We start from the raw sequence: 72,089 nt of genomic DNA on the forward strand, positions 1-72,089 counted from the left end.
GTCAGATGTAGAGCACTCGGGGTGAGTTTTGAGTTTTGTTTTCTACAACTGACAAATTAGGCGTTCAATTACTAGGACGTTTAGTTAACAAAAGACTAAATGAATTAACGATAAATTAGGGATATCGACAGATGAGTCATAACGAAGTATTCGAATACCTGGTTAGACGGACATAATATATCGATCCCAATGCTCTAGCCCTAAACCTTAACATTAATCTTCACCTAATATCAAACAAGTCACTCAATCAATAAGTTACAGAAGCTGACAGATTAGTCATAAGGAAGTATTCGAATACCTGGTTAAATGGATTAAAATATCGATCCCGCAACTGAATCTAGCCCTAAACTCTAACACTAAGATCAAACCTTAAGCTCTAGCTCTAAGCTATAATCCTATGCTAACCTCTAACCCTAAGCTCTAGCCCTAACCTCTAACCCTAACCTCTAACCCTAAACTCTAGTCCTAACCTCTAACCCTAACCTCTAACCCTAACCTCTAACCCTAACCTCTAGCCCTAACCTCTAACCCTAACCTCTAACCCTAAACCCTAACCCTAACCTCTAACCCTAACCTCTAACCCTAACCTCTAGCCCTAACCTCTAACCCTAACCTCTAACCCTAACCTCTAACCCTAACCTCTAACCCTAACCTTTAACCCTAACCTTTAACCCTAACCTCTAACCCTAACTTCTAACCCTAATCTCTAACCTCTAACCTCTAACCCTAACCTCTAACCTCTAACCCTAACCTCTAACCCTAACCTCTAACCCTAACCTCTAACCTCTAACCCTAACCTCTAACCTCTAACCCTAACCCTAACCCTAACTTCTAACCCTAACCTCTAACCCTAACCTCTAACCCTAACCCCTAACTCTAACCTCTAACCCTAACTTCTAACCCTAACCCCTAACTCTAACCTCTAACCCTAACTTCTAACCCTAACCCCTAACCCTAACTTCTAACCCTAACCTCTAACCCTAACCTCTAGCCCTAACCTCTAACCCTAACCCTAACCCCTAACCCTAACCCCTAACCCTAACCCCTAACCCTAACCTCTAACCGTAGCCTCTTACCCTAGACTCCAGCCCTAAGCTCTAGCCTTAAGCGCCTTAACGATAATCTTCACCTAATATTGAACTTGTCACCCAATCACATTACCGCTACTTGACGAATATTTTCATTGTATCAAACTTGCTACTTTCCTCCACACAATGACAAGAACATCAAGTTAAAAAAAATTTCGCGACTCCGAATAAAACACAACAAAATTAAATTAAATCAACGACACAAAATGTTTTTCTTTTCAAATATGATGTTGTGTGCCGACTTTAATGAACAGAATCTCTTGAAACTGGATCGAAAAACTTGATTCCAGACTCAACGTAAATAGTACAAGATCAACATTCACGTCAATCAGAATTGTGAAATGTTGGAAAGATCGTGAATTATTGTATCATTCTTTTTAACACAACATACTGATGAATTAATAAAAAAAATTAATTTAATATACAGTACAAAAGATGATACTTGATGACAGTTTAGTTATTATATTTAATGGTGGAGTTAACAGCTTCACAAAATCGACTCTAAAAACTGGGTTGAAATAATACGAAAATAATTAATAGGTGTGAAAAGTCTAAATGTATGCAGCGTTGTAAATTGAACACCTTCCGTTTGGAACTGTCTTATAGTGTTATACTAGGGTATATACAGCACGTTATGTGTATATAGATGTATGTGTGGTCTATATATGCATGGGTTCGTATGTTTGCAGTGTGCGTGTGTGAATGTCGCTGTGCTTGAATGGCTGTGTGAGTGTAACGTGTATATGTGAGTGTCAATGTGTGTGTGTCTGCGTGGCCTAGCGGTGGAGCGCTAGACGGCTAAGCGGAATCCGGTTTATAGTTGGCAGAATTTCCCTGAGTTCACCCAGCTCTGGTGGGTACCTAACTAACTAACGTTAGGGAATATAAAGTTTCGAACAATGAATTTTATTGTGTGTTTGTGTTAATGGCATTGCCTGTGTTTTAGTAGTGGTGAAAGTGTGAGGGTGTTGTGTGTGTGTGCTAATATCGTCGTGTGTGTGTTCATGACAATCAAGAGGGCTTAAGTCGGGGGTACATCTTTAAATGGGCTACCTATATATGTATGCAAATATCGATCGAGTCTAGTTACAATACCAAGGTCTTGCACGTATTCCCTAATCACCATAAATCTAATTACCCATCTTGTCAGAGCTGTCAAAGTTCTTAATTATAATTATGACAGACACACGTAATGTATGTCACGTTGTCAAGTGTTTTTTTTTTTTTTTAGTTGGTTGGTCGGTTCATTAGCTGTTAGGGTGTAAGGAGTCATTAGCTAAGTCATGTAAGAGTCAGAGGTATTAGAAAGTGTTTGGTGACTCATTGCCTGATGATGGTATCAGTAACATGAGTGATTACAAATCATCAATACAAAAACATGTGTAGCCCTAACATCAATACAAAAACATGTGTAGCCCTTACATCAATACAAAAACATGTGTAGCCCTAACATCAATACAAAAACATGTGTAGCCCTAACATCAATACAAAAACATGTGTAGCCCTTACATCAATACAAATAAGATGTGCAGCCTTTACATCAATACAAAAACATGTGTAGCCCTAACATCAATACAAAAACATGTGTAGCCCTAACATCAATACAAAAACATGTGTAGCCCTTACATCAATACAAATAAGATGTGCAGCCTTTACATCAATACAAAAACATGTGTAACCCTAACATCAATACAAAAACATGTGTAGCCCTTACATCAATACAAATAAGATGTGCAGCCTTTACATCAATACAAAAACATGTGTAGCCCTAACATCAATACAAAAACATGTGTAGCCCTTACATCAATACAAATAAGATGTGCAGCCTTTATAGAAAGAAGTTCAGGTAATAGTACAAAGTTGTGTGGCTTTCGATTCAAAGAAATGTAGGTCTCATGTCCCAATACATTTGTACAAAAGTACTGAAGATTAACCCCGCCAGAACTGGACATGTTATACTCGGTGGTGCCCCATTGGAGGGAAGCCAGTCCTTTACATACATAGGTAGTAATGTGGTCCATCCTTTCAGAGTTTCTTCCAGGCATCTCTTCCGTGTCTACCGCCCCCCCCCCCGGAAAATGTTTAACGCCCCCCCCCACCGAAAATATCAAGTCGTCCCCCCCCCCGGAGAAAAAAGTCTGGCAGTAACACTGCATCCTTTACCTACATAGGTAGTATTGTGGACGGACCATCAGGGAGGAACAGACGCTGATGTTAAAGTTAGAACATACAAAGCTAAAGCAAAGAAAGAGCAGCCTTCACACAGCTGAAGAACATCTGAACCTCCAGTGAGCTTTCCTCGACCATCATATGCGTCTGTACACCTCCAACGTAACATCCGTGTTGTTGTATGGGGCAGAGACTTGGAGGATGACAAAGACGACCATTGATGAAGTCCAGATATTTATAAACGGCTGTCTCAGAAAAATACTTAAGTTCCGCAGATCCGGCTAAATCAACAGAGTTCACATATGGGAAACAACAGGACAACTTGTCGCTGGAGAAGAAACCAGGAAAAGAAGATTGAAAAGAAGATTTGGATAGGACAGACACTGCACATGCCGCCAGCTAATATCACCTGGAATGGAGGTGGAACTCTCAAGGAAAGCGCAAAAGAGGTCCGCCAAAAAGAAAAAACCCACACGGTGAAGTGACCTAGAGGCTGTTACTATAAAGATGGGTTACACGTGGAGTCAGGTTGAGAAGATGGCACAGGACGGAGGATTCAGGGGATCTTTGGTTGGTGGCCCATACCCCAGCAGGACAGAGAACTCTGGAGATTTTTGGTTGGTGGCCCATACCCCTGCATGGGTGACAAGCAGTGGTGATGATGTATGGTCTACAATTCAAAGTAAATAATTTCAATACAAAGTACTTCCTCCCCAGATATAAAGCCCTCTGACCCCCATATAGTACTAGGCCCAACGCATTGTACAATGTTGGCAACAGTACACAGTATATGTGGTGGTCTCAATATAAAAATAAATGTGGGGGAGGGGTTTATGTTTACACAGATTATTTGCCTGTTTACAATTTTTTTAAAGTTCTACTGACCAATTTATACTCTAACTTTATATAACAGTTGTTTTGAATGAAGAGCGTAATTAGGAGTAATGTCGATCCTAGTTTGTGTGAAAATAAGTGGTAAACTGCCCTACATAGTGAAACTCATGAGACAAAACCATATCAATGAGACCCATGAAGAACTAGAAGTGCGTCTAGCTCTTCGTTATTGTAATGGGAAAAGACAGCAACATTTTTGTTTTCTTGCAAGAAGATTAATCAAAATAAATCTAAAAAACCCCCAACTTTTTCGTCCACAATCAACAATAAACTTGCAGCACTGCTCTAAGTTATTGGGTTTTCGTATGTTTTCTTTGTATACTAATGTAGTGTTTCGCACTACCTAGACATATTAATTGGACATTTTTTTTTAAATTTCAAATTTATAATAAAAAATTGTATGGGAAACGAAAAAAAAAAATCAGATTTAGTGTGATAAAGGCAACAGAGCATCAGCTAAAAAAAAAACATCTAAAAATTTTTTTTCACATTTTATTATTAATCGTTATTATTTTCATTTTAATTAAAATTAACCTATTTTTTTGTCTAGCGACCAGTGTAAAAATCCCCGTGAAGCTAATTCAAAAGTACACGAACAATCGCAAGCACAACAGTATCACATTTTCGGCACACAGACAACATCATCGTGATCATCAGCCGTCGATTGCATCTCTCGGGCCGAATAGTGCAACAACAATGGCGATCCCACGCTATATTTCTTCATTCCTGTCGCCCCAATCCACACTGCTAATTGGTGCTTTCACATGCTCGCCCGTCTTCTCTGGGAATCTGATTTTTTTTTTTACGGAAAAGTCGTTGGTTATTTTGATCTCCTTGTGAGGATGAGTGAAGGAGGAGGGGGGGGGGGGGAGGATGGAGAACAGAAAGTATTATTGCCGCGGTTTTTCTTCTTCATCTAGGAATAAGTGCTTTATCAGGAGATATTTGAATGTTTAAGTGCGATGCTATTCTGCTCGAGTGAATACAGGGTTTGTGCCACGTGAACAAGAGCACCCGGGGAGGGTGGGGGGGGGTGTCTTACAACATAACTATGAGCACAAGGGTCTTTTAACACTTAACAAAAAATAACACAATCAGGATCTTAACTATGAAAACACGGGCTTAGAAAGAGGTAACTAAGCTAGTGATCTGTGGGTTTTTTTCATTATTTTTTTTTTCGTCGGCGGGGGGGGGGGGGGGGGGGGTCGTGGTGGTGGGGGGGGGGGCACTTAAAATTTCGAAAGGGAGGGTTGTGGACGATTCCGGGGGGAGGGGCTGACACTAAAAGTGTATAAAAATATATTTCTATATAAATTCCATTTCGTTCGTGGGGGGGGGGGGGGAGGGGGGGTAGACATGCTTCGGGAGAGTGGATGGGGGTGGGGGGAGAGTTGCCTCAAAGAAACAATGCTTGCGAAATATCACAGCTTATAACGCTTTAACCAACAACAAGGGTTAGCAGATACTCCCTGATCTAGGATTAGTGACTCGGATTACTCGGGTTTTGAGGAGAAGATTGTTTAAACAAAGATAAATCTCTCGGCAAGAATTTCATTTTAACGAAGCTCAATCCATGCAGTAAATTTTTTGTTCTAAAACTCGTGATTTTGTGTTTACTATGGTTTAACTATATGTGAAACAAAAGGACAAACTCACAACTTAAATACACGCTGCAAAGAGTGTGCATTGTTTGCTAACAAAGAGGGATGCGATCGGATGCACAAACATGCAGAGATTATTAGATATTGATTGGGTGTGAGTGGAAGCGTCCTTCAGACTAGCTAAATGTATTTTTGTGAAACAAGAGTCTATCATTTGCGAACAGGATGTGGGTGGGTGTTGATTTAAGGGTGGGGGGGGGGGGGGTATTATCCCTTTACACAGGATGTGAGTGTATGTTGACTTGGGGAGTGGGGGGGGGGGGAGGGTCATATAACCTTTCAACGTTGTGAGTGTGTCTTGACTAGTGGGGGGGAGAAGTTATGCTTTCCACAGGATGTGAGTGTTGAGTTGGGGGGGGGGGCATCTACCCTTTCAACAGGATGTGAGTGTTGAGTGGCGGGGGGGATCTACCCTTTCAACAGGATGTGAGTGTTGAGTTGGGGGCGGGGATCTACCCTTTCAACAGGATGTGAGTGTTGAGTTGGGGGGGATCTACCCTTTCAACAGGATGTGAGTGTTGAGTTGGGGGCGGGGATCTACCCTTTCAACTGTATGTGAGTGTTAAGTGGGGGAGGGTCATCTACCCTTTCTACAGGTTGTGAGTGAGTGTTGAGTTGGGGGGGGGGATCTACCCTTTCAACAGGATGTGAGTGTTGAGTTGGGGGGGGGGGGATCTACCCTTTCAACAGGATGTGAGTGTTGAGTTGGGGGGGATCTACCCTTTCAACAGGATGTGAGTGTTGAGTTGGGGGGGGGGGGGATCTACCTTTTCAACTGTATGTGAGTGTTAAGTGGGGGAGGGTCATCTACCCTTTCTACAGGTTGTGAGTGAGTGTTGAGTTGGGGGGGGGGATCTACCCTTTCAACAGGATGTGAGTGTTGAGTTGGGGGGGATCTACCCTTTCAACAGGATGTGAGTGTTGAGTTGGGGGGGGGGGGGATCTACCTTTTCAACTGTATGTGAGTGTTAAGTGGGGGAGGGTCATCTACCCTTTCTACAGGTTGTGAGTAGGTACTGATTGAAGGAGGTGTATTTTCTCTAAGCTTCAGGTTCCATAAAGCGGAGATGCTGTTTATATAAAACTGAGTGGATGTTTATATAAAGCTGAAACGCTGTGTCTATAAAGCTGATAATTAGGCCCATGAAGCTGAGAAATGGGTCTAAAGCTAAGTTTATGGCTCTATAAAGCTGAGAGGATGGGTCTATAAAATGTAGGCGAGGTGCGTTAGTGCACCCGCCCGCCAGTTCACATCAAGCTTCATGAATGCATGAATCAGAAGTCTGTAGACATAATTGAAGGAAGACTTTCAATGCCTGCAGCGAGAAAAACATTCGTCGTATGTGATACATCGCTGTTTGGGTAAACACAAACATATTTACAGCGACTAGCGGCGCCCACGTCAATCGTAAATCATTAGTCACCCTTGGTACGTTAAACATTCTATCCATTTTGTTTTCAGTCAGGATCATGCGAGACTTAGAGCTTGGGGTTGACGAGAAACAATATTGCAAATATATTTTGGGAGAGGTATTGTCCAGTGCTAACCCCCCCCCCCCCCGCCACCCTCTCGTTGAGTTGTAGACTGTGGCGTAGCGACCCCTCCTGGCGCCCGGGGACAAACTTTCAATTTGGCTCCCCCCCCCCATATATTTTTTTATATTTGTAATTCAAAACTGCAGCTAAAATGAGATTTTAATTTTTTTTCAACCCATTTTAGCGTCCCTAGGGTCGGCGCCCGGGGACATATTTACCCCCGCCACCCCCCGTCGCTACGCCTCTGGTTGTACATCCGCCTATTTTTATGAAAACCTTACTTGTACATCATCCATTAAGTAGCAATTTTAAAATCTAAACATTATATCTGGTCTCAAAAAGTAATGTTTTTTTTTTTTTAGAATTGTTCAAATTACTTTTACTGACTCCGCTGTGACAATTTGGCTGGACAAATAGCGGGTCATCGTCCTTATTAATTAGGCCGATCGATAAAGGTTTACCTTTGGTATTCACTAATTGGGCAAAATGGGTTCCTCTTGGACGAGGGCGTTGGTGCCCAGAACCACTAATTGATGTAAATGTTAATTAAATTAAGTTCTTGACGTAATTACATGTGTATTATTTCAACAGTAAATTATACAATGTGTAATTTTACAAAATAAAAGAAAAACCTACCATTTTGATTTATCAAAATATAGCGGATAGCTTGTGCTAATTTAGCCATAAAACTATTATATTGATTTTTTTAAAAATCTGTATTAATTTTAACATAGTTTAGGATAGCTGATAGATGCACTTTTTCGTATAAAACTCTGCATAAGTGGGTACAACCCTCCCTCTCACAACGCCATTGAATTACTTTATCTTAATCCCACGCTCCTGAACACCAGTAGACTACCTAATCTTAATTCCAAGGTTCTTAACGACAGTGAACTGTATAATCTTAATCCCAAGGTTATAAACACCAGTAGACTACCTAATCTTAATCCCAAGGTTATAAACACCAGTAGACTACCTAATCTTAATCCCAAGGTTATAAACACCAGTAGACTACCTAATCTTAATCCCAAGGTTCTGAACGCCAGTGAACTGTATAATCTTAATCCCAAGGTTATAAACACCAGTAGACTACCTAATCTTAATCCCAAGGTTCTGAACGCCAGTGAACTGTATAATCTTAATCCCAAGGTTATAAACACCAGTAGACTACCTAATCTTAATCCCAAGGTTCTGAACGCTAGTAGACTGTATAATCAAGCTATCTAGTTCTCAACGCCAGCTAACTATATAATTTTAATCCCAATGTTCTTAACACCAGTATTATAATCTTATCCCAAGGTGAGACAATGGATTTGTAGATCCAAAAGTCAGAAATCCAACCTGACGATAAACAAACATGTTATTTTCGATTTTTCAACCAGCGTTCCAGTGTGAAGCAAGCTTTGAAACACTAGTCAAGACCTTGCCTTAGGCAAGTCGATACAAAATAAGTTTTTTAAAATTCTTTTAAAAACTATATCGGTCGAGGACATTGACGATAGGATAGACGTAGGTGAATGATGACTAGTTGTAAGTGATAGTTTTCTGGCAGCTGGAGCAAGGTTAACAACAGGGATGGTGTGGGAGGTGGCCGTCAATATCGGGATGGATGACACGTTTAGTTTGTGGTTTGTTGGTGGTGTTGGGGTGAGTGAGTGGGTTGTAGTTGTAAACAGATGAAGTTTGTTGGTGGTGTTGGGGTGAGTGGGTGGGTGGGCTGTTGTAAACAGTTGTAGTTTGTTGATGGTCTTGCGGTGAGTGGGTTGTAGTTGTAAACAGATGTAGTTTGTTGGTGGTGTTGGGGTGATTGGGTGGGCTGTTGTTGTAGTAAATATTTGTAGTTTTGTTGGTGGTGGAAAAATGCGGTCCAAAATTGTTGTTACCTTGTTCCTAAGGTAGAATTGGAGATCGTATTTTTACTTTCTCGAATACGAAGTATAGAGAAAGTATTGTAATCCTGTTTTCCCTGAGTCGGAAAAACACAGTTTTGCAATTTTTTCCGTATGTATGTGTGTGTGTATGTGGGTATGTGTTAATGTGTGTCTGTAAACACGATCACTTGAGTACCGTTATATCTAGCTTGATGAAATTGCATATATAAGTATTCTATCGAATTTGTAGTACTGCATCAACTTTTCAGCGATTTCCGGTAACAAGAAGTGGAACTTTTTCTACTTTCGATTTTTCAAAAGCGTATAACTTGAGTACTGTTTCATATAGATGAACGAAATTTAACAAATGTGTAAAAGATCTACTTTTCTGCTTTCTACCAAATTTTGAGTAATTTCCGTTGACCGGATTTCTCAAAAAACGAATGTGAATTTTTATAGTACTAATAATACTCCGCATTATTATACACAGATTGTTTTGCGTTCACTTGGTGCGCGATTCTTTTTTCTACGAGATTCTAGACAGTTTAAGTAAATAAAAATAGATTAAAAATATTGTCTATATCCCGAGTTGCCATCCCCCGTATAGTTATGTAAGAATATCCCAAAAAGTTTAGGGGAGATCACTCCCGGTTTATTTTTATGTTTAGTTTTTGCTTTCTTCGGGTGGAGTTTTCCTGTTTTAGGTTTGTGTTTTTGCTTCTAGGATTAGCACAGTGTTTCTTCCAGACCTTTTGTTTGAAAGTAATAGCTTTATATTTATAAATAATATGTATGCTAGAAACTTGCGCTTTTCTATCTATAGATAGTTAGTAGTTTGAAAGTTGTAGTTTTCTAGTTGTCAACAATTTATTTGAAAGTTCGAGTAGTCTAGCCGGGAAAGAGAGCACGCCGTATTGATTTCTGGCATCTCTCACTTCTGGTACCGTCCCTCGTGCCGGAGCTCGCTGCTGATGTCGTTACTCGCGGCTTTGTCAGGCACTCGAGCTTTCAAACAAGATTCTGGGGCACAATTGGCTCAGAGTTTCTGAGGTTCTGCATGATTCAGGGACAGGAGAGGATCAGAATTTATAGTGTACTAGAACATTCAGGGGCACAATTGGCTCAGAGTTTCGGTTCTGCATCATTCAGAATTGCCTGTCTCCTATAAAGTTCGGAGACAGAAGATATAGTTTATTGTGTACTACAACATTCAGAGACAGAAAAGGATCAGAGATTATAGTGTACTACAACATTCAGGTACAAAAGATAGTTTATAGTTTACGACAACATTCAGAGACAGGAAGGGCTGAGTTTATCTTATACATCAACACTCACGGACAGAAGAGAATCAGAATTTCTCGTGTAGTATAACACTCAGGGACAGAAGAGAGTTAGAATTTCTCGTGTGCCAGAACACTCAGGCACAGAAGAGAGTCAGAGTTGTTTCTGTTCAACAAGGTCCTGGAACAAAATTGTGATCATATCTCTTTTTTTTTCTACAAAAGTCCGAGATTTTTTTTAGTCCTGTTTTTTACAGCTTCAGGCATGGAAGAGTTCTGTAATTTAGCGTGTCACGTGGTTTGATAACACTTTTTTGTGTGTTCAAAATGTATTACATGAACTTGCTGCACGATAATGAAATGAAGAATTTTGAACATGATATGGAGATGAGCGATTACTGAAGTAATTTTATTTAAATCTATTACAATATTTCTGGATTCTTTCTTATTTGTGAACTTAACCGAGGAGGAATTCGTAAGAAAAGGTATCTATCATTATTAAATACATTTAATTAATTAAAATATTTCATTATATGTTTCATATACACATCTCTGTTAGAGATATTTTATTTTAAAATACGTTTTCTTTTTGTATATGAACTGTCTCTACTGCATTACTTTATAAAATAACCGAGATTTTTTTTACTGAAGAAAAGTTCAACCAGTTACGTTCCCAGAATTCTTCCTATCTTGTATAAGAACATTTTTAACTAGAATATAACAGAAATCAATGAGGTGTTTTTCGATCTCTCTCACGTAAAGAGCTCAAATAAGCCCTCTAATGTTTTCTATAGAGGCGGGGATTAACTCCATTACCTTTAGATCTGGATTAGAGATAATGCCAGACGTGTATTTGTCCTGGAATTAAATGGGGCACCAGAATAAAAGTAATCCAATCCACAGTGCTTACCACTGTCTTAAAGTTCACTGAGTTAATTATTTCTTGACGAGTTTAGCAACAGGAACGGTATGACCTAGCGGTAGAGCGCTAGAGTGCTAATCCGAAAGTTTCGAAGTTCGAATCCTGGTTTAAGTTAGTAGAACATCCCCTAGTCCACCCATCTCTGATGGGTATCTAAACCACGTTAGGGAAAGTAAAGGCGGCTGGGCATAGTGCTGACCACACTATCTCTTCATATGCCGAGGTCACAGAAACAGGTGAACTCTACTTCACGTTCGAAAAGGCAACTTTACTTAATTTACTTAGTTCAGCATCATCCCATGGGTACCATTGACGTTAAAATTTTATAAAAGTAAAAATAGTACTAGTACATGAGCACCAGAAGTATAGGTCAAGTAGAGTCAGGCTGGGGAAAAAATGTAGAATTAAGAAATAATACAATATCGACATTTAATAACTGATTTGAATATATAGCAGATTGAACAAGTATTATTATTTAAATTGTAAGGCGGCATAACTCATAACAAAACCCAGATTCCTGACTCGGTGACCTCCCTCTCCTATATAAATCCCGAGTTCGACCACGGTCAGCGGATTTAATGATGTAATTACCCCATTGAATTACCCCGTGAGTAGCTTCCCCTTTTAAGAAGTGGCGGGGCGAGAGATGGTGGAAATATAGGGTGCCATTGTTTATATTCCCGACCTAATTGATGGAATAGCTGGGCTAGCTCAATCGAACACAAAATGGTGGGTGTTTTTTTTTGTTTAACGTTCTATGCTGGGGTTTCGTTACAGCTTTTATAGCCCTGAGTAGCTATAGTATAATGATATATTGGTACTTTGACTGTACAAGGGGTGTAGGAATAGGTCAATATAAATAAAAAGCCGACGGACAAAAAACCGACAGGTATAAAAAGCCGACTGACAAAAGGCCGACATGAATAAAAAGCCGACTGACAAAATAATTACAGGATTAAAAAGCCGACTGACAAAAGGCCGACATGGACAATTCGACATTACCTATCATCCACTAACGTGGGAAATTTACGAAACATTCACGACACATTACTTATCATCGACGTAGCATTGGCCATTTACGACACATACATTACTTATCATCGACTTATCGTGGAACATAACGACAGCACGACATTACCTATCAACGACTTAACATAGACCATTCACGACACAGTCACGGCAATACGACATTACTTATCATCGACTTAACATAGACCATTCAAGACACATTATATATTGCCTATCATCGCCTTTACGTGGAACATTCACGACACATAAACTAAACTACAACATAATCCTACCCCCGTATCGACGCTGGGACCGTGAAAGCCACTTGTTTATATCTGTACATCAAACACAGAATCTCACACAAACTATGTTGGCTTCTATCGATCCTACAATCTTTAAAAAATATTAAATCACCTTATATTTAGTTTTATTTTAAATTATTTAAAATTTAAAAAAAAAAGCTTAAATCACTGTATATTTAGTTTGATATTAAATTATTTAAAATTAAAAAAAAATAACTTAAATTACTGTATATTTAGTTTGATTTTAAATAATTTAAAATTTAAAAAAAAAATTAAATCATCGCATATTTAGTTTGATTTAAAATCATTTAAAATTTAAAAAAAAAACTAAAATCACCGTATATTTAGTTTGATTTTAAATTATTTAAAATGAAAAAAAAAACGAAAATAAAAGTTCCAGGTTATCATGACCTCTGATTTTATTGGATATCATCAGTTCCTTTTTCCGGACGCTAAAGTCGCATCGAGGCGAAATAAGTTCAGGTCGTCATGGCAACCACAATCGTATTATTTTGTAAACATATTGATGGTTTTTCAGTGAATGTTTCGGTCGATAATGTTTTCATGTCTGCACGATCTACAGACTTGTATACAGTATAAATACATACAAGCTGGATACCCGTTCTTCGCTACGAGGGGAAACTCTGTCATATACATTTTGGAGCACAGAAAAAAGGCGCAAATCACAAAACACAAAGAAAATTATTTTGTTTCTTTGCAATAATTGAAAAGAATCAAAATGAGATGGTAACAGAAGGTGGAAATAAATACACCGCAACTCAACCAGTACGACACCACGACCCAAATCCAACACTACCTCATCCCACAGTCCAACAGGAAACATAACCAAGTGTGATACCCCGAACCGCAATACCCCCTCCCCTCCCCCCCCCCCCCGAAACCATCCCTTATACTTTTATGTCTACAATCGGTTTCTTTTACATGTTTAACAACCGCTCCACCTATTGTTAAAAATTGCTCCACCTATCATCCACTGAAAATACTTTCCATGTACATTGACAAGCTTCCACTCCAAAATTTGGTCCAAAAAAGGCACTGCTCTTTATCAGTATTTATTTAGTTGCTAAACAATTGACTTAAAAAAACAACTATTACATCAATATATCAATCCAGAGAGCAGTTTATCTCCTACATTTCAACTGTGTGTAAATTCAGTAATGCAGATAAAATCAGGTTTCTATTTGTTTCTTCCCCCGTAGCACCAACATCCCGCATCCCTCTCCACTCCCCTCCCCTCAATCCCCCTCACCCCCCAAATCCATCCCCTGCTCACTAGCCACGCATCACGCGGCTAAACAACTTGAACATAGGTTGAATAATTTATAGAGCAATAGTTTCACATTCGCTCTAGGCTAATACATTCCTGGTCTGAGATTACTAGACATACGGAGAAGGGGAGTAACATTTCCGTATACAGACAAGGGGAGTAATCACTGGATATACAGACAGGGGGAATAATCAGTGGATATACAGACAGGAGGAATAATCAGTGGATATACAGACAGGGGGAATAATCAGTGGATATACAGACAGGGGGAATAATCAGTGGATATACAGACAGGGGGAATAATCAGTGGACATACAGACAGGGAGAGTAATCTCTGGAAATGCAGACAGGGGCTATAATCACTGGATATATAGACAGGGGGAATAATCAGTGGATATACAGACAGGGGGAATAATTACTGGATATACAGACAGGGGCTGTGATCACTGGATATACATATACAGCCAAGGGCTGTAATCATGGGATATACATAAAAGGGAAGTAACCACTGGATATACAAATAAGAGGAGTAATCATTGGATATACGGACAGGGGGAGTAATAATAGGACATAGAGACTATGTGGAGTAATCACTTGATAAACAGACAGGGGAGAATTTACCAGATATACAGGCATGAGTTTTCAATTTTTTCAAAGACTTACAGAGAGCTCCCAACTTAGGAAACCATTTAACTGAGTCATTAGTACCTTTAACAGGACGCAGTAGCACAGATAGACTTTTGATATCGGTTTAATGAGCTTTTTGAACATGGGTACCACAACTGATTACCCGATAAATTAATCAATACAGTTGATGAAAGTACATGTCAGAAAAAAAATGCCAGAAAGAAATATTACTATTGTAAATCTGTATCAGTCATCACAAGCCGATGATGAAAACTGTAATACTAAAGCGAACGCGGCAAGATAAACTGACCCTGTAAATTACATGTCTGAGATTTTAAAAAATGTAAATCTACAATAGTCCTTACATGTCGAATGATGAGCATGGTAATGGACTATCGGGATATAGACAATATTTTAAAAACATTTTTAATTACTAAAACGTTTTAAAATAGAATAGAATCTCGTAGAAAAAAGAATTGCACACCAAGTGAACGCCAAGTAAAATGTGCATAATATTGCGGAATATTATTAGTACCATATAAATTCACATGCGTTTTTTGAGAAATCGGAAAAAGCGTAAATTACTACTTCCGGTCAACGGAAGTTACTGAAAATTTGATAGAAGGCAGACAATTAGATCTTTTACTTACATTTGAAATTTCATTTATCTATCTGAAATAGTACTCAAAGTATAGGCTTTTGAAAAATGGAAAGTAGAAAAAGTTTCACTTCCGGTTACCGGAAATTGCTAAAAAGTTGACGCGGATCTACGATTTTCTTTAATACTTATATAGGAAATGTCATCAACCTAGCTGAAACGGTACTCAGGTTATCGTGTTTACAGACACACACATACACACACACAGACATACGGACAAGATTGCAAAATTATGTTTTTCCGACTCAGGAAGGTTTAAAACGTCGAGATTTGCAAAATCTCGATTTTTTTTTGCACGATTACAAAACTCGCTATACTTCGTATATACGAGAAAATAAAAAAAGCGATATTCTATGTACTAAATAACACAATTTTTGAATACACGATGTCTAACACTTTAAAAACGTGAGTATGAAAATTGACGCCATAACAATTCCGATACAGACGGTGTATTTACAATGAGTTTTTTAAAATAGATAAATGTACCGAGAAAATGGGACGAAACTCTCGATGTCTTATCGAGCTAATTTCCTCCCTTTGTTGTCAGAGTTCATGTTCGTGGATTTCCGAGACAATATTTCTAAAATATTTAGAGCATGAATATGGTGAATGTCATTTTTAGAACAACATAATTTTCTTTTTAGGACATCCTTTCTTGACCCTTACAGTACTTCAGGGAGAGAAAAAAAAGATTTGCTACATGTTTTTATGTATTGGTTTGAAATGTATTTCTAAAAAAAATATTCACAGAATATTAATGAAGGAGCTGTTATTTAATATAGAATGCATTAATTCTTTTGTCTTCATGATCTCCAACTGAAGAAAAAAATATGAGTCAATGTTTTAATATTGATTTGGTCGGTAAAATTTAACGGATTTTATGAGGCTGGCGAGAGAGAGAGAGAGGGAGAAATATATATATATAAATATATATATATATATATATATATATATATATATATATATATATATATATATATATATAGAGAGAGAGAGAGAGAGAGAGAGAGAGAGCTGTATGGTTCATTAATCTTCAACATTTTATAAAATACGTAATTTCGAATGACATTTAAAATAAACCGGGAGTGATCTCCTCTAAACTTTCTCGAATATTCTTATATAAAATAACAGGGGATGGGAACTCGGGCTATAGACATGATTTTTAATCCATTTTAAATACTTAAAGTTTTAAAAATAGAATAAAATCTCGTAGACAAATTAATTGCACACCAAGTGAACGCGAAATAAAAAAGCGCATAATAGTGCGCAATATTATTATTACTTTTAAAATTTACATTAGTTTTTTGAGAAATCGGAAGTAGCGTAAAGTACTACTTCCAGTCAACGGAAATGACTCAAAATTTAATAGAAGGTAGAGAATTAGATCTTTTACTTACGTATGAAATTTCATTTATCTATCTGAAATAGTACTCAAGTTATAGGCTTTTGAAAAATTCAAAGTAGGAAAAGTACCACTTCCCGTTATCGGAAATCGCTCAAAAGTTGATACGGATCTACGATTTTGATTAAATACTTATATATGAAATTTCATCAACCTAGCTGTAACGGTACTCAAGTTATCGTGTTTACACACGGACACACACACACACACACACACACACACACACACACACAGACACACAGACATACGGACAAGATTGCAAAATTATGTTTTTCCGTATCAGTGAGATGCAAAACGTCGAGATTTGCAAAAATCTCGATTTTTTTTTTGCACGATTACAAGACTTTCTCTATACTTCGTATATACGAGAAAGTAAAAAAACATCAAGTGGTTAATTAGGAATTAAAATCAGCAAATGTCTTTTTATTTTCGAGAAAAAAAATTAAATCAAGCAGAAGCTGCCATGATTAATCCATAATTTAGCTGACACGTTGCAGAAAAAAGTGCACCGTTAGCAGAAATATAAGTCGAGCTGCATGTTTAAGCGGCAAAATGTAGATTGTAGGTCCTATACAGCTTGTATTCCCATGTAGATTGTAGGTCCTAGGTAGATTGTAGGTTCCATGTGGATTGTAGGTCCTATGTAGATTGTAGGTCCCATGTAGATTGTAGGCCCTATACATCTTGTAGGTACCATGTAGATTGTAGGTCCTATGTAGATTGTAAGTCTCATGAAGGTTGAAGGTCCCTTGTAGATTGTAGGTACCATGTGGATTATAGGTCCTATGTAGATTGTAGGTACAATGCAGATTGTAGGTCCAATGTAGATTGTAGGTCCTATGTAGATTGTAGGTCCTATGTAGATTGCAGATCCTATGTAGATTGTAGGTCCTATGTAGATTGTAGGTCCTATATAGATTGTAGGCCCAGGGTAGATTGTAGGTCCCATGTAGATTGTAAGTCTCATGAAGGTTGAAGGTCCCTTGTAGATTGTAGGTACCATGTGGATTGTAGGTCCTATGTAGATTGTAGGTCCCATGTAGATTGTAGGTCCCATGTTGATTTTAGGTCCCATGTAGATTGTAGGTCAGGGTAGATTGTAGGTCCCATGTAGCTTGTAGGTCCCTTTTATATTGTAGGCCCCTTGTATATTGTAGGTCCCATGTAGATTGTAGGTACCTTGTATATTGTAGGTCCTATGTAGATTGTAGGTCCGGGGTAGATTGTAGGTCTGTGTAGATTATTGGTCCCATATTTTATTAAAGGTCCCAGGTCACCATGTTCCCCAAAGACACTTGCCTGATTGCCGTTTGCCCTAAAGCGACGAATTCCCAAATGGTCACTTGCCCGAAAAACATAAGTACTTTCAGGGATTCACTGTAATTCGGTTATCAAACCTTGAACAGCTATATGAGGAGAATTTCACTACCCCCGTTCCCCACCCCCCACCTTCCTAATCAAGTATTACGAGTTCAGCAAAAGTACTAAATTAAAAAAAAAACATTATTATTTGGAGATTTGAACTATAAACTAAAGTGTAGTAGCTACTAACTTTTTATACACTGATCTTACGAATCTCTATCGTCCCGTACTTGTCTAGTCCGAGCTAATGTTGTGTTACAAACAAATAAAACAAAATAAAAAAATAACTGGTCCTTTGTATAAGTCTAAACAATATACGAAGCGTTAGAAACATCGAACATCATATAAAATGCCACATTTGGCTTATATCTCTTTGTAATCGGTGAAAAATTAATTTCATAAAAATAGTATCATTGATGTTAAAAACACATAATCACATACGTAGAATCATAAGACTTCACAATTAGGTTAAGTTGCTGATAAATCATGAAATGTAATGTCTCTAACGTAATCCGATATCTGTCTTAGACTCTTAACGATGTTAAGATCATAAAACACTATTTTATTAGTTTCTACTGACACAACTCGTTGGGTTTCGATCGTAAGAAAAAAGAAAAGGTATAAAATAATTTTATAAAATGTTTATGTGTCTGGCGCCCTTTGAGTTCTAGATGTAGAGTAATGTTGTCTGTCAAATTTGTATGTGGGAGTTACCATTGTGTGCCCGTTTTTTACTTTCTCGTATATACGTAGTATAGAGAAAGTATTGTAATCGTGCAAAATCGACGTTTTACACCTCACTGATACGGAAAAACATAATTTTGCAATCTTGTCCGTATGTCTGTGTGTGTGTGTCTGTGTGTCTGTGTGTCTGTGTTTAAACACGATAACTTGAGTACCGTTACAGCTAGGTTGATGAAATTTCATATATAATTATTATATCAAAATCGTAGATCCGTATCAACTTTTGAGCGATTTCCGACAACCGGAAGTGGTACTTTTTCTACTTTGAATTTTTCAAAAGCCTATAACTTGAGTACTATTTCAGATAGATAAATGAAATTTCACATGTAAGTAAAAGATCTAATTTTCTACCTTCTGTTAAATTTTGAGTAATTTCCGTTGACCGGAAGTAGTAATTTACGCTACTTCCGATTTCTCAAAAAACTAATGTAAATTTTTAAAGTACTAATAATATTGCGCACTATTATGCGTTTTTTATTTAGCGTTCACTTGGTGTGCAATTAATTTGTCTACGAGATTTTATTCTATTTTTAAAACTTTAAGTATTTAAAATGGATTAAAAATCATTTCTATAGCCCGAGTTCCCATCCCCTGTTATTTTATATAAGAATATTGGAGAAAGTTTAGGGGAGATCACTCCCGGTTTATTTGTGCCTGTTTTTATGTTTTGGTTTTGATAAAATGCTTCCGTTGTATTGTCAATAATTCGGTTTCTAGAGCAACGATACTTCTTTTTCTTCGTTGATAATTGTAACGTTGTGTAAGATATTCTCCAACACAATTAAGTATTTAGTGTAAACCATTTTCACGCTATATATTAGGTCGTTGACTCAGATTTCAGCCTGCTTTGTTTTTGGATTTGCTTCCATAGCCTTTGTCCAACCAAGAACAAACTACAAGGCAGCAGTTGTTTGATTTTGGAGTTTTCTCTCCTAGAAGAGTTGCTGTCTCTAGCTATTGAGCCTCATCTGCCCAGGAAGCGATACTTAAATTAAAAAGGATCCACCAAAACATTAAGAAAATTGTCAGAACTACTGTTCCCAAAACCCCCAACCATACCTTAATATAAAATAAGATTAATGTTATGACTTAGTATTGACTGTGACGATAGAAGAAGAAATTTTAAGTTTGACAAGACTTAAACATGAGTTACATATCTTTCAGTGCCAGAGGTCCCCTTCGCTCGTGAGTTGACGGGTGCCAGGATGGACACACCCACTGCGCCCGTCCAGGCTCTATCCCCCTCGTCTCTGTTGGCCATGTCCCTGCTACAGCCGAATGGTACCGGGATGGACGTGGAACTGTGGGACCTCAGCCAGTCGCAGACTTACAGATGGGTCTTGTGGGTACAGACAATTTTAGAACCGTTCATTATTTTATTTGGTGAGTTTTATTTTTTAAAATATTTCATTCGTATAATTTCGAAACTTTTATTATTTTTTTATTTTTTTATTTTTTGCTTTTCCTTGTTAATTCATATTTTAGAACCATTTATTATTTTATTTGGTGAGTTTTATTTCATTTCTATTTTTGTTTTTATTCATATATTTTTAGAAACGTTCATTATTTTATTTGGGGATTTTTAGTCTTTATTTTTGTTTTTATTCATATATTTTAGAACCGTTTATTATTGTATTTGATGAGACGTTTTATTTATTTGTATATTTTGTTTTTTGATTCGTATAGTTTAGATCCGTAAATTATTTTATTTAGTCTGATTTAGTCTGGGTTTTTTTTTTATTCAGATTTAAAAAAAAAAACCTTGCAGTGTTATATTTATTGAGGTGAAGATAGAGCTTAGGTTTCTTGATTCAGATACTTACAACCGTTCAACATTATATTTGGTAAGTCATAACTGCAAATACATTTAATGGATTCAATTTAAATGGCTGCTCTTTCCATCCTAAATCGTCCTGTATGTGATCTTAGAATCTGATATTTAGAACCGTTGCTGGGGCTTTCGGGCATACATCCATTTAGTGACTAATTGTGACGGTTGTTTCCTATGTTAACATACGCTGAATTGATGCCAGAAGGTGACCATTGCTTTTTCTGAGGTTTAACAGCCCCTTTTCCTTTTCTATCCACTAACTGCGACAACAATCTTCCCTGTATTAACGCTCCAAGAAGGCGAGACAGCCCACTTTGGGAATATCTGTGTTAGTTGAATGTGAAAGTAAAAGTAAAGTTACCTTTTCGAACCTGATGGTCCATGGGACAAGTGAAGTAGAGTTCACCTGTTTCTGTGACCTCGGCATATTGTGGTCAGCTCTATTATCAGCTGCCTGTACCTTCCTTAACTTGAGTTAGGTACCCATCAGAGCTGGATGGACTCAGGACGGTCTACTGACTTGGTCCAGGATTCGAACTCGAGACCTTCGGGTTAGTAATCTAGCGCTCTACATAGACCACTCCAGGACACCGCATACACAATTCTTTGAAAACCCGACGCGACAGAAAGAGGACCTCACATTCAAGCTATTGATAAAAAAATTATTCTAGTAATAGCAGCTTTGTTTGAAGCGTACAACACAAAAAAAAATGTGACTTAAGGTGACAGAGATGAAAAAAAGTGTCATAAATGTAATAACAATGATGAAAAACTGTCATTATAATCCCACACTTTGTAAGTAGAGCTGTATAGCTAATCTGTAAAGACATCGGAAAAGTTTTCATTTTTAATCTATAATAATTAGATTTTTTTTTTAAACAAAAAAATGAAATGCTAATTAGACCAAACAACTTCGTCAGCGAAAAATATATTACTTGAATTTAATTAATTAACAAAGAATTTTAAAATCTCCAATCTCCAAATATATATATATATATATATATATATATATATATATATATATATATATATATATATATATATATATATATATATATATATATATATATATATATATATATATATAATATAGACCCTTGACCGGATGTGAGAGAATATAAGCACTTTGTTTACTTCCTCTATCGTTGGCCGAAATAATCACTACTTTGTTGTGTTAGGTGAATCCTATTTTAGACCCGGAAGTTTAGTACCGGCCGAGATTTAACAACATCCGCTCCCTGTGGTAGAAAAGCCGTATAGAATCTCTCTCATTATAAGCACGTCAAGAATGATCAGTAGCTTCACTTTGTCACCAGATCTGCCTCGCATTATCTGCCTCACATTATCTGCTTTACATTCACCGTCTCATATTATCTGCGAGGGCTACTTTTATTTTTACATCGAAAAAAAAATTTGAAACTAATAATGTTCTTTAAGTTTCAAAATGTTTAAAGAAAGAGAAAAAAAAAACAAATGAGGGAAAAAATCCATCGACTTCACTTTGTCTTCTGGTGAATTTTTTCTCTCCATTATGTTAATCTCTTTGAGATATTAGAGGCTGCTACCTCCCCCCGAACAACCCCCTCCCCCACATCCTCCCCCCACCCACCCCACATACACCAGCGCACTTTTCCGCAGGTTCCTCCAAATTGAAATCGACATAAAAAAAAGATGCGATTCGTTTATTTTTGTGACAACAAATTGATTCATCTTTTTCTAAATTTTAAAAAAGAAAATTGTATCTTCCGGGAGGAAATTTCAAGATTAATCAAAATAGTTGGCGAGAGTTTTGGGAGTAATTAAAGAGCAGAGCCCAATTATGTGACGCGTTGTCTAAGTAACGCGACGTCATTGTAGTGAATGACTCGTCGTTACACTGACCTTATAGCGGGGTGTGACGTCAATTTACGGGGAGGCCACGCCATTGTAGCAATTAACTCTACAACGGTCAGGTCATTCTTCAAATAGGTCCAACCTTACTGCGCTTGTAAGCAGAGTTTCTTCCAGGCATCTACCGCCCCCCCCCCCCCCCCGAACGAGATGGAATTTATATAGTAAACATACACTTTTACTAGTGTCCGCCCCTCCCGAAAAATGTTCACCCCCCCCCCGGAGAAAAAAGTCTGAAGTAACACTGCGTGTAAGTAGCTCACGCTTGGGTGCACATAAAGAAAGTGGGCGTGGCTTATAGATGACGTCATCTCTTGTTGTTGTTTTTCTTTTCCCCTTTCCTCCAACCACAGGTCTACTGGGTAACACGCTGGCGGTGACGACACTGATGACGAAACACCTGCGCGTGACGTCATGCTGCCTGTACCTGGCGGCCAAGTGTGTAGGTGATGCTGTGTTCCTGGGTGTGTTGTTCGTCGTCTGGCTGTTCCGTGTCCACGCCAGGGTCATCAACCATGCCGGTATTTGCCAGGTCAGTTCAGTTAGGTCAGCGTTGTGTTAGGTCATCTATGTGTGAGGTCATTTGTGTGTTTGGTCACTTGTGAGTTTGGTCAGTTTTTTTAGATCAATTGTATGTTAGGTCATCTATGTGTTTGGTCAGTTGTGTTAGGTCATCTATGATATAGGTCATCTATGTGTTAGGTCAGTTGTGTTAGGTCATCTATGTGTTAGGTCACTTGTGTTAGGTCATCTATGTGTAAGATCAGTTGTGTTTTAGGTCATCTGTTAGGTCAGTAGTATGGTAGGTTAGCTGTGTCATCTGTATATTAGGTCAGTTGTGTGTGAGATAATTTGTGAGTTAGGTCATCTGTATGTTAGGTCAGCGGTGTCTTAGTGCAGTTGAATATCAGGTCAGTTATATGTGATAGGCCAGATGTATATCAAGTCTACTGTTATCAGGTCATTTGTGTGTTAGGTCATTTGAGTATCAGTTCATTCAAGAATAAGGTCACGTGATCAGTATCTTAGATCAGTTGTGTTTGTCAGTTCATGTGTGAGTTAAACTGTATTTAGATCAGTTGTGTGACAGCTCAGTTGAGCTTAACTCTTCTGAAAGCCAAAGCATGTATGTGTTTTGGTGTGTATGTTTGTATGGGCAAACTACAATGTGTGTACACTTCACCCTGCGATGTTTTCACATAGTTATTTATGTTTTACAAAACACTGCGCGACCGCACAGCTTAAAGTGAGCACTTTGTTTTGACTTAGTGAGTATCGTCCATTACGGCTATCAGAATTTTCGCGCCATTTTGGACAAAATTTTACATATACCCAAGTAGTTTACTATGTTAAGACAATAATATACATTAATTTTCTAATTATTTTGATACAAATTTTTAAGAAGATAAAACCTTGAAACTTTTTTTTTAACATTTTGATAATCTCCCCTTTTACAAGAAACCTTTAAATTTGAGACAAATACTCAAATACTGATGCATCAAATGAACACATCCATTTCCTATCCTTAGATTCTTTACACAAACTAAAACCACTCCAATAGGCTTCAAAAGTCTATGAAATCATACTAATTTGTATTGAAATCTTTTTTAAAATATGACAAGCGATAAAGGTATAGTTATGTTTAAACTATCTATTTTCATATTTTTGTATTGAATATAAGCCTTTGGGATTATTTTGTTAATTAAAGTATCAGAAAAAAAACGCACTTCAAACATTTGTTGTTGATGATAAAACTACACGATATCGGTCAATGGGGTAAATAGCCTAGTAGTTTATTAATATGAATAATATAACATCCCCTATCATCACAACGCTATAACTCTACCAGAGTTTCTTCCATGCATCTCTTCGGGCGGGCGAAGCCCCCCCCCCTCCCCCGAAAAAATTCTACCGCCCCCTCGAACGAAATGAAATTTATATAATTTATATAGAAATTATATACTTTTAACAGTGTCTGCCCCCCCCCACCCCCCCCCCCCCGAAGAAAGTCTATCGCCCCCTCCCCGAAAATTTCAAGTGCCCCCCCCCCCCCCCCGGAGAAAAAAATCTGGAAGAAACACTGGACTCTACTAATCCAAACTATTAATAAACGTGTTGGCTAAATAAATATCAATATTGCTAGTTATTATTTGTTTGAATATTTCTAATCTTAATAAAACCGGAAGTCATTTTGTACTTATTTCTCAAATGTTATAAAATATTTAATTTAGGTTGAAAACAATGCTATCTGGCAACAACCATTTGGAACCAGCTTTTCAAGCCAATTGTTTAAAAAGTAAAACAACAAAATGTTTTTGAAGCTATTCTACATAATTCATGTAACCGGGCACTGATGGAATTGTCAACCACAAAGAACACTAATAAAATATATTTAAAAATCAAATCCCTTTGAAATATTATAAAAAAGACATTTCAGATCGCAATTTAAAAAAAAATAAAAAAATAAATTCAAAACCGAATGCCACACAAATCAGACATTTAGCTGTTGTTTTATTAACTCGAGATTAAAAAGTACTGTTGTTACAGGAATGACGCACTTCCTAATGCCAACAAAAATGTTAATGTAAATTGTCTATTTTTTCCAAAATCAAAATCAACTCATTTTCTTTGACAAGGGAGTTAACTATCAGGTCATTTGTTTTGTATTCAATCATAGACAGCAGTGACTCGCGTTAGCATGAATAATAAGCGGGCAGACAACCGCGAAGTAATAACATAAATATGTAAATATGTAATAAGGGGTGGATCGGTAGAAAGTACGCACACACCACACACACACGCACACACACATACATATACCTATACATATTCATGTATATATATATATATATATATATATATATATATATATATATATATATATATATATATATATATATATATATATATATATATATATATATATATACAGATACATATATATACATATACATATATATATATATATACAAATATGTACATATATATATGCATACATATATATGTATATATATATATATATATATATATATATATATATATATATATATATATATATATATATATATATATATATATATATATATATATATATATATATATGTGTGTGTGTGTGTGTGTGTGTGTGTGTATGTATATATATATATCATTCTGTCGAGGGTTTAAATTAAAAGTTAATAACCCAAATGAAAAAAAAATAAGGAAACCTTGTGAAACCCTCACCTATTTATTGGGAAATTACCTTTCCCCAAGGCTATCCGCACAACTCCGATGTATCTTCATCATTTCAAACGAATGAAAAACTAATCAGAGGTGTGCAGTCAAATTAGAGTGTGGGAGGATTTGATTACCACTAACCTCATTTAATTGACAATGCGGTTTTTTGTGTCTTCTTTAAGATGAACCTATCTAGTTGAAAATTACTTTTGTTTTCTAGTTAAAACTTCGTGTAGGAGTAACTTCACTAAGGCTTGATGTGATTTGTGTCTTTAATTTCTTTAAGCTTCAGTTGGCTGTACTTTCCACCTTTTTTATTGATAACTCTCTCTAGGGCGTGTTTGTGAAAAAAATCTTTCTAGGGCGTGTTTGTGTTACTAAATATTGGTCGTTAAATGAGGCGCGTGAGCTCCACGTGAGGTGGTGCGTGAGTACATCTGGTCACTGCGCTTTCAAGACCACCCCGACTCATACAATGAGGTCAACTACCCACAATTCTATCGCCTTGAACGCCAGAATAGGACTGTGCGGTCGGGCGATAGAGATCGTGATTGCTAACTCCGAATGTCCGAGGGGCAAATGTGACACGTTTGCTGGGTACATTAGCCCTAAACCATCAGCTGTCTAGGTGCATCAGCCCTTCTAGGAAATGAAATTCCAAAAAAAAATTACTTAGTACATCAGCCCTTCTAGGATAGGAAACTCCAAAATCAAACAACTACTGACTTAGAACATCAGCCCATCTATTAGAGGAAACTTAAAAAAAAATTATTATCTGGGTACATCAGCCCTTCTAGGATAGGAAATTCCAAAATCAAACAACTACTGCCTTAGTACATCAGCCCATCTATGAGAGGAAACTTTAAAAAATTATTATCTGGGTGCATCAGCCCTTCTAGGAAATGAAATTCCAAAATTAAACAACTACTGTCTGGGTGCATGAGCCCTTCTAGGATAGGAAATTCCAAAATCAAACAACTACTGACTGAGAACATATGTCCTTCTAGGATAGGAAATTCCAAAATCAAACAACTACCGCCTTAGTACATCATACCATCTATGAGACGAAACTTAAAAAAAAAAATATTATCTGAGTACATCAGCCCTTTTAGAAAACGAAACTCAAATAAAATCAAACAACAGCTGTCGGAGTATATCGGCCCTTCTGGGTGAGAAAACTCCAAAATCAAACAACTGCTGCCGTGTAGTCTGTTCATGAGTGTACAGAGACTACAGTCTGAGTCAACGCGTTACATGTTGCATAACAAGTCGACACGTGATAATCAACTGTGTTGGAGGAAATCACCACTAATATAAAAATAAACCGGGAGTGATCTCCCCTAAACTTTCTCGAATATTCTTATATAAAACACCAGGGGATGGGAACTCGGGATATAGTTATGATTTTTAATCCATTTTAAATACTTAAACTTTTTAAAATAAAATAGAATCTCATAGAAAAAAGTATTGCACACCAAGCGAACGCCGAATTAAGATGTTCATAATGGTGCGCAATATTATTAGTACTTTATAAATTAAGATGCGTTTTTGAGAAATCGGAAATAGCGTAAATTAGTACTTCCCGTCAACGGAAATTACTCAAAATTTGACAGAACGAAGAGAATTAGATTTTTTACTTACATGTGAAATTTCATTTATCTATCTGAAATAGTACTCAAGTTATAGGCTTTTGAAAAATTCAAAGTAGAAAAAGTACCACTTCCGGTTATCGGAAATCGCTCAAAAGTTGATATGGATCTACGATTTTGATAAAATACTTATATATGAAATTTCATCAAACTAGCTGTAACGGTACTTAAGTTATCGTGTTTACACACACACAGACACACAGACATACGGACAAGATTGCAAAATTATGTTTTTCCGTATCAGTGAGATGTAAAACGTCGAGATTTGTAAAAATCTCGATTGTTTTTTGCACGATTACAAGACTTTCTCTATAGGGCCCTACTTCGTATAGACGAGAAAGTAATTAAGAACGAATAAGAACACAGGCATGATGGGATAGCGTTGATAAGCTCCGGTGTGTTTGCTTCGTGTCTCTCAGATAACACGAGGTGGTTATCGATTGTCATGTTATATATATATATATACACACACACTGACACACACACACACTCAAAATCCCGTACACATACTAGCTCACAGGTACACCCCCCCCCCCCCACACACACATAGTTTCACACACTCAAACTCTCTCATACAAATACAATTACTTTCACACGCACTTTCAGTCGCGCACAAACACATACTCTCACAAAACAACGAGATCATACTCTTTAACACTTACACATATACACACTATAATCCCTCCGCCACACTCACATTCAGATACACAAACACACGATGCTGAATTATTTAATAAACAACGTCATACAATCGTTGGGGGACAGTCTTCTAAAAAGGCACAGAAATCTCACGACCATCGACAACCCCGTTAGAGGCACCGACACGACACATGGTCATCCTCTAACCACCCATTGACCGTGTTCCATTGTCTCAAACACGTTAGAAGCACCGACACAACACACTGACAACCTCTACAACTCATCGAGGGTGTCCATAGACACAACCATGTTAGAAGCACATACACAACATATTGACAACCTCACCACCGATAGATTACGCTAGAAGCACCGACACAACACACTGACAACCTCTACCACCCATCGACCGTGTGGATTCGACCATGTTAGAAGCACCTACACAAAATCTACAACCCATCGAAGCACCGACACGACATATTGACAACGCACGGATTACATGGCAAATCCGGATCACGGCGACCTTAAATTATTGAAACATTTTTTTGTTGTCTGACGTCTGATAGGACAAATTGGCAGACGATGAACAGAACCACGTGGTTTCGTGACGGGTAAGGACCAAATTGAGCGTGCAGACCGACATTTGTTGAGTCGGTGTCACTGGGGTTAGGGGGATGGGTTCGTGGGGTCGGGGAAGGGGGGATTTAAGCTAACAATAGATAAAAAGACGTAATGGTAGGATAGAGGCTTTTAAAGTGCCAGTTTAAAATGAATAGACGTGTGGGTTCTATACGAAGCTGGTTTATTCTTTTAGGACACATTACGTGACATGTTGGCAGTGGCGTAGCTACCGTAAAGCTAGCGTAAGTAAGGCATAGGAGCCCAAGGCAAATAGGGGCCCTTTTTCGAAAGTTTGAGGGGGGGGGGTGCAAATGGAAAGTCTGAGGGGTGGGGGGGGGGGGGGTGCAAATCGAAAGTTTGTCCCCGGTCGCCGGGAAGGGTCGCTACGCCTCTGAGGGGCCCACTAACACTTTTTGCATAGGGGCCCAACAATCCTAGCTACGCCACTGCATGTTGGGGTGTATCGAGACCCGTTGGTGATGTTGCTGTTTGAAGTATTGTGATTGGTGATGCCGTGTCGGTCGCAGTATTGACCTATGTATTTATTTCAATTTTAATATTGTTTGTAAATTTTATAAAACATATTAATTTTAATCTCCATGTTAATCAAAATGTCAAATATAATCTTCATGCCATCGAAAATGTCATATAATCTCATTGCCTCCCGAAAATGTCACCTTATAATGTCGACGCCTACCAACATGTCACATTTAATCTTCATGCCACCCGAAATGTCATTTAATCTCGTTGCATCCCAACATGTCACTTATAATCTCGATAACACCCAACATGTCACATATAATCTCGATAACACCCAACATGTCACATATAATCTCGATAACACCCAACATGTCACTTATAATCTCGATAACACCCAACATGTCACATATAATCTCGATAACACCCAACATGTCACATATAATCTCGATAACACCCAACATGTCACATATAATCTCGATAACACCCAACATGTCACATATAATCTCATCCTCTCCCTACATGTCACTAGATAATGCCAACACCTCCCAAAATGTAACTTTTGATACCAAACCTGACATCGACAAATTAACAAATCGTGACCTGCATGTTCTCACGATTTCCATAAAATAGTCCACCCACTTTTATCTAATTCCAGATCTAACGGAAATGCGCACGCGAAGTATTTTTCTTTCCATTTCCGGTCACCAAATTTGCCTAAGAAAACAAAGTTTTGCAAGTTTCTCTCAGGGGTAAACCTAAAGTACAGTACATCGTTGTGGTAGGCGCTAAGTCACGTTTTCGTTGTTTAGAAAATAGTTGCTTCAAATTTAAAAAAAATAAAAATACAAGAAAGGTGTTTTCCACAAGTGACGTAATGTTGTACTTTCCCAAGAGTTTAAAAATAGAAAAAACAGTAAAGTTTGTTTTTGATGTAGAAAATTTAAGTCGCCTGCTGATGTACTGGTGCATCATTACGTAACGATGTCCGTTTATAAAATAGGTTTGCTAAAGAGAAAGAGAACTGATTCATTTAAACGATATTCCAAAAAACGTCGATATTTCAACTAAGTTGTTAATTTTATCGATTTTTTTTTCTTCGTCAACACATGTTAAAACTTGTGTACATAAGTTTAAAATAGTATATTATTTGAGCAGCCTTCAGTCACGTGGTCAGCCAACAATCACGTGGTCAGCCAACAATCACGTGGTCAGCTCTCCATCACGTGGTCAGCTCTCCATCACGTGCTCAGCCAACAATCACGTGGTCAGCTCTCCAACACGTAGCCAGCTCTCCATCACGTGGTCAGCTCTCCATCGCGTGCTCAGCCAACAATCACGTGGTCAGCTCTCCATCACGTGCTCAGCCAACAATCACGTGGTCAGCTCTCCATCACGTGGTCAGCTCTCCAACACGTGCCACGTGCGCTTTAACGTAGTCTGACGTCCGCCACGTTGTCGACCAACAGTCTCGTGGACAGTCCTCTGTCACGTGGCTATCCCTGTCACGTGGTCAACCCTCAAGCACGTGGTCGATCCTTTTTCACGTGGTCAGTCATCTATCACGTGGTCACTCGTCTGTCACGTGGTCAGTCCTATATCACGTGGTCAGTCCTCTATCACGTGGTCAGTCCTCTATCACGTGGTCAGTCCTGTCACTTGGTCAGTCGTCTGTCACGTGATCATCCCCACTGTCACGTGGTCAGCCGTCAATCACGTGATTAACTCTCTGTATTGCCGTCAGACGAATGATGCCGGCTGGCTCAGACGCCAGGGATGCAAACCTTCATGCTAATTGGCATGGCGGTATGTTAGCCGGCCCCCGCGGATCCGGCTAGCGGAAACACAATCCGGACAGGCACCACGCACATTACTTGTGCTAATTTTAACAGTGAGACTTCTATAGTCCGGATAAGTGAGTCTAGCTAGTCTAGCATTTTGTGAGTCTAGCTCAGTAGCGTAGGCAGGGGGGGTTAGGGGGGTCATAACCCCCCCCCCATAGACCCCTCGGTATATAGAAAAAGTATGAGAGGGGGGTGCAAATCGAAAGTTTGAGGGGGGGGGGGGGTGCAAATCGAAAGTTTGAGGGGGGGGGGGTGCAAATCGAAAGTTTGAGGGGGGGGGGGGGTGCAAATCGAAAGTTTATCCCCGGGTAAAAATTGGAACCTCCCCTAGAGACGATCCTGGCTACGCCACTGGTCTAGCTAGTCTAGCATGTTTTGAGTCTTGCTAGTCTAGCATTTTGTGAGTCTAGCTAGTCCAGCATGTTTTGAGTCTAGCTAGTCCAGCATGTTTTGAGTCTAGCTAGTCCAGCATATTTTGAGTCTAGCTAGTCCAGCGTGTTTTGAGTCTAGCTAGTCCAGCATGTTTTGAGTCTAGCTAGTCCAGCATGTTTTGAGTCTAGCTAGTCCAGCATGTTTTGAGTCTAGCTAGTCCAGCATGTTTTGAGTCTAGCTAGTCCAGCATGTTTTGAGTCTAGCTAGTCCAGCATGTTTTGAGTCTAGCTAGTCTAGCACGTCATGAGCCTAGCTAGTCCAGCATTTTGTTCTTGATTGGACAAAGGCTATGGAAGTAAATCCGAAAAGAAAAGAAGGCTGAAATCAAAGTCTACGACCTATATGGAGCAAAAACTAGTTGACACGTAATTCTTCATATTGTGTTGGAGGGAATCCCTTCTAAAACTAAAATTAAGAAAAGAGAATATAGTTTAAAGGGGCACTTAGTTTCCAATTTTTCCCAAACCATCAGAATTTGACATCCTAATCTCATAAAACATATTCTAAAAACTTGTCACGTCGATATTTTTTCTCGAAAAACGAACTGGCTTTTTCATAAACTTCTTTATTTTTACTGTCCAATTGCACTGGAATTTCATTCTCCTTAATGTTGGGTACGAATACATAAGAAACATTAGAATGGCTGACTGCTGCTTATTTATGTTTTAAAGTAGAAATGTTTATTTAAGAACGCGGTTATGTAAGATATGTCTAGATCTAGAAAATGTAAGGGTTAAAGAGTTCATTGTGCTGGGCTTTTTCTATTACCGATTTTCTTCATTATTTGATCTAGGATTGAAAGGCGGAATCCTATAGCACTCTCTAGTGAAGGAAATGTTAAACTTTTAATACTTCAATAGCGTCTCGCTTAATTATTTTCTCATTGCTAGGGGCAGTAGGCAATGTCATGACCCGGAAATAATTGAAGTTTTGTGGAGAAGATAGTTGGAAATGTGTAGGTTATTGAGACCGAACATGTATTATCTCTTTGAAAATGTGTAGAGGAAGTGAGAAAATTTTGTTTGTTTAAAATTGTGTACACAATTGGAGCTAAACATGTACTTATTTGGAAATGTGTACGCAAATATAGCAAAATATGTATTTGTTTCAAGATTTGTAGAGACGATGTGCATTTATGTTTGGACATGATCGAGCTGACGAGAATCTTCTTCTTCTTCTTCTTCGTTCTTAATTGTGTATATGGTGGAGGATTCAGACAACAAGTCCAACTTCGTGGACAAACCGGACTGTGGTCTCCAGTTTGGCAGGTGCCCCATATAATTTTTCCCTGAGTGGGGTGGGGTGGGCAGGGGCCAGTGTCTGACTCGTGCCTGGCTATACAAAGTACATTCCTGGAGTACGTGTTCTGTATTTTCCGGGGCCTTGCCACAAGGGCACATTTCGCCACACCCAACGAGAATCATTCCATCATCATTACTGCCATGGATAAAAATTATTTATTTTTTAGATTTTGCAATCATAGCGGGCGTAAAAAAAAATAAAAACAACTTAGACCTGAAAATAATCCAGAGAACTTAATAAAATAATTATTTTTTTTTTAATTTAAGACTACATTTCTGTTTATTTTCATGTAGCCTAAGTTATAACCTGAAGTTTCACTTTCGTAAGACAAACATCGATTGGCTCTACAGCCATATTCTGATAACCCCAATTCATAATAAAACCCATAATAATTTGTACTCAAAACTTTGGCGGTACTATTTTTTAATAAATAGAAAATTAAAAAAATAAAACCACATTATCTATTTCAGCATTTTTTGTTTTGAATGTTTTGAATGTCTGTGATAAACGTACACAATTAAATTGTTGTTAGCTTTTTTTTTAAATTGTTTATTTTATAAAAAAAATACTAAAATCGTCAATTACATCCAATCTTTAGTAAAGTCATTATTTTTAAAAATATTTAATGGGCCTTTCGAATACTTTTGTGGCTGTTCTCTGTTGGGTCCATTGCCTTTCCACAATTGCCATAAGCCTAGAGCCTATCGATGACTTTTGTCTTTCGCGTTCTCGTGGTTCAAAGGTTAATGGGTTTCTCGGTAATCAAGTCCAAATCATAGACGTTTGTCTGGACACATCAATTAACCTTGTTCCTCAAAGTCGGACCCCAATTTTTTTTTTAACCAAATAAATACATGTCCGTTGTAAATTAGGTTTTGTTAATTAGATAAAACAAATAAGCTACATGCCCGGCTTTCATTACATTTTTGTAAACATGTTGTTTTTTTAAAAAGGGGGCATGAATGTGGAGAGAGAGGTTGGGGGAAGGGGACAAGTCGTTTAGCAGACCCAAAATTTTACAGTCCAATTGCACTGGAATTTCATTCTCCTTAACGTTGCATAGGAATATACAAGAAAAATTAGAATGGCTGACTTCCACTTTATTTTTAAAAGTAGAAATGTTTATTTAAGATCGCGGTAATGTAAGAAATGTCTAGATCTAGAGAATGCAGGGGTTAAAGAGTTCATTGTGTCTGGGCTTTTCTATTACCGATTTTCTTCATTATTTGATCTAGGATTGAAAGGCGGTATTTAGTATTTACGGTATTAGAAAAATCCATAATCCAACCAAAATAAAACCCAGTGGAATTTCCGATGTATGTTTTTGTGTGTGTTTTTATATAGGTTTTGTACAGAAAAAATACAGCCACTAACACCTCGCTGTTGCGGAAAAAAAAAAAAATGTCCGAAATGTGGTTGCAGAACAGACCTTCATAAAATTAAATAGGGGGCCCTGAACACTTTTAACTAGTCGAATAAGGGGAGAAGTAATACCATTCCAATAAATAGTCAAATAGAGGGCCAATAATTAACTTTTAAATAGTCACATGGTGGCCAATAAAACTCATTTAAGTAGTCAAATAATGGGATTATATATATATATATATATATATATATATATATATATATATATATATATATATATATATATATATATATATATATATATATATATATATATATATATATATATAACCTATTTAGGCCTATAGAGGGCCCTAAAAATTGATTTTTTTTACTTTCGCCACTGTATTTAAGCCGGATGTTTCAGGCGCCATTGTTAGAAAAATCAACCACCGTAATATAATCCACACAGAACCCACTAAAGCTGAATAGGCTCTGTGTGGTATCAGATCAACAGAAACTACATGCTGGGATTCGAGATTCGAAGTCCAGAACATAAGACTTGGTTTACTAAGTCCAGAACATAAGACTTGGTTTACTAAGTCCAGAACATGAGACTTGGTTTACTAAGTCCAGAACATAAGACTTGGTTTACTAAGTCTAGAACATAAGACTTGGTTTACTAAGTCCAGAACATAAGACTTGGTTTACTAAGTCCAGAACATAAGACTTGGTTTACTAAGTCCAGAACATAAGACTTGGTTTACTAAGTCCAGAACATAAGACTTGGTTTACTAAGTCCAGAACATAAGACTTGGTTTACTAAGTAATATCAGCAAAAAGTTGAAGAAACTAGGCTTTTGTAATGGCCATTTTATCTTTATCCGCTGTGATACGTATATAAGTGGAGCAAAAAAAATATTAAATTAAGTACAGCGACATTAAAATTTCTTTTAAAATGCATTTACAAAAATATTCTTCATTAAAATTTCATCATTTTTAAAATAATAAATAAAACCAAAACGAAGATGAAGCAGCGAGTATTTAAAAAATTGCGCTAGCATGCAAATGACAAGAGTTAATGAACAGAATACATAAGAAAAGCCATTAAACGAGTGTCGGTATTTTTTAAATCTTTGTATGAGCATTAGATCACTCTAGCACACTCAAGCACGAAGTCTAAATATGAACGGTTTTTTTTAAAAGTATGATATGGAAAAATTCTTTTAAAAAAAAACTTTTTTGAAATTTGAACTGCTAGAGTAGGGCGTTTGATTGGCTGAAAGATTAGCTGCAGCCATGGCGCCCCTTATGGCTTCCGGTTTTCGTGGAACTCGCGAGATGAAAAAAAAATGTATAGAGATTTCTGAGAGAGATCGGGGCTTGTTTGATTAAACCTAATTACTAAAGCTTCTCTCTCTCTCTCTCTCTCTCTCTCACTCTCTTTCTCTCTCTCATTCTGTACTATCTTTTTTTACTTCAATCTCTCTTTCACCTTGATCGCGTACAGATACACATAAACACAGACACCCATACACGCCAATTAACCGTAATTAAATGTATCTTCATCTCGATGTTCCATACTCAACAGACATACAGTGACGCATACCCACATACAGACACACAGACACGCCGACACATAACCACATACAGACACACACTGAGACTTGCTGATACAGGCACATACACACACACGTCGACACATACACAAAGATACAATCACAATTTGCATAAACATACAGACACACACATACAGAAATATACAGACAGACACTAGACCTGCTAATGATTTCGTCGTCTGTAGTAGTTCTTGAACATACTCGAACATTTTTTAATAATGAGTACAAATAAATTCATCTTACATATTTTAAATTTCAAGTGAGAAAAATTAAAAGGGACGCGATTTCGCCATTTGGGCAGATGAGGCTCGTTAGCTGGGGACAGCCACTCTTCTAGGAGAGACAACTCCAAAATTAAACAACTGCTGCATTGTAGTTTGTTCTTGGTTGGACAAAGGCTATGGAAGCAAATCCAAAAAGAAAAGCAGGCTGAAATCGGAGTCAATGGCCTCAATGGCGCATAACCAGTTGACACGTAACGCTTAATTGTGTTGGAGGCGTGGTCGAGTCGGCAAAAAGCTCATGGTTGATAAATTCGAACAAAGTCTCGAGTTTAAACCCACTGGCAGATAAATCTCGATCCCCTTCAACACTAATAATTAAGAATGAAGAAGAAGAAGAAGCCATTTGTGGATGTTCGCCGAGGTAATTTCCCTGCTAATTAACAAAATACACAAATGCACACACTCTCCAACATAATTACAACATACACAAGTGCATTTAAACTTTAAAGTGCGGCATTACGTCACACTTTGAAAACGAATCTTTACCTCCAAAAAGTGTCTCACAAACACTTGAGCAGAGACGTGAAACTCAATTAACTAATGGGGCAGTTTTCCGTGTATTTTGTTTCCTTTCTTTTTTCCTTTTTTAGAACTCATACTTTTTTTAGCTCGTCATTGGGACAATCCATTATTTAAAAGATGGATTGCCCTCCCTTGTTTCAATGAATGGAATTATCTCCCCTTTTTACTTCTGTTTGACGCTTGACGAAATCCATTCATTCTAAAAAATAAAAATGTGTTAGTCTGTGATTTAATCAGTGCGCAGTCTACGCTCTAAAATCAATAGTTTTCAATTTCTGCACCGAATAATGTAGATTTTGTTCCACTCTATTTGTTAAGTAAAAATCTTCAGGTCAGACCGTGTCTTATTTTTACGCCAAAATCTAATAATGTTTGAGATTAAAAGTCCTTAACACAAATATATGAGTGCTTACAACTTATATAATCATGAAAAGGTTTTTAAAAGTAATGCCATGCATTTCTAAGGGTTATCTTTATTTTTTAAAAATCCGCAAGATCCTTTTTTAGAAGCGATTTTGGATGCAAGATGTTTAGTTCGATAAGACTTTACAGGACGATTGTTCTGAATCAAAATTGTCAAAACCACCGAGTTGATGTGCTATAGCTTGTGCGTTAGATTGTTCATGTGCTTGAAAGAGTATTTAGTGCGCGTCTGTTATTATGTGTTGGGAAACATATGTAGAGCGTGCTTGTGAGATATGGTGTGTGTTTGTTAACTTGTTTACTGGTGTGTGTTTTAGTATGCGTATGTTTGTGAATTCAGATGTGTACGTACATTTATTAAAATTGATAGCCTTATGTTTTCTTTTTACACATAAACACAATCGCAGTCACAAACAGAAACACAAAAGCATATATATATATATATATATGTGACGAGCGAACATTTATCCTGCCGACAACGCCAATTGTAACGAGCCAACAGTTACCATGCTCGCAACGCCACATGTAATGAGACCTAATTGCCTGTAGTGCCACGTGTTAACGAGTTTAACCACTCATTCTAGACAACATTGACCACAGTATAGATACTCAAGATGCAGGTTCGCTATTGATCCTTTATTACATGAATCAAGAAATGCTTCATAATAACACAATAAATCAACAGGAATGCTTCTCAATAATAGTCTGAATCAACTGACCCCTAACAGTCCTTCACTAGGCTTTATATAACTGAATCCACATGTCTATAATCCTCCTTAACACAATACGGCTAACCCGTTCTATAACCGACTTGACATAGTCCCACAGACTGACTGATCTAAGCGAGCGATGAAGGAGGCAAGAGGGGAAAAGGGTCGAGCTCCGCCGTCCCCCCCCTATTTATCCCTTGAAATCGTAGTCGTACTTGTATCCATTTCCGTAATCGTAATTGTAATCGATTCTAATCGTTACATCAGACTGTTAATTACGCCGCTTCTGTCGTACAGTCCGATTTTAATAAGCCACCTGCATCCTGTCACATCAAAGTTGACAGACCGTCTTTCGTATCGCTTCCCGAGATATTACGCCTTGGCATCAGCCAACACCTGCACTGTGACGTCAGACTGTAACACGTTATGTCTCTTGGTAACTTCCCCTAGTTACATCCACCCCTGCCTTTTTTTGTGTGTTATCAACCACAAACAACGCTTGGCAGGTGCAGTCCTTCAAAGTCCATCGCACCACCGTAAAAAAAAATCCATTGTTCCACTCACTGTCAATGTCGTCACATTCGTATAAGATTGACAGTTATCCCCATTTCACATATCCAATGTGTCTACATCATCCTCCTCAGACACAAAACAGTTCTAGAATTCACATCCACCTTTTTTCGTTTGGTGCCTTCACCAGTTCACTTTTATGACTTTTTGAACAGTCTGTTTTCATACCAGCGCGACCATGAAAGAATTGATGGTTGCTGACAAAAAATTTCGTATTCTTTCTGTTTCTCAAACTTCTCCGCGGACCACTTATCTGATGGTCTACTGTCTCTCTGCTTTTGGAGGGACCGGGATCCTCATTGTTGCCGGTATCCTCCCCTTGCGTATCGCTGTTGTTCTGTTGATGGTGATATGGTTCCGGAATGGGTATGTGAATTTCCGTTATAACTTCCGGTTCCCTAATTGTCTTGGGTTTCTGTGTGTGTAACTGCTCTTCTTGCCTATTCCAATATTTCTTTAATTGAGCAATATTCGCCCACCGATCCGGTTTGGCGTGATCGATGGGTCTTATCTTAAAGGGGCCACCTGCTACTTTAGGCATCTCCACGACTTGCCATATCTCCTGTCCCCAGAGATCGTGGATTTTGTTTCTGCCTAACGGGTGGCTACGCAGTAATACCCTGTCATTCAGTTTGAGTGGCGGGTCCTTCGTCTGTATCGGCGGTTCCCTTCGCCGAGATTCATGTTCTAGTCTTTCCTGTACTACCCTGTACATTTCTCTAATTCTTCTCATATGTTCATTCACATATTCCAGTGCGGTGTATGAGCCAGTCATACTCTCCCTTTTTCCTAGGAACAAATCAAGAGGGAGTCGAGCCTCTCGTCCGAACAGCAACATGTATGGCGAAAAGCCGGTTGTGGCATGTGGTGTGCAGTTGTATAGATATACCAACTCTGGGAGAAAATCAGGCCAACGTTTTTTCTGTTCAGGTTCTAGCGTACGCAGCAAATCATGCATGCTGCGGTTGAACCGTTCACACTGTCCGTTTCCTTTCGGATTAAATGTGGTTGTTCTAGATTTGTTGATCCCGTAGTGGTTGCACAGTTGGTTAATTACTTCTGACTCGAAAGCCCTTCCTTGGTCAGAGTGTAATTGTCTTGGTATGCCATATTTGATGAACCAATGTTCTATTAAGACCTTTGCCACTGTTTTGGCAGTCTGATCTCGTGTGGGCACCGCCACAGTCCATTTGGTGAATACATCAGTCATTACCAACACATGTTCCGTCCCATCCGATGATTGCTCCAACGACGTAAAGTCCATAGCCACAATCTCTAGTGGTTTTGTCGCTAGTAGGTGTCCTGATGGCTGTCTCATTTTGACAACTGGCATTTTCGCATGCTGACACCTCACACAAGCCTCACAATGGCGTTTGACCTCCATTTCCATATTGGGCCAGTAACACCTCCGTCGTAATATTTTGTGCGTCCTGTCCTGACCCTGGTGTCCTGCCCTGTCATGTGCCAACCTTAGCACTTCTTCTCTTAACTGTCCAGGCACCACCACCTGGTGTATTGTCCCATCAATTTGGTCATGAATTCTCCGCATGAGAACACCATCCTTTATACTGAGACGGTTCCACTGACTCAGTATTTTCTTTGTTTCTCGACCAAATTGTTCTCTTTCCCTTCTTCCTGGGAATTTTTGTTCCTGGACGTGTTTCAATAGCGGTTGTAAGCCACTATCCGTTCTCTGGGCATCTCTTATCTTTTGGTGATTAAGGCAATTAAAATCACTACTGTCCATATGTTCGGGTTCCGTGGATATGTGCTCCACCCCGGTCTGCCCGTTTTGCATCACTTGTACCCCATGAGGGATATCTGTTGACGCTCTGACCTCACATATTCCTGTCAGTGTTTCCTCCTCATCACCCGGTCTCTCGTAAGGATTCCTTGATAAGGCGTCCGCATTGCCATTGGACCGCCCCGGGCGATACTTTATCTCTAGGTCAAAGAGTGCCAATTCTGCTGCCCATCGCTGTTCGATGGATCCCAGCCTTGCTGTAATTTGAAGTTCTTTTTCAATATCTGATAATTTTTCTAGTTTGCCAACACTGTTCTGTTGTCCACTATTTTTATTTACTTCTTCCGATAACAGACACTCTAAAGATGAACATTTCTCCTGTGCTTTTAATTTGCATGAACTTTTCCTATCCAGTTTCCTGGTTAGACTTTGAATTCCTTTATTAAGTCTACCAATTTTCTTCTTATCATCATTTTTCTCTACCAACAAATTGTTCACTTGAAACTTTTCAACATTCAAGTTCATTTCACAGTTCATTTTTTCCATTAGTTGTGTTTTGCCTTTCTTTTTCTCCCTACTGTGTTTCTGTGTCATTTTGTTTACCAAGTCCTTACCTCGCCGCTCTGTAGCCTTGACCTGCCGTACAGAGGGCGATCGTTTCACCGGACAGTACCGTGCCATATGTCCGGGTTGTGAACAAGACAAACAAATTGGTCGACCGTCTGCCGTCCATTGGAGTGATGGCTTGGCAGGACGCGGCCGTCCAACCCGTCCCTGTTTTGTCCCGTTCTTTTCCTGATTCTCAGCTGTTGACCTGCTTTCCAACCTCTCCAAACGTTGGTCAACCTTCTCTAGGTGGGCCAACAGTTGAGCCATCATGGTCTCCATCGTGTCGGCCCCTGTGGGTGGGGATTGTCTCTGTTCAGGCACAGAGACTTTGTCCACCGAACAGTTCGATTGGTCCTCATCCTCGGACCTGCGGATCGCTGAGTTCCTGACCTGAAGGAAGGTCAACTGCGGGTCTTTGTGGACCTCCTCTTTCAACTCTCTCTTTAAGATCGGGGTTGCTAGCCCCTCGATGAAATGGTCCCTCAGTAGGCGTACATCAATGTCCGGTGATTTGCCCTTTACCAAATCAAAGGCCCTGTTCATCCTGTGTGAGTACTCCATCACACTCTCCGCCATTCTCTGCTTTAAGCCCACGAATCCCGATAGCAGTTGCACTCCCGACCGTCTCTCCCCAAAGGTCTCCATAATCAGATCCAGCACCTTATCTGGATCTGATTGGACGGTCCTATCGTGGCACTTAACCTCTGCCCTAACCGTTTCACCTATACTGCCCATCAGCAGTCTTAATCTTTCCTCTGGTGACATATGTCTCGAGGCCCAGGCCGCTTTGACCTCTTCACTGAACCTGTTGGTTAAAGTTGGATCTCCGTCCCCGTAAAATTTGTTAATATGGGACTCTCTGGGTAGGACCACTATATGGGTCTGCTTCTCGTCCAGAGTAGACATTTTCTTCCTTAAGTACTAAAAAAAAAGAGAGTTCTTTCTTACCGTGTGTGTATGAAAAATTTTTCCTCGTTCCTCAATTTTCACAGTTCCTGAATGTCCGAATTCACACACACACTAAACACAGTTATGCACAAGGTTGACTATAGGTGCCTTAAACGGCAAGTCTAGTTGAATTCATCCTGATCGCAGCGCCAATTGTGACGAGCGAACATTTATCCTGCCGACAACGCCAATTGTAACGAGCCAACAGTTACCATGCTCGCAACGCCACATGTAATGAGACCTAATTGCCTGTAGTGCCACGTGTTAACGAGTTTAACCACTCATTCTAGACAACATTGACCACAGTATAGATACTCAAGATGCAGGTTCGCTATTGATCCTTTATTACATGAATCAAGAAATGCTTCATAATAACACAATAAATCAACAGGAATGCTTCTCAATAATAGTCTGAATCAACTGACCCCTAACAGTCCTTCACTAGGCTTTATATAACTGAATCCACATGTCTATAATCCTCCTTAACACAATACGGCTAACCCGTTCTATAACCGACTTGACATAGTCCCACAGACTGACTGATCTAAGCGAGCGATGAAGGAGGCAAGAGGGGAAAAGGGTCGAGCTCCGCCGTCCCCCCCCTATTTATCCCTTGAAATCGTAGTCGTACTTGTATCCATTTCCGTAATCGTAATTGTAATCGATTCTAATCGTTACATCAGACTGTTAATTACGCCGCTTCTGTCGTACAGTCCGATTTTAATAAGCCACCTGCATCCTGTCACATCAAAGTTGACAGACCGTCTTTCGTATCGCTTCCCGAGATATTACGCCTTGGCATCATCCAACACCTGCACTGTGACGTCAGACTGTAACACGTTATGTCTCTTGGTAACTTCCCCTAGTTACATATATATATATATATATATATATATATATATATATATATATATATATATACGTTCCCCAGCTGACGGTATTTCTGAGTTACGCCTGCAGCTTCACGTCTGTCTGGCTGATTGTCCTCGTGTCCCACGAGAACTTTGTCCGGATCTCCCGACCCCACCTGGTCAAGGTCTACTGCACCCCTCGCCGGGCCGGCTTCAGCATCGCCCTCGTCTTCATCAGCGCCGCCATCATCTACAGCTTTCATCTGTGGATAACCCAGGTCCAGATGGACGAGAACGGCGAGATGAGCTGTGTGGCTGTAGCCAGGTGAGTCGTATGGCTGTAGCTGGATGGTATGGCTGTAGCTAGATGGTATGGCTGTAGCTAGATGGTATGGCTGTAGCTAGATGGTATGGCTGTAGCTAGATGGTATGGCTGTGGCGAGATGGTATGGCTGTAGCTAGGTGGTATGGCTGTAGCTAGATGGTATGGCTGTAGCTAGATGGTATGGCTGTGGCGAGATGGTATGGCTGTAGCTAGGTGGTATGGCTGTAGCTAGATGGTATGGCTGTAGCTAGATGGTATGGCTGTAGCTAGATGGTATGGCTGTAGCTAGATGGTATGGCTGTAGCTAGATGGTATGGCTGTGGCGAGATGGTATGGCTGTAGCTAGGTGGTATGGCTGTAGCTAGATGGTATGGCTGTAGCTAGATGGTATGGCTGTAGCTAGATGGTATGGCTGTAGCTAGATGGTATGGCTGTAGCTAGATGGTATGACTGTAGCTAGATGGTATGGCTGTAGCTAGATGGTATGGCTGTAGCTAGATGGTATGGCTGTAGCTAGATGGTATGGCTGTAGCTAGATGGTATGGCTGTGGCGAGATGGTATGGCTGTAGCTAGGTGGTATGGCTGTAGCTAGGTGAGTCGTATGGCTGTGGCGAGATGGTATGGCTGTAGCTAGATGGTATGGCTGTAGCTAGATGGTATGGCTGTAGCTAGATAGTATGGCTATAGCTAGGTGGTATGGCTGTAGCTAGGTGGTATGGCTGTAGCTAGACAGTATTGCTCTAGACAGGTAGACTTGTAAACTTCCAAATGGGGAAGGGGGTGGGGGGTTGCGCACTTACATTTTCTGGAGCAAGGGAAGGGGGGGCATTGGTTAAAGTTAATATTTTCTAAATAAACTATACATTTTGTTTCTGTTTTGTCTGGAGGGGTGTATAGGGCAGTGGTCGTTCCCCCACCCCCTCTCTCCCCCACCGAGAGATTCCTGAAAGTCTAGCATGTGGCGGTACTGACATTTCACTGACCAGAAACACCATCAGAAAATATATATTCGATGTGTCATGGCATGATGCTAATCTCCAACTATCAGTTTAGCTTCAACAAAACAGTACCTAATTATTATGTAACGTTTTATAACTCTGATACATTAAAATAAGTTCATTTATTACTATGCACGAAAACAATTCAGAAAATGCAACAGCACACATACTAAGCTAACGAGAGTTTAATTGTATATGGTTTATTCATAACAATATAAGATTTACAAGAGTGGTGTGGTGTATCATACAATCTGTACCAAACAGTGTCTTTAGTTCGGCTACTGAAAAGAGTATGTAGGACGTTGATAACTCCACTGAGTATGTGAACATGGCACCTTCTAATAGGCCTACGTAACGTTAGATAAAGCTCAAATCTACTTCATATAGAGGCTTCAACATTTTTACAAATGTGTGAAGTAGTACTACTTTTGTTTCCTTTTTAACCATAATACTTTTTTTTAAGTTTTTCAACATCGTTTCAATTGAAAAAAAATCTATGATTCTTCTGATGTCTAAAATTTAATACGCATGTTGAAGCTAGTTTAGTTCTGCGGTTTTCTGGAATCTCGCCCGGGACAAGGCGGGCTGAAGTTTCTTCCATACGAGTCTGTGCTGCTGCTCTCAGAGTTACTCCTCTTGCCCTCCTGTAGCCTCATCACAGGACCGTTCTCAATCGTGACGGTAAAGCTCTTTGATCGCCTGCATGAAACGTCGTTCAGCGAGTTGCTGGCAATAATGTTCCTATTTGGGGTTATCTTATTTTGTCGCATAAGCACCGAACAGGCGCCTGATCCCATCGAAGATCGGTTCAGTTCGTTGATATTTATATTAGAGTCATCTCCCATGTTGTTGGAGTCGTGAACATCACTATTTTCAGAACCGTTCGAACTGTGGGAGAGATGTTCGCTGCAGGTGAATACGGTGTCGTTATCGGAGACTGCGTCGTCACGCATGGTTTGGAATTCCTTGCAGCAGGTCTGAGATTGGTCGGTAGAAGCAGGGGTCAAAGGTCGAGTTTCTAGAGCGGAACTTCCGGTGAGGGAAGGGGAAGTAGAGCGTATGAAACTGTGGTGTTCTAGAACAGTGGTGTAGCGGTGTCGAGGTGGGGAGGGTAGAGCTTTGGCCTCGGTGTCTTCTTCGTCAGATGGCTGGGGCATGGTGCCCGAAATGCCTGTTGAGCTGCCGTTACTGGAGATCCAAAAGCTGCTGGTTGTGCTGTTGTCGCGTGGTGTGGCCGAGCTGTTGATGGTGCTGGAAACAACTCGGCTGTCGTAAGAAGCTGCATCAGTTCGGCTGTCGTTAGAGGCTGTTTTAGGGCGTACAGCCCTGCTGTATACAGGCGTAGTCCCACCTTGTACAGGCACCGTGTCTTGAAATCCTTTACATGACTCGTTCGATTTTTCCTTTTGCGGCTGATTCTTTTCAGAACTTTTATTTAAATTTCGATTTACGTACCCGATCTCATGACTCTTCGCCATACACGAAGAGTTGTCTCCGCTTTTTCGAACTTTCTCACGTGAGTTATCCCCCTTGTCTGATTTACCGCCCCTGTCGCCATTATCAGTGAACTTTAACTCCGTGGATGTCTCTCTTTTAGAATGTCTGCACTTTGGTCTCTGGGTGGGATATTTCCAGCCTAGTCTTTTCTTGAAGAAATTCTGGTAGCAGGAGGTGTGGGGTCGGGGATCTCTCGGCCCGTGGGTACGATGTTCTCGCGGGGTTTTGATACGCCTGGCTGCTGTCGTTTCACCGGAAGTCGATCTTGGTTTAGGTGATCGGGACGAGGAGAGTACACGGCGTTCTAGAACCTCGTTTTGGAGGTTCTGGTAGTGTTCGCAGTCGGGATCGGTTGTGGTGGTTTTGTTAGTGTTGTTGTTGTTGTTGGTGGTGGTGGTGGTGGCTGAATTACAGGAGGCTCCATCGTTCGAGAAAGTTCTGCCGTTGGCGTAGGTCGTCAGCAGGGTGATAGGGAAGTAGGTGTGGCTGCTGGTGTCTGACCCGGGGGTCGTTCGGTCCCGGGGGGTGGGGTTATTTGAGCTGAGGTTTGAGTTAAGGTTTGAGTTGCGAGTTGTGTTGGGGGTTGGTTTCCGGATGGTGTTGTATGTTGACCTGTGGTTTGAGCTGTGGGTTGGCTTTTGTGTTGGGTTGGGGGTTGACCGGTGGGTTCGGTTTTGGGTTGGGTTGTGGGTTGGGGTGTGGGTTGAGTTGTGGGTTGAGTTGTGGTTTAAGTAACCTTCAGAGTCCAATGTCAGCCTAGTCTGGCGGCGAACCCGCGGCACTGGAGGAGCGGGGAAACTAGGAGGTTGCACATCACTGTCGGCTGGTTTAAAAAATAAATAAATAAATAAATAAAATAATTGAATACTTGTATAGTAGTAAGCAGCTAAGCCTGTCAAACACCGGTCATAAAAAGAAAAAAAAGTAATTTAAAACTAATTTTAAAAAAAAAATGTGTTCCTATAACTCAGTAACTCTTCATTGCCTGCTCTGTGTTCAATATTTCTTTTGTTGTCCCCCTTTACTAAACGCGCTTCACAGTAGACAAATAACTGCCGAGTTTTAAATAAGATTGGAAAACAACGACAGCATATCAAACCACATCTATGCTTTGGTCAGCCTTGACCCTAGCCCAATCTATAACTGTAATCATGAACCATTATCGCCCCTCGCCTTAATTCTGTCCGTATTTTGATACGATGTCAAATTATCCTACCTAAACTTTTACTTGTATAAGTTATTTATTAACCGTGGCGATTTCACAAGTCATTCTGTATACAGGTAAACATTAATTCCATACTGAGACTCACCTGTCCATTAAGTGCTTACCTTTTGTACAGTGTCACAAAGTGCTTACCTTTAGTACAGTGCCATATCTTTAAGTGCTTACCTTATGTACAGTGTCACAAAGTACTCACCTTTTGTACAGTGCCATATCTTTAAGAGCTTACCTTTTGTACAGTGCCATATCTTTAAGAGCTTACCTTTTGTACAGTGCCATATCTTTAAGAGCTTAACTTTTGTACAGTGTCACAAAGTACTCACCTTTAGTACAGTGCCATATCTTTAAGTACTCACCTTTTGTACAGTGCCATATCTTTAGCTTGACCTGGTGCACCTCAAACCACAGTGCACACTCGTCATCCAGGTTGACGGTCACTCGACCGTTGTATCCGCCATTAGGGACCACCTGACCGTCGCTAATTGGGGAGAAAGATAAAATAAAAACGTTAATGAGATCGATGAGTCAAGTAATTTAATTTTTTTTTTAAAAGTTTGTCTTTGTATTGAAGATATGAACAACCTTAGTCACTCTCTAGTGTTGATAGCGAGAAAAACAACAAATAGTTTGGTAGTTTTTAAAGACCTGTAAATACTGAGGTAGTTCGAAGCAGCTCACTGCAAATACTGAGGTGATTATGAATACTGAGGATGTTAACTCACCTGTAAATACTGATGTTTTTAACTCACCTGCAAATACTGAGGTAGTTCTAAATAGCTCACTGCAAATACTGAGGTGATTATGAATAACTCACCAACATATACTGAGGTTGTTAACTCAAGCTCACCTACAACTAAGGTTGTTAACTTACCTGCATATACTGATACGAAGATTATTATAAATGACTTACCTGCAAATCTGATGTAATTCTGAATGACTCACCTGGAAATACTAAGGTGATTATGAATGACTTACCTGCAAATACTATTGTTATTAACTCACCTACAAATACTGAGGTGATTTTGGAAGACCTGAATCAGGATTATCTGCCGGCACTGTGACGTAATGGGGATCTTATCCCCGCTAAACTCCGGACAGTCCGGCGTCCCCACGCACCTGGCCACTCGGTTGTTCTCGTACACGTTGTGCCGCCTGGCAACACACACGCGCACGTAACTTCCGGTCTTCTTGGTGTCTTCCGGTCCCGTGACCTCCAGCTGGAGCAGGGTGCCCAGGGTCAAAGGGCAGTTGTCGAGGCTGCACAGAGAGGTGGGGTTGTAGTGGTTGAGCCAGGCGTGACAGATGCGGCTGGACGGTTGGGCGATGGTGATGTGTTCACTGACGGAAAGCATGACATTTATTATGTATGACAAAAAAACTGACATTTATTATGTATTCACTGACAAATGTCCTGACAATTATTAATAAGTTTAATGTCTGAAGTGGTTTACTTTAAAGATAAAGGTTACTATTAATGCTTCTGTTAAGTTAGTAAAAAAAAAAAAAAAAAAAAAAAAAAAAAAAAAAAAAAAAATTGAATACATATCCCCCTAAATATCTAATGTAAAATCATCCTTCACAAAAAAATGATAAATCAATTTTTACATAATAGACTAAATGTGAACACACGTGCATATAACCTTCATACCTCGGCAAGTCGGCAGTAAACCTTATCACCTTACCTGTGCGAGTTTGCATTTAACCTAGTCAACCTACCTGTGCAGATCTGCATCAATCCTAGTCAACCTACCTTTACAAATCTTCATAAAACCTAGTCAACCTACCTTTACAAATTTTCATTAAACCTAGTAAACCTACCTCTACAAATCTTCATTAAACTTAATCAACCTACCTGTGTAAGTCTGCATCAAACCTAATGTCTGTGTGGGAAGAATTGGTGTGGTTGAAGATTGAGACACACACATCACCATACAGGATGTCAAATGCCAGCACCGTGCCAGATAGTGTCATCTGGATAGACAGAGATCATAGGAGAGTGTGTGAGACCATCTCAAAATGTCAAGAATGTGAGACCAACTCAAAAATTACAAAAATGTGCGTAAGACCAACTCAAAATGACAAGAATGTGAGACCAACTCAAAAATTACAAAAATGTGCGTAAGACCAACTCAAAATGACAAGAATGTATGGGAGACCATCTCAAAATGACATTGATGAGTGTGAGACCATCTCAAAATGTCAAGAATGAGTTTGAGACCATCTCAAGATGACAAGAATGTGCGTGAGACCATCTCAAAATGACAATAATTAGTTTGAGACCATATCAAAATTACAAGAAAGAGTTTGAGACCATCTCAAAATGACACAAATGTGCGTGAAGCCATCTCAAAATGACAAGAAAGAGTTTGAGACCATCTCAAATTGACAAAAAATGTGTGTGAGACCATCTCAAAAATGACAAAAATGAATGTGAGACCATCTCAAAACGACAAGAACCATAACTCACCCTCGGTAAATCTTTCGACTTGAACGCGATAGTGTTGCCATCAGCCATCATGGAGACTTGGAGATGGACGAGGCTGTGGGTTCGAATCCTTTTGCTGGTCGCGGACAGGGGGTGTCTGGAGGTCAACCACTCGACCGCCGCGAGCTTCGTGGGGAACCCTTCGATTTTCATTATTCCTGGAAGGTCAATATCAGACACAAGAGATTTAGGTTAGTTGGAAGGTCGAGGTCAGATGCACGAGTTTAGGTTGGAGGGAAGGTGAAGGTCAGGTACATGCATCGGGGTTTACTAGAAGGTCAAGGTTAAGGTTAATTGAATGTCAAGGTCGTACACACGAGCCTGTATTGACTGGTAGGTCAAGGCCAGATACACCAGTTTATCGGGGCTGAAGGTCAAAGTTAGAATCACTGGTTTAGGTTGACCTGAGATCTGGGTTTGCTGGAAGGTCGGGTTAGATAAATCTGTTAGGGTTGGTTGAAAGGTCAAGGTTCCGACACATGCGTTTAGATTGGCTGAGTGGTAAGAAATTGCTGCCCTTGATTTCTCAGGTTCAGGTTCGTGTAAAAAAAATGTGTTAATGAGTCCAATTAGCTTTAATGAGTACCTGATTCGTGTCATACCGGCTGGTCATATGACATTCGTGTCTCGCGTTAATACGGATTAAATCTACTTCATCTGCCCACATAGATCACCATGTCTGTTTTATAATATAAAATTAAAATAAATACGTTGTTAAAATATAATTTTTTAAAAATATGACCACGTACCTTCGCCGTGAAATTCCAGATCAAATGTTTGACCCGCGGCCAGAGGCGATTCCAGAAGAAACTGACCATGGGCGGAAGCGTAGTTCCAGCTTGCGGTGTAGTGCTCCACGACGGTGATGTTGCACCCGTGGTAGGAGGAGATGGGGACGGGGGTCAGGATGTCCATCGTCATCTGACGGCCGTGACTCTAAACCTGAACAACAGACAACATGAGCTGAACTGAATTGCCTCGGCTTAGCAGCAGACATGAACTGAACTGAATTGCCTCGGCTTAGCAGACAACATGAACTGAACTGAATTTCTTCGGCTGAACAGCAGAGAACATGAACTGAACTGAATTGCCTCGGCTTAGCAGACAACATGAATTGAACTGAATTTCATCGGCTTAGCAGAGAACATGAACTGAACTGAATTTCCTCGGCTTAGCAGACAAATTGAACTCAACTGAATTTCCTCGGCTTAGCAGAGAACATGAACTGAACTGAATTTACTCGGCTTAGCAGACAACATGAACTGAACTGAATTTCATCGGCTTAGCAGACAACATGAACTGAACTGAAATGCCTCGGCTGAACAGCAGAGAACATGAACTGAACTGAATTTTCTCGGCTGAACAGCAGACAACATGAACTGAACTGAATTTTCTCGGGAAATTTAAAAAAAAATCTAAGCCAGATAAGTAGAAATTACTTACAATGCTAAAAATATACATCCGAATTTTTATTTCGGAATTTTAAATGTTTTACGCAATTTAAAAACTTTTTAAAAATTTGCTTGAACCTGCAGACAATTTGATGTTACTTGTGATGAAATGAAGCGTTGTTTGTTTTGGCAGACGTCGAGTTATTGACGGGACATCAGAAGGAATTTCTAAATAACAAACAGCCGATTGAATAGATAAACTTTTAGACAAATAAGGCTATCGGCTTCGGTTTGTTGATCAAGATTAACACACTATACATCGCGTCTAATGTGACGTCAGCGATAATCTAAAAATAGCTTTTAGACAAAACCTAGACAATCGGTGTCTCATCCTTTCTTCCCGGAAGTAACTTCAAAGCTTGAAACAGTTTATTTTTTTGTTTGTGGGAAGTGTTTCTGTAATTCGCTTAGTATCGTTTTCCAAGAAAATGTTATTTCTAGTGGTAAAAGTTTCCTGAAGAGAGCATCAATGGTTGAAGCTTTTGTCTTGTCGCAGCAATAGAGGGGTGTTTCAGGCCCAGAGAAGGAAAGAAAATGTATAATGTGAATGTATTGGGTCTTTCAGAAACGGTGTCACACTTTTTAGGGCGAGGGACAGGGTTGGAGTTTTGTGACGATGTGTGACGAGGGGAAGCGAGGGGGACATAAAGTATGTCGACCCACTTTTGGATTTTAAAAGTCATGTTAGAAACTGTACTACAGCTGTTATTTTACAAGACTGTTTTTCTAAATTTTTAAAGAAGTTGATTAATATACTCAGTTTTGACGATGCTCAGCAATTATTTGAGAAAGAAATCAATTTTTTTTTTAAATCGCGAAGTTGAGAGAGGTAGTAGGTGATGTGCTGTCATTTTTGAGAAGGGGGTGTGGCTTTTTTGTAACGCTGTGTGACGAAGGGGAGTGGGGGGGGGGGTAAATTTTTAAGAAACCGTGACGCGCTTTATGGATAACACCCATGGTAAGTTTGGATGAAGTAGTATGTGGTAGCGAGTTGTAGGCGGTGAGACAATTTGGTACTATGTACTGTAAAAAATAAAATAGACATGTTTGCGTTTACGTCTAAGCTAGTATCGCTATACTAACCTCGGTGCTATTACCAGGGGCTAGCCATAACCCAGACACTGACCATAAAACCCTAGCCATAACCCAGACACTGACCATTACCCTAGCCATAACCCACACACTGACCAAAACCCTAGCCATAACCCACACACTGACCATAAAACCCTAGCCATAACCCACACACTGACCATAGCCCTAGCCATAACCCACACACTGACCATAACCCTAGCCATAACCCACACACTGACCAAAACCCTAGCCATAACCCACACACTGACCATAGCCCTAGCCATAACCCAGACACTGACCATAAAACCCTAGCCATAACCCACACACTGACCAAAACCCTAGACATAACCCACACACTGACCATTACCCTAGCCATAACCCACACACTGACCATAGCCCTAGCCATAACCCAGACACTGACCATAGCCCTAGCCATAACCCACACACTGACCATAAAACCCTAGACATAACCCACACACTGACCATTACCCTAGCCATAACCCACACACTGACCATAGCCCTAGCCATAACCCAGACACTGACCATAGCCCTAGCCATAACCCACACACTGACCATTACCCTAGCCATAACCCACACACTGACCATTACCCTAGCCATAACCCACACACTGACCATTACCCTAGCCATAACCCACACACTGACCATAGCCCTAGCCATAACCCAGACACTGACCATTACCCTAGCCATAACCCACACACTGACCATAGCCCTAGCCATAACCCACACACTGACCAAAACCCTAGCCATAACCCAGACACAGACCTTAACCCTAGCCATAACCCACATACTGACCAAAACCCTAGCCATAACCCAGACACTGACCATAGCCCTAGCCATAACCCACACACTGACCATTACCCTAGCCATAACCCACACACTGACCATTACCCTAGCCATAACCCACACACTGACCATAGCCCTAGCCATAACCCACACACTGACCATAAAACCCTAGCCATAACCCACACACTGACCATAACCCTAGCCATAACCCAGACACTGACCATAAAACCCTAGCCATAACCCACACACTGACCATAAAACCCTAGCCATAACCCACACACTGACCATAGCCCTAGCCATAACCCACACACTGACCATAAAACCCTAGCCATAACCCACACACTGACCATAAAACCCTAGCCATAACCCACACACTGACCATAAAACCCTAGCCATAACCCACACACTGACCATAGCCCTAGCCATAACCCAGACACTGACCATTACCCTAGCCATAACCCACACACTGACCATTACCCTAGCCATAACCCACACACTGACCATTACCCTAGCCATAACCCACACACTGACCATAGCCCTAGCCATAACCCACACACTGACCATAAAACCCTAGCCATAACCCACACACTGACCATAAAACCCCAGCCAAAACCCACACACTGACCATAACCCTAGCCATAACCCACACACTGACCATTACCCTAGCCATAACCCACACACTGACCATAGCCCTAGCCATAACCCAGACACTGACCAAAACCCTAGCCATAACCCACACACTGACCATTACCCTAGCCATAACCCACACACTGACCAAAACCCTAGCCATAACCCAGACACTGACCATAACCCTAGCCATAACCCACACACTGACCATTACCCTAGCCATAACCCACACACTGACCATTACCCTAGCCATAACCCACACACTGACCATAGCCCTAGCCATAACCCACACACTGACCATAAAACCCTAGCCATAACCCACACACTGACCATAAAACCCCAGCCAAAACCCACACACTGACCATAACCCTAGCCATAACCCACACACTGACCAAAACCCTAGCCATAACCCACACACTGACCATAAAACCCTAGCCATAACCCACACACTGACCATAGCCCTAGCCATAACCCACACACTGACCAAAACCCTAGCCATAACCCACACACTGACCACAACCCTAGCCATAACCCAGACACTGACCAAAACCCTAGCCATAACCCAGACACTGACCATTACCCTAGCCATAACCCACACACTGACCATAGCCCTAGCGGTAACATTAACCTTAATAGCATTTGATCTTGTTATGATCCCTTAGTTTCGAAACCGTTTAATTTTTATGACTCAATTAACATCAAATTACATTTTAAAAATAGATATCTATGCATTGCCCTCTAAGACGGTGGTATCTGGAAAATTTGAACGAAATCGTTGAATCAGAAGTTGGTCAAAATTGAGCTACAGATTAGTCACAAACCCAGGCTGTGATCTAAGCAAAGCTTGTAAAAATATCCTTAATCCAGCCAAGCCCTATTCCTGACCTTAACACTAATCCTCGACACACCCGCATAAGTTTTCCTAAAAAAAAAGGCTCGTTATACCGAAACTAACCAAAGCTACGACTGAGGTTCAGGGAAGGGTTGGGGGAGGGACGGACAAGGTGACCACAAGGTGTGTTGACCTTGAGAACAATCGAGGTGTATCAAACAAGGATGTGATCCAGGTGTAAAACGAAATATATACATTAGTCATCAATTGTTAATTTATTTTTTAAGAGACGTGTTTTATTTTTTTAAGTCTCAATATTGCTTGATAACTGTGATATTTTGTTTTTATATTTATATCGTCACCAGTAAACTCCATCAGAGAGTGAAAGGGACGCAACTGTAAAAATGTGCGACAGTAGACAGATTTATCCCGCTTTGTTCTTTAATTACCGACTCGGAAGATGGTGTTAGGACTTACATAACTTGACGCCTGCACCCCCCCCCCCCCCCCCATCACACCACCCCTCATTCCTAACAGCAACAAGAGATAACAAGGGTGGCTGAAGTATTACAACTAGATCTGATAAGCTGGTGCGAATAAACAACGAGTGCGCATGACCACGCGAGCATACGGGTTATTGTACTAGGTAAATAATTTCTCATAGGAATGTACATGTATTCATGTATAGTCTTCTCTGAGAACGTTTCGGGAGGGGGGGTTAAGGCTTCTGGACATAGTGCTGACCACATTATATCTTTATACGCATAGGTTATGTAAACACTGTTTCTTTCATGTTTCTCCGGGGTAGTGAAAAGGGGAAGCACTTATATTTCAGGGTGGGGGGTGAGTGGGGTGCCCTGTTAAAGTACTATATTATTAATTATATAATTTTTCTATTTCGCTCGGGGGATGGGGAGAGGGAGGACGGTGCACGTGCTTCGAGGGAGTGGAGGGTGCAGTGCACACAAAAGAGATACATCAAAGCTATTGTATAAACAGGAGAACTGTCATGCCCAAAAGGGGAAGCAACATGTGTTCACATCCTGATTGATGCGACATGCTAAGCTTTTAACCCCCCCCCCCCCCCCTCCCGCCCACACACACACTTACCCCACCCCCCACACACAAACCTTCCCTCTGCTTCAGGTAAGCACTGAAACCGAAACTAGGTTGATCGTACACATGTATTATATCACAAGGTAAAGTGGGTTATTGTGATTTCTTACCTTTGTATTAAAAGGAAAGGGGTGTGGGTTTGTTATATATTTAGACATAACAATGTTTTTATTTTTATTTTAAATTATAGCTTAGCCAAATTTCTATTTGAATGGTTGAATGTATAAGTAAACATAATAGGTTTATGCATTTACCATCACAGCATATGGCTATAAAAATCTAAAACTGATGTAACTCATGTCTTCACAGTGGGGTACCTGGGGAGGCGTTGCAGTGGTAGGGGGGGGGGGACTAGACGTGTTTGGTGCCGTTGGGCAACTTGGGTGTTTGGTGGGGGGTATTAGTGAGTAAGTTGGTGTGTGTGTGGAGATCTTAAGTGGGGGGTTAGTGGGAGTTGGTTGCATGGTGTGGGTGGATAGGATTTTGGTGTGTGTGTGTGTGTGGAGGGGGGATTAGTTGTAACGTGGTGTGTTGTTGAGATAAGGTGTGTGTGTGGGGGGGGGGGATTTGTGTGTGTATGTGTGTATGGAGCGGGGGAGGGGGTTGGGGTGTTGGTCGTTAGGTGGGGGCGGGTGGGTACATATGTTCACGGGCGCCAACTCTAGTGGCGCCAAAATGGGTTGAAAAAAAATTTAATAGCTCATTTTAGTTGCAGATTTGCATTATGAAAAAAAATTATTTGGGGGGGGGGGCAAATTGAAGGTTTGTCCCCGGGCGCCAGGAGGGGTCGCTACGCCTCTGATATAAACACGTGTCGGTTATCCAAACTTGTATACATTCGTATAAACAAGATCTTGGAGAATATATTGCTTTCAGAAATGTAATCCTAGACCTAAACCTAACCATAAATTTTAATTATACATTCGTATAAACAAGATATTGGGGAATCTATTGCAATTATAACTTAAACCTAGATCTAAACAAAGCATTAAGCTTTCAGTAGGCCTATTATTATTATTGATAATAACTACTTAGGTAGTTTCTTACGCATGCGTTTGCAATAAAAAAACACTGGGTATACATTTACATCCGTATACGTTTGGTATTACTTTTAGTACTTTCACTTTACAATGTGTTCAGCATACATAATTAATATTATACTATTAAAACAAACAGATAAACAAACATTATCGTACACTACTCACCTCATACAAATGTATGCACGTACGGTCGATGCACGTCCGAATGTCCAGTGTAAACGTGTTTGGAAAAACTATGAAGCTCCGATGTCATTGACAAAACCGAAACAACGTCACAGTCCACTTTCTAAGAAAAGCCTTGACCTACTGTCTAGCCTGAACTGAAAAGGCCGACCTTCTAAAAATAGAATTTTCCCGTCTCTGAATATAATTCACAACATAATCTTTTATTTTACTAAAGCTACTTACATTTTAAGAAACATACACGAATGCACATAAAGTGTACTATTTTGAGCTGCGTGTTTTAAAATTTTGAATAACAAGTCTACCAGCAAAGAAAAACAAGGTCACTGAAGAGATTATTTTGTCAGCTATAGGTGACCTGGTCTAAATTTAGTTTTGGGTTTTCCTTCTAGAGACTGTTTTAATCTGTGTGTCCCATAACACACCACATTAGCTGAACACGGTGGGAAATCTTGGCCTAGTTACACCCAGATGGTAGAGGCAGTGGGTTGCAATGGTCTAGTGGTTTCAGATTTGTTTAAGTACTGCAAAAATAAAAATGAAATTTCAGAAAGTTCCTGGAAAAAACGAAAGGTTTATGTAGTGAAGTTGATGTTATTTGTGCTAGGGAAGTTGTAAACTGTTGTGGGTGTGGTCTAGTGCTAGAGGTGTGAATTAGTGTTATGGGAGGTGTGGATTAGTGTTATGGGAGATGTGGTCTAGTGCTAGGGTAGGTGTGGACTAGTGCTAGGGGAGGTGTGGATTAGTGTTATGGGAGGTGTTGACTAGTGCTAGAGGAGGTGTGGACTAGTGCAAGGGGTGTGGGCTAGTGTTAGGGGAGGTGTAGGCTAGAGATAGGAGAGGTGTGGTCAAGTGCAAGGGGAGGTGTAGTCTAGTGTTAGGGGAGGTGTGGACTAGTGCTAGGGGAGGTGTGGACTAGTGCTAGTGAAGGTGTGGAATTGTGCTAGGGGAGGTGTGGACTAGTGCTAGAGGTAGGGTGGACTAGTGCTAGGGGAGGTGTGGACTAGTGCTAGAGGTAGCGTGGACTAGTGCTAGGGGAGGTGTGGTCTAGGGCTAGGAGAGGTGTGGACTAGTGTTAGGGGAGGTGTGGACTAGTGCTAGGGGAGGTGTGGACTAGTGCTAGGGGAGGTGTTGACTAGGGCTAGGGGAGGTGTTGACTAGTGCAAGGGGAGGTGTGGACTAGTGCTAGGGGAGGTGTGGACTAGTGCAAGGGAGGTGTGGTCTAGTGCTAGGGGAGGTGTGGGCTAGTGCTAGGGGAGGTGTGGACTAGTGCTAGGGGAGGTGTGGACTAGTGCTAGGGGAGGTGTGGACTAGTGCTAGGGGAGGTGTGGACTAGTGCTAGGGGATGAGTGGACTAGTGCTAAGTGCTAGGGAGAATGTGGACTGGTGCCAGGAGAGATATGAACTAGAGCTAAGGGAGGTGTGGTCTAGTTCTAAGGGAGGTGTGGACTAGTGCAATGGGAGATTGGGACGGTTTAGAGTAGGTGACGAGGAGCTTTAAGAAATTTAAAATCTATGTAAATAAAATTGATCCCAAATTCTTTTAGTTGTTAGTCTTATCGTCAATAATAAGACTAACAACAAAAAGCATTTGGGATAAAATATATTTAATGGAATAAAAGAGGATACCAACAGAAGTGTAGTGATAAAAATGTTTTCAGTAACAGCTGCAGAAAAATGAAATAAACATTCTCTACTTCGTTGCCGATAAAAAAACAACAACGAAGTAAATGTTTTTTGTTTGTAACAAATATAATCTGAGTCCGATATCTTAACCTCCCCCGCCTCATTAACCCCAAGTTGTACATCGTCACATAAGTCCCCTCCACGCCATCCAATACTATGTCAAGTAGAGTTGACGTTTTGTCACTAGATAAATGTCATCTGTACAACTGTTACCTGGGAACCAGTGTAGATTTAGACTAAGGTTAAATCTATGGTTTCGGTTATTTATGTTGACAGGAAAAGGTCAGCTATTTTAGGCGATTATTTGTAGTATCGATACTCATTTTTTCTTAACGCTGCCTGAACCCCATCTTAAGTTTAACCCTAATCTCTGACCCTAACTCTAAACCAGTGGTTCTTAACCTGGGTTCGATCGAACCCCAGGGGTTTTGCAGAGGTCAAGTCACACATCTGACTCATATGGTTCACGATCGTATTTTGTCAGTGCTAACGATATAGCTATTAAGAAGGGTTCGGTGAATACGTATATGAAACTGGTGGGGTTCGGTAGTTCCAAAAAGGTTACCACTGCTCTAAGCAGTCCATTAGCTTAAGATTTAGACTATCTATACCCGAAAACCAGACACACCTCTCTACAAAGAATGAACTAAGCTACTCGCCCGTACACCGAACGTAGCATATTATCCCACAAATACCCCTCCCCCCATCGATCCTTTGGAAGGACTTGTACCCTTGCACCAATCAGCAAAATGACCAGTACATAAAATCTCCATAAGGTACTACTCCTAGTTGAAGCGATTTTTATTGGTCCCAAAAGACGGAAGCGATTACTGCTGTTAGGTGGGTCTTTTAGTGTTAGGAACTTCCACACAAAGCCTCAAGTAGCCATTGTCCTGCGACCTTTGACCTTTAACCTCGGTTCCACCTTTTTTTGTGTACCGGGAGAGGTCACGGATGTCCGTCAGACGATTGGAAATTTCCGGTTTGATCTGGTTCCTGAGTCCTGTTGATCCCCCCCCCTCCTTCCTTGTTCCAGCGTCTTCAATCCACTGGTTCCTAGTGGTTGGACGGGGTTAGGTTGTTAGGTTGGGGGAGGGGGGGGGGGGGCGTTAAACCTGAGAAAGAGAAATGACCAATGTCTATTTTGGAATCAGCATCAATACCGACGCCACATTTAACAAAAAATAAAATGCCATACTGTAATCGTTCATTTAACTTAGCTTTTGTCCGAAAAATTAAGTCCATGCTCCTCTAGTCGATTCACAACTCCCCCTCCCCTCCATTTACAACCACCACATAAAGTGATGAAGCCATATACACCTCTCATTTATCACTTTAAAGCAGGGGTCTCCAAACTTTATAGTCCGAGGGCCGCAGTAACTAACAAATTTCAGTTCGGGGGCCAGTTTCTTCCAGGCATGTCTTTGATTTTTCTAAGCAAATTTCCTCAGCCATCACCAACAAACGATTTTTCCAAGGACAAAAAAATCTCCGCGGGCCGGATCAGATGACTTCGCGGGCCGCATGCGGCCCGCGGGCCGTAGTTTGGAGACCCCTGCTTTAAAGTAAAGAATCCTCTTAACATCTAGCTATCCATTTGGCAGATGAAGTAGTTTACATGTTTCTTTGACCTCGGCATATGAATTGAAGTTGTGGTCAGCACTTAGCCCAGTTGGGCATCCATCAGAGCTGGGTGGTCTCAGGGACGGTATTTTGTCTTGGACTCGAACTCGAGACTCTTGGGTTAGCAGCCTAGCGCGCTACTGCTTAAGCCACGCCGTCCCATTTTCTAAACGATAAATGGCCCTAGTTCCCTTATAATTCTAAGACACTTAACTCTGGGATGAAGCTGATTTCCTAGTTTGATAAGAAACACATCCACATGAAGTAAGAAAGTTTTAAAAAGATGGTTATCTCTATTTGCATTATCTCCAAACTTTACTGACTATAGTGTCTCAGTGTGATCATTATCTTAATTATATAATTACCAGGATCAGTGGCGTCACTAGGTCGGTCCTCACCCCGTGTGGTCCGCACCCCACCCTTTGTGGCGCTACAGACCAGGAGTCAATCTAGCGGGTATAACTTATTTCCGAGTGTTTTGAGTGTACACATTTTTCCAATGACTGGGTGTGGTGGGGGAGTTAGTGCAACAAGGTGGTTCGAACCAAAGATACGTGGGGCGGAGGAAGTAGAGCTCATCTGTTTCAGTGACCTTGGCATACAGTGCGGCGGGGCAGATGAAGTAGACTTCATCCGCTACAATGACCTCGGCATACAAAGGGATTGTGTGGGGCGGGCAGATGAAGTAGATTTCATCTGCTACAATGACCTCGGCATACAAGAGAATAGTGTACTCAGCACTATACCAAGCCGCCTATGCTTCTCTAACCTGAGTCAGGTACCCATCAGAGCTGGGTGGACTCAGGGACTCAGGGACGTCCTATAGACTCGAGCCCTAGATCCGTACCCAAGACTTTCAGGTCAGCAGTCGTAAGTGCTATCCTCAGACCATGCGGCCCCTAAGATGGCTAACTACTAACACGAAACTCACAAGCTCTGTATTACGGCTCATTGTCTTTACCACATGTATAAGCAGATTACAAAGACGTTTTGCAACTTTTGGGGAATTATTAATTAATTTATAATTAACTCCGTTGACAGTAACTTCAGAAAAATTACATGACATGCATGTATGTATATTCGAGTTCTTTATTAATCGCCGCTACTTATAAGTACATTTTTTTGTTTTAGCAGTTATAAAAGAAACGAATTGATTAATCAAGTATGGCAGGGTATGTTTTTCTCAAGGATATATATTTCTATAAATATAGATATATTTTTAGCACCGGAAATATCCTACGGGTGGTGTCATTGGAAGTTAACTATCAACTTATTACTAGGCTTAAGTTAGCGAGTGGCCTGTCGACTTTAGACTACCCTTATATTTTATTTTTCAATGACTTCCCTTCATCACTACAGTGAGTACGTGTTTTTCCAGAAGGTTCATCTAGTTTAATCAAGATAGCACTTTGTCCTCAGCAAGCCATGAGGAAGTAATAAATAGTTATCGTTCGTAAATCATGGAATCCTTACACTACTAATCCTAGCTCTAACACTGGTATTTACGGGACATGATGTTTTTACTTCATCCCATCCTTTAACCGTTTCACTAACCTTAGCACCATAACAGGGAATTATGGGAACATTTTTGTTCGTCACAACATCATTGTCACTAGTCACTAATCCTAGCACCACCACAGGGAACTATGGAAACCTAATTACACTGTACTTGTCCCACCGAAGACTACGCCATGTTGAAGCGTTATTTATTACGTTGGCTTATGCTTCAGACTGTTTATAACTTTTCTTTGTTCCCAGTCCCTCGTAGTGTCACTTTCGTATATAGCTCAGTGTCTAGTCTATGAACAACCTACATTCAAAGTTCCACTCGTATATAGCTCAATTTCTAGTCTATGAACAACCTACATTCAAAGTTCCACAAAAAATGTATGAAGACATAACCAATTCAACAAAATATAATCTTTATTGTCATAAAAACTATTACAATATATACACGAACAACGCAGTAAAGCATAGAAAAAAGAAATACAAAATATGTTTGTGATTTCGAAACATTTGAACACTGCACTGACAATGAATTGAAAGTTATGAAGTTTGTTTTTAAATTAACAAATTAACAAATGAGGTGGACGATACCCCTAGAGACCTTCACAAATTTCCTTTTTGTTGCAGTTTCAAAGTGCTGAAAAATTAGCAAAATGTATATTTTTTAAGAACTGGGATACTCTAGAGTGTCAGTGATACCAAGCAAATCAACACGATATGTTTACAATTTGAATTGAGCAGTGATATAATTAAGGGATATTAGAATATGTGAAACATGATGTAGTGAATTGTTTATACTTGAGAAATTAATCCCAAGTTTTACGACAGGTGTAACTGGATCCTGTATGTCATGTATCAAACTTTAGGGACACCCGACCTATTTCTTTGACATGTCTGACCGATATTATTTATTGATTTTGTCTGTTGTTTGAATCTAAATCATGTCTGACGTTGAGACAAATGGTCAACAAATATTTATGACTTAAAGTTCAGTATGTCTAGACTTAATTAATGTACTTATCTAGACTGGGAAGATTAGCGTTTGATTCTGCTTAAAGTTTCTTGACAGACTTGCTTAGAAAATCATCTGATATTAGTAGGGATTGGACGGTGGGGTTGGGGGGTTGAGTTGGGGGGGGGGGGGGGGGCTAATGATAGCCAGGTTTAAAGGGGGAACAAAACAGATTATTAAAACTAATAAGCTCATACATTTCTAAAGCTGCCTTGGTGTAACAATAACTCCGTTGATTACATCTTGTAACGATTTTATTCATGGCATCAAATTAATAACATATTTACAAATTTTTACAAGGTGACTATAAAATGGCGACTGCCGTGATAACTTCTGTTTAGGGTATACCGGCTCAATATCAGATGCGTTCACCAATCTGAGTTATCAGTCAATTTGGTTACATGTAAAAATGCATTAATTATTGGCTAATGCTTTAACCTCCGTCCGAATAAGCAAGCCATTTTGTGATATTTAATTGCTAATGTTAAAGTCTCGAGCTGATTATTTATGCCAATGAGAAAAAACAATGGCATATTTTGATATAATCTTCCATTTATTTAAATATGTTGATAATATTTTGGGTTTAGTATCTTTGAATACTACAATTATATGTGTTTTGGCATCACAACATATGTATAAGTATGTGATGTGGGGTATATGTAAAGTGGTTGTCCGGTTAGTCCAGCTAGTTTTCAAATGGTGGTGGTCTAGAAGTAGAACGCCCGACTGGTGTACTGGTAGTTAAAGGGTCGGTTCCAGGAAGTAAAGACCTGATGGGAATACACTGGTCATAATGGCAGGCGTGAGAATAGTCTGTATCTACACAGTGGGCGGTAAAGGTGTGAGAATTGTCCGGGTCTACACACTTTAAGAATAGTCCGTATCTACACACTGGGCGGTAAAGGTGTGAGAATTGTCCGTATCTACACACCGTAAGAATTGTTCGTGTCTACATATAGGCGGTAAAAGTCGGAGAATAGTCCGTGTCTACACTGGGCGGTAGAGGTATGAGAATTGTCCGGGTCTACACACCATTGTGGCACAAGAGCTTCGCTCGAATGGGATACGTCCTTATAAGGGAATCATCTTTCAAGGAACGCAGGGAGATTTTAACTGTTTCCGGTTGTTAGGGGGTGTGACGTTGTTCATGTTTCTCTTGAACGTATCGGAGCGCTCGAAAACGCCGGTTTTGTTGAAGAAGACGGCGTCGGTCATCGGTAAGTTGACCACCGGCCCGTTGTCCACCACAGCGATCAGCGTGCACTGGGAGACACTACGCTCGTTGACAGTGCAGCTGTCGACGATGTTCCTCGTCCAATTCGCCGATTTGTTCCGCATCTCCACCATGGAGAAATCGATGGAAGTTTTGCTCAACTCGTTCACGTTTAACCGGCCGTCCTTGCTGGTTGACTCGAAGCTTTCGTAGTCGCTGTTAAGCGTGCTGAGGTCGTTGACAATCATGGCGTCGCCGCCGTGGTCGCTGGTTTCGAACCCGCCGCTGGAGTGTTGTTTGGAACAGCTGTCGTCGTCAACGGACATGTCCGTGAAGGGGCTGGTCGAGTAGGAAGAGTCGTCGATGTTTTTGGCGTACGTCTGCTCACCCAGGCTGTAGTCTGGGAATTTGACTTCCGTTTCAGTGGCTCTATTGGCGTTGGCGGTATAGCTTGAGATCATAGACGAGGGCATACTCGAGGGCATGCTTGCTGGCATTGTGGTTTCTGTTCCCGTTCTGGAAGACGCGGAATAAAACGAAGTACCGGAAGCAGGATATGACGTCACATCCGGAGTTGAGTTCAAGGACGGATGTTTTTTTTCTGCCGGAAGTGGGCTTTGAACTCGGATTTGGTGTTGCATGCTGGGCGCGTCTGAATGTCGGCTGTCATAGGAGAGCCAAAAACTGCTGCCCTCAGTGCTGTAGCCACTGTTCACGATCTCTCGTTTGGGAATGTCGGTCCTACTCGCGCTCGCCTCGCTTTGGAGAGGGGTCACGCTATTCCCGTCATCTGGAGAGAGTTCTATGAAAGTTTCCTCGTCCGAATCCGAACAGAAAGGCTCAATACTTTTCAGCCATTTATAACACTGGACGATTTTTTCATCCGTCAATTGTTCCTCAGTGTCCGTTCTGTACGCTATTCCGGAATTTGAAAGTTCCTGTTTTGATTTTAAGGAATTTGTTTCTTCACGGATGTTTAAGTTGCTTCTCGTTAATTCAGGTTGTTGGTTCCTGAAGGGTCTGCTTGATAAATGTGGTGGTGGTGGTTGTGATGCTGGTGGCTGTGGTGATGATGTTGCGGTATACGATGGTTTGGAGGAGGTGTTAGTAGATCTGGGTAACACTCGTGGTTTAGAAGATACCGAGTACTTTCCTAGGCGTTCGGGCACCGGCGGAGGCGCCTGGTTGTTGTAGTTCTGAGTCTCCGTAGTCGCAGAACAGGCGCCGTCGTTTTGTGAGTTGGTGTACAACATCCCAACAGTGTGCCGCGGTGGAATTTCAGGCTTCTCTCTGACACCGGAAGTCGTTGAAAGAGAAGACGAAGACGCGTTCATGTCCGTTTGTTGATGTCGTAGTTTTTTCTTGTACGCTGCGGAGATTTCCGTCTGGCAAAAACTATTGTACCCTGGGGGATAATCGAACCCATCGCAATAGAGATCGTCTGAAGAGTTGTCGTCCGTTGCCGGTTGGAATTCGTACTTCATCTGCGTCTGTTCGCGTGTGTCGTCCTCGTCGGAGTTGGTGTCGTCGAAAGATAAAGACCCCATGTTGACGTCAAAACGCTGGATGCTGTACGGTGTGACGTCATGCTCGTCGGAACAGCTGGAGGGCTGCGAAAAAGCAGGATGTCTTTTATAGGTGGGTGGCTCGTCGACTTCCGGTCTCTGGCACATGCAGGGTTGTCTTCTCCTGGGGATGGGAGGGGCGGGGTAGTTTGGTGGCTCATCCTCCAGTACTGCGTCTGCTATTTCCACGGCTGAAAAGACATCAAAGATATCAACGTGTACTGCGTTATCACAAATATCAAATTGTTCAGCTTTATCAACAATATCAACATGCACTGCGTTATCAACAACATCAACATAAACAGCGTTATCAACAATATCAGCATGCACTGCGTTATCAACAATATCAACATGAACAGCTTTATCAACAATATCAACATAAACAGCGTTATCAACAATATCAACATAAACAGCGTTATCAACAATATCAACATGAACAGCGTTATCAACAATATCAACATGTACAGCGTTATCAACAATTTCTAAATGTACAACCTTATCAACAATATCAACAATTGAAAATGTACAGCATTATCAATAATTTAAAAGCTGAACAGTTTATTCCAAAGTCTTTATTAATTAAAATGGTAATTGGTTTAAGGCAACTATCAGCTGACATAATTAATGAGCAGCGGAGCTTACCTCTGCATCTCCACATGTGGAGAGAACCACGGTGTAATTCAAACCACAAACCACATTCCTCGGTAATCTGGACGTCAATTCGGTCAATGCAACGCGAGTTTCTGTAAAGAGAGTTATCGAGTGATGGTTTAACTAAAACACAATTTGGTAGTTTTATTGAACTAAGACATAATTTGGTAGTTTTATTGAACTAAAACACAATTTGATGGTTTTATTGAAGTAAAACAAAATTTGATAGTTTTATTTAACTAAAACAATTTGATCGTCTTATTCGACTAAAACATCATTTGATAGTTTTATTTAACTAAGACAACTTTGATAGTTTAATTAACAAACACAACATTTGATTTTTTTTTTTTTACAAACTAAGACACCGTTTGATGGTTAAATGAACAGCCCCATAGCTCTTTGGTTTAATTAACTTATACACAATGTGATAGACTTAAGACCAAATCTTACTGTTACATGGGATATATGTAAAATAATGAGATGATACTAATTAACTTTGGTAAACTAACGAAGTGTAATGGTGTATTTAGATGTAATGTAGCGTAGTATGAGGGATTGGCTTCTTGTTTGTGTTTGGTTTGTGAGGATTCCTAAGCTTTTTATTTCAAGTCTTTTACTGTCGATTTTTCTCGTAGACTTGTTTTACTTGGAAAGATTTTAATAAGTCCTTTGTCATCCTGATACTTATCTTACTAAAATTTTGTTTTAGTGAAGTATTGCACCCCTTCCTATTTTATAAGTTACCCACTTATACAACGTAAGCGCAGATGGGTTTACGTTGAAATGTAGGCTACTATTTCCATGAAATAATGACGTATTTTAAAACTTTTTTCACGAAAAATGCGAATGAATACTTTAGAAACACTTTTTAGAATCTAAGTTTTTGATGCGCTTAAACAAAAGTCCAGATTTACATAATACATAACTACAATATTTTATTTAGTCATGTTAGAACTTTTGCAAATAGAGCAATTGTAATTTTTTTTTGCAGGGGGGTTATACGTTATTCATTTTCTCACTTATGAAAAGATTCACATTTTAGTTCAGATTTTGTAAATTTGGTTTAGGGGTCATCCATAAATGACGTCACGCTTTTTTAAACGATTTTTACCTCCCCCCTCAAAAACCAGACCCTCACCACTAAAATAACGTCACATCTCAGTCGACAACCCCTCTCAAAATTGCAGTTGAATTTTTTTTTTAAAACATCGATATTTTTCCAAAATCTTGTCTGAACTCTGTCTATATAGAGTATTTTAATCAATTCCTATTACAATTTATTAAAACAGTTTTCTAAAACCCGAAATAACGTCTAAAATTAGTTTTCTAACATGGCTTTTTTTTAAATGCAAAAGTGTGACCGCGCACAATCTGAACCCCCCCCCCCTCAACACACACCGTCACAACATTACGGACCCCCCCCCTCCTCACTACAAGTGTGACGTCATTTATGGATGACCCCTTAGTGTTTGTAAAGAAGTGAGAGGGAAAAGTGAATACCTTTCTACAACTATCCCATTGGCCTCGACCTTGAGCATCAAACACTGCTCACTGTTGGGGTTGAGCATGATACGTCGGCCACAGAAAACAGGACAGTCCTCCGTACCCACACAGTACCGGTCGTCCGCGCCGTTGATGTAGATATTCTCTGGTCGCTTGGCAACGCAGACCCTGACGTAGCTTCCGGTGGAGGTGGGTCTTGGTGGGCCGCGGGCTACGACCTTGTAGAGGTGGTTGGGCGTGAGGTGGCTTTTGTCGGGGGTGCACAAAGAGGTGGGGTTGTAGTGCTTCAACACGGCGCTGGACATCCGGAGGGCGTTGGTGACGATGATGTGTTGGCTGTGGGTGGAGAGGAAACGTGTTGAGGGGCGTGGCTAAGGTGGTAAATGGGCGGGGTAAGAAAGATAGTCGGGCGTGGCTGTATTGTTCGATGGGCGGGGCTAAGAAATATAGTGGGGCGTGGCTGTATTGTTCGATGGGCGGGGCTAAGAAATATTGTGGGGCGTGGCTGTATTGTTAGATGGGCGGGGTAAGAAAGATAATGGGGTGTGGCTATGGTGTTAGATGTGAGGGGCTAAGAATAATAATGAGGTGTGGCTATGGTGTTAGATGGGCGGGGTTAAAAAGATAATGGTGTGTGGCTGTGGTGTTTGATGTGAGGGACTAAAAAGATAGTGGGGTGATGCTACAGTGTTAGATGGGGCTAAGAGAGATGGTGGGGCGTGGCTGTGGTGTTAGATGGGCGGGGCTAAGAAAGATAATGGCACGTGGCTGTGGTGTTAGATGGGCGGGGCTAAGAAAGATAATGGGGAGTGGCTATGTGGTCTAATGAGCGGAGCTTAATCAAATGTTTGGGAGAAGCAATATTTTCTGCGTGGATTTGAACTTAATGAGATCGTGGGGTGAGGCAACGTGGACGAGAAGGACGAGGGGATGTTAAATAGAACTTTGAGAATCACAAGATATTGTAAATGACTTGAGAAGCCTCGGCTAGGTATAAGACAGGAATGGGTAGGAGCAGGCCATAAAAAAATGAGACGAAAGTTATAAAAACAACAGGATAATCCACACAACACGACCTGACGCTGAGCTGCTTACCTGTGACGATCTGCATCAAATTTACAGGATCTGCCGGATGGATTATAGTCGAAAATGGACACTGTGAGATTTCCGTATTCAATGTCGAAAGCCAGAATAGAACCATAAAGTTTCTCAGGCTGAAAAATGGCACATTATATATATATATATATATATATATATATATATATATATATATATATATATATATATATATATATATATATATGTATGTATGTATGTATATATACAGAGACAGAGGTAAATAGAGATGTATGTAAGCGTGTCTCAGTGACTGTCTTCCTGTGATATCATCTGAGACTCCATGTGTCTCAGGTCCCATATGTCTGCAAGTGTCTCACCTCATTTGACCACTCGGAGCTTAGAATTATCTCCTGAGCTCTGGATGGCCGTCTAACGTTGTACCGGACGGCCTGACACGTCCTGACCCTAATACAGCCTCTGGACATGGGTTGTTTAGACTCCAGCCAACTGAGTGCCGCCTCTTTGGTGGGGAACGCTCCGATCTTGATGATACCTGCAGGGGCGGGGAGGGAGAGCAACATTCTATTAAGGTTGGCGGATAATAGGGCTGGTAAGTAGGTCACCAACCAGTTCTATGTCTCATGCAGGTTTTATTGAGCCGTGGAACTGGTTGGTGACCTACTTACCAGGCGGTACCAAAGGTGATTAAATGGAATGGGAGAGCAATGTTCAAAAGAAAATATTTTTTTAAGTTAAAATAATTTGTTTTTTAGTATTTAGTTTAGTACTAATTCGTTGAAAATGGTTTACATATTTTAAATTTCCAAGTAGGGATATTTGTACAAAATAAAATCATTTTAAAACATGTGATGCCTCTATTTTAATTAAACTACATGGGATTGCGTGATTTTAATAATATTACTTTATGGTTTTAGTTATGTTTAGAAAAAAAGCTTGGTGAAAAAAAGGATAACGTCTTTCTCGCTGGTTTATTTAAAAACTTGTATATTGTATTGATACGTGTGAGGATATTCAATGCACGAAACCGAATCAGCAACAATAATGTGTATATGTCTACTATTTTCTGTTCTCTTTGCACTCGTAAAGGGCTCGTTACCTTTGTAGTGAAACTCTAAGCTGAAGCTCTGCCCCGGGACGAGACAGTCGTCAAGGATAAACTGCCCGTGGGCCCTGCGATACTCCCCGGTGACGCCGCCATCTTGCAGGAGTTTGATGTTCCTGCCGTGGTAGCTGGAAAAAGGGACTCGCTTCTTCTGGCATGTCGCTAAAGGCATGGTTCGAATCCTGATAGGAAGAAACATGAGGTTTATTGCTAAATCACATTTATAAAATAACAACAAAGAAAGTAAAGTAACATTTAAAGACATGTATGATATGCTAAAGTAAAGCACCATTTAGAGCGCTAAAGTAAAACACCGTTTAGAAACATTCATAGTTTGCTAAAGTAAAACACCATTTAGAGACACGGATAATGAGCTATAGTAAAACACCTTTTAGAGACATTCATATTGTGCTAGAGAATTCAGAGTTTAACCTTAAATTTATGTTGGTATTTGCGATCATACCTGGGTCAACAATGGACAAAATATTTGGGATGTGGATTCAGTGAAATTTAAGATATTGTGCATTAAATGGTAGAATCTATGTTTTAAAAATATGTAGATGAAGATTTTGAAGAATGAAATGTTTTAGTAATATTTGGTGAACCACTTTAAGGCCAGGGTTAGTTTTTTTATTCTCTTTAGTATAACCTTAACTATCAGCAAAACGGAATGGACCGTAACATAAAGTCGATCAAAGCACTCGAATTGATACACAATTGAGACACAATTTTAACAGTTAAAAATAAAAAAACGTAGGGAAAAATAAGAAAGAACAAAAAACGGAATGCCAAAACTATCTTAAGCACCAGGGGCGTGGGTCGAGATGCGTATGGGAGGGGGGGGGGGGAGTGGACCGCACCGGGTGACACCCAACCTAACGAAGCCACTGCTAAGCATCCATCTCACTTTTCTTTAGAAGCCCCGCCGGGGCTGCCGGCGGTCCATAGACCGACTCACAATCGTGAGAAAAGTTACTTTCATTTTTACTAAATTCGGAAATACCCCGTCTATTTTTAGCTTTTCTAGGTAAACCACTTCCCCGCGTAAAGCGGTGGAACATCACGTTACTAGAAAAAAAAAGTGGGGTGGGAAAGGGGGCGGGGGGAGGTGAAGAAGAGGACACGTTCAACCGGAACTGCCAAATTCTTGACGGATGAGTCATCAGGTTGTTTGATCAAATGAAGGCCGTCTTGTTGACGGCTGCGGCTTCGCAAGGACCCTCCGTTTTTTTTTCCTTTTATCAAAACCGTAAAATGTGGTTGGGTGACATGCTGCGCAAGGTTCAAATGCAAAAGTTCACGGTCAAGGCCACAACAGTGCGGTCACACTTGCCTGCGTCTGCAAAGTTATCCCAATGTTAAACGAGTTAGTCATTCCACATTCTCCAACAGATGTGTGCTGATATTTTATGTTAGCAGGACCACGGCCCTACTATAGTTGTGATTCCAATGCTGTCCTAAACATAACCCTAACATTAACCTCCGCCTTAACTATAACCCTGATCTTCCCTTACTCTAACCGTAACCCTACGCCTATCTTCGAAATCATAATCGTAATCCTTATTGTAATCGTACTCGTAATCGCAATTGTAATCGTAATCATAATTGCCCACCGTATACTAACCCTAAACCCTAATAATAAGCGTATCAACTTTAACGACCGAAACATATTAACGATATGCCGTTATGACAAATCCGACTAAGATAAAAAATATGATGAAAATAATTTGTAATGCTACAAGCATATGTAATCAAGTCTCCACAACTAATTAGCGAGTTTAAAATAACGATTGTAATGTGTGTATGGTTTCGATTACCCGAGTTGTTGCCTATAATGATAGCAATCTGATCGGTTTAGCTTTCGATGGTGGTATAAATAGATGAAGTGCCTGGCTTAAAATAGGTTTAAGAAAATTATTAGATTGATAGTGGATTAGAAAGACTGGTAGGGTAGTTAGCACTAGGTAACATTTTGTTACTATGTTAGGGAACATTTGGTTGATATGTTAGGCAAAACTTGGTTAAAATGTTAGGGAACTGTGTTTTATATGTAAGGGAACATTTAATTAATATTTAGGGAACATTAGGTTAATTTGTAAGGGAACATTTGGTTAATACTAGACCAGAGTACGACTAGAGATCACGTATGTGACCACTAGACCAGAGTACGACTAGAGATCACGTATGTGACCACTAGACCAGAGTACGACTAGAGATCACGTATGTGACCATTAGACCAGAGTACGACTAGAGATCACGTATGTGACCACTAGACCAGAGTACGACTAGAGATCACGTATGTGACCACTAGACCAGAGTACGACTAGAGATCACGTATGTGACCACTAGACCAGAGTACGACTAGAGATCACGTATGTGACCACTAGACCAGAGTACGACGAGAGATCACGTATGTGACCACTAGACCAGAGTGCGACTAGAGATCACGTATGTGACCACTAGACCAGAGTACGACTAGAGATCACGTACCAGATTAACCAAACCCGTGTAACCAGACTGTAATGTCGATACTCTAAATTCAACATGTGATCGGATGGTCAGTCAACTGTCCCTAGAATAAATAGTGACCACTTAGAGTTAACATCAAAGCCATGGCGCAACGTTAGCTGTTAGTAGTACATTATATGAAGAGTAATTCGTAGAAATACAAACTTATACGTTAAGTCGCAGAAAGTTGAAGTGTTTTGAGTAAACTGGTTTGTTTTTAAAAACAGACAAAAACAGAACTGTATGATTAAAAGCAACATAAGCGAAGTACGACACGAAAAAAGGGAATTTATAAAATGTACAAGGTTTTTACGGTGGATTCTGTGTATTTTCTTTTACAATATATTTAAATCTATATTTATATATTTAAATATTTTCCTGCTGGGCTAACTGATCCTGTTTCGCCGAATTAAGAAAGATCGACGCAGCGTAACGAGACACGACATGAAGAGTGCAAGTGGAAGTTGGTAGATAAAGTCATGACCTGGCCAATGTCGACCGGAAACTCGTTTTGATTGGTTGAAATTGCTCCCAGACGGAAGCTGAGCACTCTAGATTGATACTGAAAGTGAAGCTTTAGGTTGTGATGAAAAAAAAACATAATTTATATAAGCCCGATTTTACTTCATCTTACTGACAGAAACAGTGTTGCTT

The 72,089-nt window shown here is 40.1% G+C and overlaps 3 protein-coding genes across 3 annotated transcripts in view; 1 reads left to right on the forward strand and 2 right to left on the reverse strand.

Moving 5' to 3' along the window:
• Positions 1-20,017: 20,017 nt before the first annotated feature.
• Positions 20,018-42,663, forward strand: LOC131949972 (uncharacterized). Its single transcript, XM_059311945.1, has 3 exons — positions 20,018-20,195; positions 22,887-23,079; positions 42,444-42,663. The coding sequence occupies exons 1-3, from the start codon at positions 20,018-20,020 to the stop codon at positions 42,661-42,663; spliced, it is 591 nt and encodes a 196-aa protein (XP_059167928.1).
• Positions 42,664-43,843: 1,180 nt separating this feature from the next.
• On the reverse strand, positions 43,844-56,284 carry LOC131949971 (uncharacterized protein DDB_G0286591-like). The gene is made up of 7 exons (XM_059311944.1): positions 55,969-56,284; positions 49,612-49,804; positions 48,845-49,020; positions 48,230-48,348; positions 47,380-47,715; positions 46,734-46,855; positions 43,844-45,978 (listed from the first exon to the last, which is right to left on the reverse strand). Exons 2-7 carry the CDS (start codon positions 49,781-49,783, stop codon positions 44,201-44,203), a joined length of 2,703 nt encoding a protein of 900 aa, XP_059167927.1. The 5' UTR covers positions 49,784-49,804; positions 55,969-56,284; the 3' UTR covers positions 43,844-44,200.
• Positions 56,285-62,902: 6,618 nt separating this feature from the next.
• Positions 62,903-72,089, reverse strand: part of LOC131949973 (uncharacterized) — an 18,415-nt gene continuing 9,228 nt past the window's right edge. The window contains exons 2-7 of the mRNA XM_059311946.1: positions 68,922-69,109; positions 68,182-68,357; positions 67,841-67,959; positions 66,743-67,081; positions 65,234-65,334; positions 62,903-64,782 (exon numbers count right to left, since the gene is read on the reverse strand). Coding sequence (XP_059167929.1) covers positions 62,903-64,782; positions 65,234-65,334; positions 66,743-67,081; positions 67,841-67,959; positions 68,182-68,357; positions 68,922-69,099 — 2,793 coding nt within the window. The 5' untranslated portion in view covers positions 69,100-69,109. The remainder of the gene's footprint in view (positions 64,783-65,233; positions 65,335-66,742; positions 67,082-67,840; positions 67,960-68,181; positions 68,358-68,921; positions 69,110-72,089) is intronic.

The sequence above is a fragment of the Physella acuta genome, unplaced genomic scaffold, assembly GCF_028476545.2.
Source record: "Physella acuta isolate Inbredline_101_S28 unplaced genomic scaffold, ASM2847654v3 ptg000723l, whole genome shotgun sequence".
NCBI classification, from domain to species: domain Eukaryota; kingdom Metazoa; phylum Mollusca; class Gastropoda; family Physidae; genus Physella; species Physella acuta.

Coding starts and splice junctions, on each gene's coding strand:
- LOC131949972 (XM_059311945.1), top strand. CDS start 20,018: ATGGACACACCCACTGCGCCCGTCCAGGCTCTATCCCCCTCGTCTCTG. Junction 20,196..22,886: donor ACCGTTCATTATTTTATTTG/GTGAGTTTTATT, acceptor CTCCAACCACAG/GTCTACTGGGTAACACGCTG. Junction 23,080..42,443: donor TGCCAGGTCAGTTCAGTTAG/GTCAGCGTTGTG, acceptor TTACGCCTGCAG/CTTCACGTCTGTCTGGCTGA.
- LOC131949971 (XM_059311944.1), bottom strand. CDS start 49,783: ATGACGATGGACATCCTGACCCCCGTCCCCATCTCCTCCTACCACGGG. Junction 48,349..48,844: donor AGTCGAAAGATTTACCGAGG/GTGAGTTATGGT, acceptor CTGTCTATCCAG/ATGACACTATCTGGCACGGT. Junction 47,716..48,229: donor TTTGATGCAGACTTACACAG/GTAGGTTGATTA, acceptor GCTTTCCGTCAG/TGAACACATCACCATCGCCC.